This window comes from Salvelinus namaycush, chromosome 21 (genome assembly GCF_016432855.1).
Source record: "Salvelinus namaycush isolate Seneca chromosome 21, SaNama_1.0, whole genome shotgun sequence".
Lineage (NCBI taxonomy): Eukaryota > Metazoa > Chordata > Actinopteri > Salmoniformes > Salmonidae > Salvelinus > Salvelinus namaycush.
In genome coordinates, this window is record NC_052327.1 from 19,860,651 (window position 1) to 19,924,777 (window position 64,127).

Below are 64,127 nucleotides of genomic sequence, written 5' to 3' on the forward strand. Positions count from 1 at the left end.
TGACTTGTATACTGTGACTTATACAAAAACACAACCACAAGGAACCACGTTTTACTGGAAAGTCACTGCACATCCACTGTGACGCCTACCTCACATGGACCAACATCCAAGCAAAGGTGTCGTCCAAGGTCAAAACAAGGTTATTTTCAGTCTGGGAGGTGGACACAAATGTTGTCAACCATGATGGAGGGGTCTTGAAGCTGGCAGGCCTTCCTAAGGATAGAATAGCAATGCTGGTGGACCAACATCCAAGGAGAGATGTCTGCCAGACACACAGAGATCATATGTTTCATGGGGGTTGGGTGAAAGATAGTTGAGTGCCATCAGCATAAAAGTAATCAGAGAAACCATGTGAGGATGTGAAAAAAAACAAGTGACTTTGTGTACAGAGAGAACCAACACCAGGGAAGGGATAAGGTGCGGACACTGATACTTTCCATGAGAGAGTGCAGAGCCGGAGACATATTTTGAATAAAATGAATATTACAGGTACAACTTATCTGTGATTCGGCATGTGTTGCATTACCAGCTCTCTCTGCATCGGTCTCATAAATCTCCAGAACTGCCAACACAGAGAGAGAGCAGAGCAAGGGTAAGGAGTAGATCATTCTGCCTAAAATCATTCTAACAATCGCCCAGGCCAGGAATCAGCATATGCTTTTACCATTTTTAGTTTGAGGCTAATACATAGGGTTTGTTTACAATGATATTCTTGACAAACAATTGAGTAAAACAAGCATATATTTTGAGTTCTGATGGGGTATGACAGGTGAACTAAGTTCATAAAGTATTTATACATGTTCCATTCTTCAAGAATCAATAGGCCTAGCTATTTCATTGATTAAACATTGTCATTTGTCAGTCTGTTCTATTGGCAACTGAAGAGGAACTATTTTGCACTGTCTCTCGAGGCTATGATGTCCCCTGATCAGGGGTACAGCAAGTCTGTTTTGAAGGTAAAGTAAACAAGAACAAGCAGTAGAAATGTAGCTACTAGCTGGGTCCCCAGGAAATAACACCTCTTATTTAGTGTAAAATGTTTATTCTAAAGGACTTTGAATATAAAATTTGGTGTTGTTTAAAAACGTAGAGATATAGATCTCGAAGTGAATTTGATGTATTTTGTTTTTAGTGGATGTAGGGTTTTTGCCATGTCTCTGTGTGCTACTAATAAACTTCTATGAGAAAAATAAGTAATTAAATATTTTAAATCTTTCTTCATTATTTTATAATCCTACATAAAATCTCTCATCAAATTGTTTTTTTTCATGATTATTGTATTTATTATTATTATATTTAAGATGCTCTGTGTGTCCCTGATTTCACTTTCCACTCTATTGTTTGTAGTAATCCCCCTTTACAAAGACAGCCACTTCCCACAATGACATCACATTCAGGAAGTGTCCACATTTTGGGGGTGGGAAAACAATGGTCAAAAAACAAATACAAACACTTAGTTTTATAAAATGTTCCATGTTTCATGATGTTAGTTTGTTTGTCTCACTCAAACATTTCCACCCTGTTGGGCTAAATTATAGAGAAAATGTATCAAATTTGCACATTTTAAAATGTATACTCTTCCTAGATTGATTGAGGGGGGGGAAACTATTTAATCAATTTTAGAATAAGGCTGTAACCTAACAAAATGTGGAAAAAGTCAAGTGGTTGGCCTCAGTGAAATCCATGAGCGGTTTCTTTCCTCTTCAGCAACTGTAGTGACTGGGTGTATTGATACGCCATCCAAAGTGTAATTAATAACTTCACCATGCTCAAATGGATATTCAATGTCTGCTTTTTTCATTTTTACCCATCTACCAATAGGTGCCCATCTTTACGAGGCATTGGAAAAACTACCTGGTCTTTGTGGTTGGAATCTATGTTTGAAATTCACTGATCGACTCAGGGACCTTACAGATAATTGTATGTGTGGGGTACAGAGATGAGGTAGTCATTAAAAAATCACGTTAAACATTATTATTGCACACAGAGTCAGTCCATGGAACTTATTATGTAACTGTTAAGATCATTTTGACTCCTGAACTTACACTACATGACCAAAAGTATGTGGACTGACTCATTCCAAAATAATGGGCATTATTAATATAGAGTGGGTCCCCCTTTGCTGCTATAACAGCCTCCACTCTTCTGGGAAGGCCTTCCACTAGATGTTCAAACATGGCTGCGGGGACTTGCCACAAGAGCATTAGTGAGGTCGGCACTGATGTTGGGCAATTTGGCCTGCCTTGCGGTCGGCGTTCTAATTCATCCCAAAGGTGTTTGATGGGGTTGAGGTCAGGGCTCTGGGCAGGCCAGTCAAGTTCTTCACACCGATCTCGGCAAACCATTTCTATATGGACCTCGCTTTGGGCACGGGGGAATTGTCATGCTGAAACAGAAAAGGGCCTTCCCTAAACTGTTGCCACAAAGTTGGAAGCACAGAATCATCTAGAATGTCACTGTATGCTGTAGCGTTAAGATTTCCCTTCACTAGAACTAAGGGTCCGAACCACAAAAAACAGCCCCAGATCATTATTCCTCCTCCAACAAACTTTACAGTTGGCACTATGCATTGGGGCAGGTAGCGTTCTCCTGGCATCCGCCAAACCCAGATTCATCCGTCGAACTGCCAGATGGTGAAGCATGATTCATCACTCCAGAGAACTTTACACCCCTCCAGCAGACACTTGGCATTGCGCACTGTAATCTTAGGCTTGTGTGTGGCTGCTCGGCCACGGAAACCCATTTCATGAAGCTCCCAGCGAACAGTTATTGTGCTAACATTGCTTCCAGAGGCAGTTTGGAACTCGGTAGTGAGTGTTACAACCGAGGACAGACTACTTTTACATGCTACGCGCTTCAGCACTCGCTGGTCCCATTCTGTGAGCTTGTGTGGTCTACCACTTCGCGGCTGAGCTGTTGTTTCTCCTAGATGTTTCCACTTCACAATAACAGCACTTACAGTTGAGCGGGGCAGCTCTCGCATGGCATAAATTTGACGAACTGACTTGTTGGAAAGGTGGCATCCTATGACGATGCCACATTAGAGTCACTGATCTCTTCAGTAAGGCCATTCTACTGCCAATGTTTATCTATGGAGATTCCATGGCTGTGTGCTCAATTTTATACACCTGTCAGAAACGGGTGTGGTTGAAAAAGCCTAATCCACTCATTTGAAGGGGTGTCCACATACTTTTGTATATATATAGTTTATTTAGGCTTCCCATAACAAAGGGATTGAATAGTTGTTGACTCAAGACATTTCAGCTTTTCATTTTTTTGTATTTTGTAAAAAATTCTAAAAACATAATTCCACTTTGACATTATGGGCTATTGTGTTTAGGCCAGTGAAAAAAATTATGTTACACAACATGGAAAAAGTCAAGGGGTGTGAATACTTTCTGAAGGCACTGTATGTTTTTCTGAAAGTCAAACGTCCTTTTCTGAAAGAACACAAAAAATGTAAATTATGACATCCAAAATGTGCAACATAGTAGGAATGTCCCAGCTAGCTAAGTTTTGAACAATGACCTGTTGAAAAGCACATAATCCCTGCAGATTAACTGAGAGGGATAACACCACTTCATGCTTCATCCAGCGATGTTGCTCCGTCTTCGCTTCTTCTTCTTCAAGGTTTTATGGCAGACTACACCTACTGTGCGGGGTATTGAAACAAAGAATATTCCATTGCGGGATGGGGTGGGATGCCTGACATCATACAAAAGGTTTTGTTTAAAAACACCCCACTCCTTCAGTCACAGTTCAAATTCCATCCCTAAACAGACTCAGATGCCTGTGAAGTCAGAGCATTCATCAACACGATTCTTTGTAATGCCTCTGCTGTAAAATCCCTGAGTCACAAAAAAATCTCAGCGGTACTCACAATGATGCGTATTTTCTCAGATTTCCTCTCTGTTTGCGCTGTGCAGTTGATAACCAAAGTAATACACCCTACATAGTCCACCTTACTAACATGCAACACGTCAGGATCCCTCTGTTGACAAGGAATATTCTCTGTTGTCTCTACTCCGACTACCATTGTTTCTTCAACTTCACTCATTTCTTCCACTCTTCTCACCGCCTCCGGATAGGAGACATGCTGGACAGCCCTGATTCTTACCACCTCCGTCTCCTTCACCCTAACAGGACACTTCAGAAATTCGGGTACATGTTCATAACCACAATTGTAGCATTTAGGCTCAGCTGGCATAGGAAACCCCTGCCATCTACATACACTTGACACATGACCAATACATTTGCATTTATTACACTGCATGGGTTTGGGCATGAAGACTCTCACAGGGTACCTCATAAAACCCAAATATATGTGAGAAGGGAGAGACACTTCAGCAAAAAAATATCGAATGGATGGAGTGAGCTTCCACCATGCAGGTCAGTTGGTGTGCACCGACCACTTGATCCAATTCTTCACATGCTGTATATTCTTTGCATTTACTTCTAGTGCCACCCCAGATATAACACCCTTGATAGGCGCCCTGCTTCGAAGAGCAACACATGACACATTCCAATCCGATATCTTCTTGAGGCGTAGAACACGCGCTTTCTGTTCCATAGATACACAAAAAAATAAAAATAATAAGCCCACTTTTCGTTACTCTCATCAACAGCCACTTCATCCAACGCGCCACAATTTTTATAGAGACTTCAATCGGATCTCCCAGGTAACAACATTAATCCAAAACACTTACTCCAACCAACAAAATGTCAGAACTAGGCTTGGATTGACTAGATTCCACTACCAATTTACTTCTCTTATTTCCTTTTGCATTTGCCACTGTAATCCAATTCTTCTCACGCTCATCTCCACTTGACATGCTATCTGATTCAAACATAACATTACACCATATTCCTCAGTGTAACTTGCTTTTCCCTTCAGCTGACATTTGTGGCCTGCTATCTCTTTCTTCCCTTTCAAATATCGTGCGATTGATGACGTTTCCCATTTCAACCAATCAAAATATCCAACTTTTATATCGATTTTTTTGCCCTATCATACATAATTCGCTTTGGTCGCGTTCCCCTGCTCAGACGTTGCATACATAAACCAATGGTTGCATGCCACTTCATTGACTGATTGACAGATTGGGCTTGTTCGACACTGCAGCCGATGGTGCATGCGACTGCCGACTGACTGGTCTACAAATCAACTTGCATTATAATAAATAACGACTCATTATTATTTGTATATCAGTCAGTCAGTCACAATCAGACCTATGATACGTCATGGTTTTGATGCTCTCAAACACAGACATAGTTATAGGGGGCACACTCTTTTCATGCCACTTCAATATAAAGTGATTTTCATAGCAGGTTAGGAGAGCATTTTCCCAAACCCTAACCCTTTCCTAACTTTAATCTCAGTCTCCTAACCTGCTACGTTAATTCTCCTAACCTGCTACGAAAAAGTGGTGTGAAAAGCATGTTTCCCATAGCTATAGAGCTTGTAGTCCTAAAACCTGGAAATTAGTTACCTCTGGTTCGTTCAGCCATTCCTAGGGGGACAAATGAACAGGGAAAGAACAGGGTTATAGAGATTTTATAGGCTACGTTTTGTTCTATGAGATAATATTAGTCAGTTAAAGCTGCAATATGTAACTTTTTGGGCGACCAGACAAATTAAAATAGAAATATGTGTTATAGGGCTGTTCTCTTTGAAAGCAAGTTTAAGAAGTGGTAGATACGTTCTATGTGCGCTATTTCTATGCTTCCCGTTCTTATGTTTCGTTTTTGTGCCGTTTACTTTCGGTTTTGTACACCAGCTTCATTCAGCTGAAAATACAATATGTTGGGTTATGGGAAATATATTTCACAGCGGTTTAGATGGTGCAATGATTCTCTCTTGTTTTGTCACATAAACTGGAAATAGAGGAACTATTAGAATTTTTGCAATCAGGAAATAGCGGACGATTTCTGCACAGTGCATTTTTAACATGCCCTTTATGAATGTTGAAGCCTTTATGTGCTTTATGTACTTGATTTGATTATGTAAATACTTCACAATTCACAAAAAGTGACATTAGCTGATGAAGATTATTTTATAGAACACAATATAATTGATCTCATAAGCCTGTGTTTACAACATAATTTATTTTCGGCACCAGATTGCTATAACATTTGACGTGGTTAGCTGTTATGTAAAATACCTATCCAGGAATTGTTAGATTTGGCATGCGTCCGCAACGCCTGAGCAGTAGAACGCGCCCAGAGGCTGGAGGCAAACAGTAAGACAATTCTAACCAGGTCGCTAGCTTCTTTGACACTACCTCCATTATTATACCCAATATCATTATTGTGAGTCAAATGTAATATTCAGTCAAATGAAAATGTTTCATTTTGAGCAATTTACATAAACCATCATAGCTGATTAAATAAATGTTGTTTCTACTTTTTAAATAAATGACAACCAGCAGCAGTTGGAGTCTGCATTTCAAGGCCGCTTGAAGAATAGTCTCCCTAGACCAGGGATTATCAACTAGATTTAGCCGCCGGACGATTTTTTCTTGAGCAGATGATCAGGGAGCCGATGTGGTGAAATAACTCGATCCATTGGAATATGGCGATAGAGCGCTTATAGAGCCCCACGGTAAAGGTGTCATAATACCCATAAAACCTAGTGGTCAAACAGGGAAATGGTCCCAATCGTTTTCCACCATTCATTTTTACATTGGGAATTTTATAAACACTTAAAATAAGGGCTGTGTTTCGTGTAGGCTATAGCTGGCAAGACGTTTTGATAACCATATCAATCTTTCTCGGACAAGGTGACTTTTATGGGTATTATGACTCATGTGTACTCAATTGCAGTTAATTTAGTCTTTGACTTAATAAGTCAAATATCTTTGAGTAGTTAACAGGGGAACAAAGAGTCCCAGACAGTTTGAAATAAAACATACTAGAGAGGCGTATCGTTTACAAGGATACCTAAATTAGTGGGATCATTTGGTTATCGCTAGTGTTTGGAATACATGGAGTTTGTTGACAAAACAGACCATGGGACACCTTTTCACACGGAGATGTATTTGTCAAAGGTCCGCAGTGGGTCTGTGTAAACTCTATGATTATATTGGAGACAGGTTAATAGCAGTGAATGCCATCTATTCATTTACTGTTATATTATTTCTAAGTAGCAATGCAGCCATATCAGCCAGGGAAACTAATTGTTTTCGTTTTATGATAGAACATTCAGATTTTTCTGCTGACTGTGGCGCTTTTTCCCTGAATTGTTAGGATTTTCTTGTGATCACAACAAAAATACTTATTTTTCTCAAATAGAGATACAAATTAAATAGTTTTCTTTGAAAAGATGGGCATGGCTGAGAATGGAACATTCCGATTTCTGCCTGAGTGTGGCGCTGTTTACAGCAATTTTCTGGATTGTCTTGTGACCAGAACAAAAGGACTTATTTTACTCAACTAGAGATTTAAATGAATGGTGTTTCTTTAAAAAGATGACCTGGCCTGTTTCCTCACCTTATTCCCCTTGTAGTTATCCATGGTTGTTGGTTATTTACCAGGTAACAAGAAGTGAAAACTTAAGGACTGAAGCGCTAATAGACTCATTATTTTACTCAACTAGAGACTAAAATAAATGGTGTTTCTTTGAAAAGATGGGCCTGGCTGACATGAAAAATACATTAAGGGGAAAGGATTCACAGACACAGGGGCTGATTATCTTTTCTTTATTGACAATGCTGGCTGCCGTGGTTTACATAAACACAGTACATTGAATGCTTTTATTTATTTGTATGTATTTTTTATTTAACCAGGCAAGTCTGTAAATAAGAATTAGTTCTTAACTATGATGGCCTACCAAAAGGCAATAGGCCTCCTGCGGGGACAGTGGCCTGGGATTAAAAATTAAAAATAAATGCAAAAAATATAGGACAAAACACACATCACAACAAGAGAGACAACACTACATAAAGAGAGACCTAAGACAACAACATAGCATGGTAGCAACACAACATGGTACAAACATTTTTGGGCACAGACAACAGCACAAAGGGCAAGAAGGTAGAGACAACAATACATCACACAAAGCATCCACAACTGTCAGTAAGAGTGTCCATGATTGAGTCTTTGAATGAAGAGATTGAGATAAAACTGTCCAGTTTGAGTGTTTGTTGCAGCTCGTTCCAGTCGCTAGATGCAGCGAACTGAAAAGAGGAGCGACCCAGGGATGTGTGTGCTTTGGGGACCTTTAACAGAATGTGACTGACAGAACGGGTGTTGTATGTGGAGGATGAGGGCTGCAGTAGATATCTCAGATAGGGGGGAGTGAGGCCTAAAAGGGTTTTATAAATAAGCATCAACCAGTGGGTCTTGCGACAGGTATACAGAGATGACAGTTTACAGAGGAGTATAGAGTGCAGTGATGTGTCCTATAAGGAGCATTGGTGGCAAATCTGATGGCCGAATGGTAAAGAACATCTAGCTGCTCGAGAGCACCCTTATCTGCGATCTATAAATTACATCTCCGTAATCTAGCATGGGTAGGATGGTCATCTGAATCAGGATAAGTTTGGCAGTTGGAGTGAAAGAGGAGCGATTACGATAGAGGAAACCAAGTCTAGATTTAACTTTAGCCTGCAGCTTTGATGTGTGCTGAGAGAAGGACAGTGCACCGTCTAGCCATACTCCAAAGTACTTGTATGAGGTGATTACCTCAAGTTCTAAACCCTCCCAGGTAGTAATAACACCTGTGGGAGGAGGGGCATTCTTCTTACCAAACCACATGACCTTTGTTTTGGAGATGTTCAGAACAAGGTTAAGGGTAGAGAAAGCTTGTTAGACACTAAGAAAGCTTTGTTGTAGAGCATTTAACACAAAATCCAGGGAGGGGCCAGCTGAGTATAAGACTGTATCATCAGCATATAAATGGATGAGAGAGCTTTCTACTGCCTGAGCTATGTTGTTGATGTAAATTAGGAAGAGCGTGAGGCCTAGGATTGAGCCTTGGGGTAGTCCCCTGGTGACAGGCAGTGGCTGAGACAGCAGATTTCCTGTCACAAGCCGGCTCATAGCCTGTGACAAAAATGAGGGGACACGAACAGGTATAGGCCAATTAAAAGTGTTCTTTATTATAAACAAAACTATTAACTTAAAACTAAGAAAAAGGAATGAGGTGTGGAAGTATTATAATGTAAGGTGTAGGTAAAGTGCATGGAGGCGTGAATAAGTGTGTGTGAACATGACTGAGTGAAAACTATGCAAAACTACAAAGGAACAAACAAATCATGAGCATACCTGAAGGAGCAGAGAGAGAGAGAAGTGATTAGTGAAACAGTTTAAATACTTAGAGCCCAGGTGACTCCAATCACTAACGACCCTCCTCTGCCTGCAGGAGGAACCGCCCCCTGCACTGCAGAGGAGGAGCCGTGACATTATACACTGCACTCTTTGAGAGAGGTAGTTAGCAAACCAGCCCAAAGACCCCTCAGAGACACCAATACTCCTTAGCCGGCCCACAAGAATGGAATGGTCTACTGTATCAAAAGCTTTGACCAAGTCAATAAAAATAGCAGTACAATATTGCTTAGAATCAAGGGCAATGGTGACATCATTGAGGACCTTTAAGGTTGCAGTGACACATCCATAACCTGAGCGGAAACCAGATTGCATACCCGAGAGAATACTATAGACATCAAGAAAGTCAGTCAGTTGATTATTGACAAGTTTTTTCAACACTTTTGATAAACAGGATAAAATAGAAATAGGCCTATAACAGTTAGGATCAGCTTTATCTCCCCCTTTAAATAAAGGGCAAACAGTGGCTGCCTCCCAAGAAATGAGAACCTCCCTAGAAAGGAGAGACATGTTAAAAAGGTTGAAGATAGGCCTGGAGATGATAGGGGCAGCAACCTTAAAGAAGAAAGATGTTTTTTTGGGGTTAAGTTGAAGGAGCTCCTTTAGCACCTCGGACTCAGTGACTGCCTGCAGGGATAAACTTTGTAGCGGGGCAGGGGAAAAAGAGAGAGAAGCATCGACAAGCCACCTATATATGATTCCCAATCAGAGACAACACCAAACATCTGCCTCTGATTGAGAACCATATTAGGCCAAACATAGAAACAGACAAACTAGACACACAACATAGAATGCCCACCCAGCTCGCGTCCTGACCAACACTAAAACAAGCAAAACACACAAGAACTATGGTCAGAACGTGACAGGCAAGGAGGCATGGCTGAGTCAAATAGGAATCCTGACTTAATGAAGTGGCGATTAAAGAGCTCAGCCATGTGCTCCTTGTCAGTAACAACCACATCATCAACATTAAGGGACACGGGCAGCTGTGACGAGGAGGGTTTATTCTCCAGGTCTTTAACCGTTTTCCAGAACTTCTTGGAGTTAGACCCACAGAGAGAGAACTGCTCCGTAAAGTAACTAACTTTGCGCTTCCGGATAGCCTGAGTGCACTTATTTATCGTTTGCCTGAACGAAAGCCAGTATGCGTGTGCCGAGCCTTTCACCAAATGCAATTCTTGAGGTGGAGTAACTCTGCAAGATCACGGTCGAACCAGGGCTTGTGTTTGTTAACAATACCACTGAAATTATCAAAAAAGAAGGTCCAAGCGTCTTGGACAGAGGGGATCAAGCTGATTCTATACCATTTTACAGAGGCCAGTTCATGAAGGAAGGCTTGCTCATGAAAGTTTTTTAGCAAGCGTCTATGACAAATCAGGACAGGTCGTTTCACTGAGCAGCCATTACGAACACAGGCTGTAAAACACTGATCACTAAGGTCATTACAGAAAACACCAGACTGATACCTATCAGGATTATTTTTGAGGATAACATTGAGAAGAGTAGCCTTTTCTGGGTGTTTGGAGTCATACCTTGTGGGATTGGTAATAATCTGAGAAAGATTTAGGGATTCCCATTGCTTTAGGACTTGATCTGGTGGTATAAGCATGTCCCAGTTTAGGTCACCAAGCAGGACAAATTCAGACTTAGTGTAAGGGGCCAGGAAAGAGATTAGGGCAGGTAGGGTACAGGCCGGTGCTGATGGAGGACAATAGCATCCAGCAACAGTCAAAGAAGAGCTATTTGAAATGTAATGTTTAAAACCAGAAAATCTAATTGTTTGGGGACAGACTTGGTGGAGACAACCGAGCACTGAAGGTGATCCTTGGTAAAGATTGCCACTCCCCCACCTTTGGAAGATCTGTCTCGCCGAAAAAGGTTGTAACCAGCAAGGTTAACATCAGTATTCAAAACATTCTTCCTTAAAACCACTTCTCAGTAATGACCAACACATCTGGATTGGAACTGTGAACCCACACTTTCAATTGATCCATTTTAGGTAATAACCTTCTAGTGTTAACGTGCAGAAAACCCAGGCTTTTACGAGAGCAGAAATCAGTGAAGCAGATATCAGAGCACAAGTCAGAAGTGGGGCTAGCAACAGTAGATGGGCCAGGGTGTACATGCACATTTCCAGATATGATCAACAGTAATACAATCAAGGCACGGCATAGGACAGGGAGAGCTCTGCAGTGCTGATGTATGACATCTGAATGTGCAGGTAACATGAATACAAAGCCGGTGATTGGTGGTTAGAATAGGATGGGAGGCCAAAAGTCTGTGTAAACAATAGAGAGTCAGAGTCCCCAGTGTGGGAACAAACATAGTCTGTCCCACGTTTGTATAAAGAAAGTTTGTAGTCAACAAAGTATGCAGGAGTCATGAGGCAAATAGCAAAATAGCAAAATGCACAAGAAAAATATGAAATATATAAAGACTTGGGGCTAGCCATTGTAAGTTCAGAGTCACTCGCCCCAACAGTGCGTGAGTGCTGGAGGCGAGCGAAACCTCGGGAGAGAGAGGTGAGTGTGGTGGGGGTACCTGTACCAGACAGCGGTCTGCTACCTGAATTGACTCAAGAAAAAAATTAAAAAATACTCTGAAAAAACTAGGCCTACAGTATCACCGCGAGGTCAAACAGGTGTGTGTGTTTCATTATCTAGGATCCACAGCAACAATATTGATAATTCTCAACCCTCAGTGCATGTGGTACTATCTTAGTCATACTCTCATTAACCCTAATCTTTTCTCTTTCTCCCCTTCCGGAGGGCCTGAGGCTCTTGGACCACAGACCTTATTTTCAGCGTTTATCCAAAACCCCTTCAAAAGTGGCATTCATTTCCCTGTAGGCTTTGTCCAACGAACCGTGGCAGAGTTACTCCTCATCCTGAAGTTGTGCCATCGACTAGCTTTTGGTGTAGCGCTGACTGGTAAAACGCTTCAGGAGGGTGGTCACGTGTGCCAGCAAGGAATTTGAGGTGGCGCGATAAGACGCTTGAGGGAGGACGGTCAGGCGGTCACACATGGTTTTGATGGTAAATATTTGTCACGCAAGTAAAAGAGAATATGTTACATCATCTATGTTCATTTACATTAGTGCAAATTGCCCACCGATATTCATGTAATTTCTCACCCTTTTTGGTTGTATGAAAGTTTATTTCCCCTCAGACACACACTTTTGTTTTTTGTTATTATGAAAGTAATTTTCCCCACATTTTTCTTTACATTGCTTATGTACTGTATATTTGGTGGCCTGATTGCATCCAGACCTTCACTTGGATTCACCTGTTCAGACTGTCATGGAAAGAGCAGGTGTCCATAACGTTTTGTACACTCAGTGTACATACCATGCACAATTTTGACAAGGTGGAAGATACATACTGAATTTATACTGTTTTTCATACTAAGATGGACTAAGATATGTGTTTTGCAAGAGTTGGTTGATTGGTTGGTTCAATTGTTTTCCAATATGTTGATGCCATTGGGTAAAAGAGTAAGAATAGGATACAATGTCTAACCCAAATTATAAGCTTGTTTTACTCCATTGTTTGTAAACAATATAATTGTACATAGCAATTCTTAGTTGGTTGCATAAATAATTATGATTAACTACACTAAACAAAAATATAAATGCAACATGCAACATTGAAATAAAAAAAATCGGAGTTACAGTTCCTATAAGGAAATCAGTCAGTTTAAATTAAATAATTAGGCTCTAATCTATGGATTTCACATGACTGGGAATAGAGATATGCATCTGTTAGTCACAGGTACCTTTAAAAAAAAAAGGTAGGGGCGTCAATCAGAAAACCAGTCAGTATCTGGTGTGATCATCTTTTGCCTCATGCAGCGCGACACATCTCCTTCGCTTAGAGTTGATCAGGCTGTTGATTGTAGCGTGTGGAATGTTGTCCCACTCCTCTTCAATGGCTCAGCGAAGTTGCTGGATATTGGCGGGAACTGGAACACGCTGTCATACACGTCGATTCGGAGCATCCCAAACATGATCAATGGGTGATATGTCTGGTGAGAATGCAGGCCATGGAAGAACTGGGACATTTTCAGCTTCCAGGAATTGTGTACAGATTCTTGCGACTTAGGTCTGTGCATTATCATGCTGAAACATGAGGTGATGGTGGAGGATGCATGCCACGACAATGGGCCTCAGGACAAATGCAATTGTGTTCGTTGTCTGTAGCGTATGCTTGCCCATATCATAGCCCCACCTCCACGATGGGGCAGTGCTAGATGTGCCATTAGAGATCCAGGTTCAATTCCAGGCTCTGTCGCAGACAGCCGCGCCTGGGAGACCCATGGGGCGGCGCACAATTGGCCCAGCATCGTCCGGGTTAGGGGAGGGTTTGGCCAGCAGAGATGTACTTGTCCCGTCGCGCACTAGCGACTCCTGTGGCAGGCCGAGCGCAGTGCACGCTGACACGGTCGCCAGGTGTACGGTGTTTCCTCCGACACATTGGTTCGCTTTTGGGTTAAGCGGGCATTGTGTCAAGAAACAGTGCGGCTTGGCTGGGTTGTGTTTCAGAGGATGCACGGCTCTCTACCTTCTCCTCTCCCGAGTCCGTACGGGAGTTGCAGCGATGGGACAAGACTTTAACTACCAATTGGATACAACGAATTTGGGGAGAAAAAGGAGTAAAAAAAAGAAAATATAAAAGATCCTGGTGGGGACGATGAGCACGCAGATGAGCTTCCCTGAGACGGTTTCTGACAGTTTGTGCAGAGATTCTTCTGCTGTCCGGGTGACTGGTCTCAGATGATCCTGCAGGTGAAGAAGCCGGATGTGGAGGTCCTGGGCTGGCATGGTTACACATGGTCTGAGGTTGTGAGGCCGGTTGGATGTACTGCCAAATTCTGTAAAACGACATTGGAGGTGACATACAACTACAAACAGCTCTGGTGGACATTCCTGCAGTCAGCCTGCCAATTGTATGCTCCCTCAAAACTTGGGCCATCTGTGGGATTGTGTTTTGTGACAAAACTGCACATTTTAGAGTTGCCTTTTATTGTCCCCAGCACAAGGTGCACCTGTGTAATGACCATGCTGTTAAATCAGCTTCATGATATGCCACACTTGTCAGGTGGATGGATTATCTTGGCAAAGGACAAGAGAAATAAGCTTTTTGTGCATGTGGAACATTTCTGGGATCTTTTAGCTCAGCTCAGTTTCATGAGCTGAGCTAAAAGATCCCAGAAATGTGATATGTCGACTCCTGTGGCATTCTGTTTTGATATTTCATATTTAACATGTAACATGTAAAGTCTTAGTCCCATGTTTCAATGGGACTAAGACTTTACATGTTGAGTTTATATTTTTGTTCAGTGTCAATGTTACATGAAATGTAAATATGAAATATCAAAACAGAATGGAAACCGATTTGTTAATATGTATTGGCAATAAATTAATGGTGAGGCATGGAATAAATAAAAATGTATATTTTGTCACGCTGGATGTTTGAAATATGAGTAGGTTATTAATGCTTCTTCAGTAGTGGAATACAGTTAATTAGCACTTGAATGTTGCAAATAAATTGTGATGTATGATTGTTAATAAAATTGTTCATAGACCAATTTCTGATACTGTGCACATGTGTATGCAAATACATTGAAATTATGTTGTTTTCAATTTATAATTTCAACCAAAACCGAACGTCTATTGGACGTCTGGCACATTCGTCTTTTCAACGACATGTTGCTAGGTGAGATAGTTCTCTATATTATGCGGGGAATACTTTGGAACAGATTTCCAAAATTGAAATCACTTGGAGCTGATATCATGGTGTTAAGAGTTTTTTTTTTACTGTATGCCCCCCACCCCAAAAAATGTTTTGCTCAGAAAACTTGGGGGGGAATCGAATCAACCGCGGGACGCCAGATAGGGACAGACCTGTTGTTTCAATGCTCTCTCTTACGGTCGGGTTGACGACACTATTTTAAGAAAGGTGTCCATGTGCGCGCACGCAATTGCATCTTTTTAGTCGCGCGCTGTCTATCATAATGTGAGAAAGCAGCACGTGAACACATTTACGAAGAGCAATTTGCTGCAACAGAGGTATGTTGCCTTGTACAATAATTTCTCAGGAATAAAGCTATATTTTATTAGTTAGGTTATGCACCGTGTTGTATTTTCATCACGTTTACATAGCTACAAACCTGCAATAAAGACGAGTTTTGGAAGCATAATGTCAGTCAACTAGCTACCGTTCGCATAGTTGGCAACATTAGCGTGCTAATAAATTAGATGCAACGGCAATTGTATTTGCTATCAAGTGCACTGCATGACAGATAAAGCAATCACGTGCAAGAGTGGCCACACTTATGTAAATGGTTTTGATAAACCACCAGTCACATTGTTTTGTTTTCCCCTCTGCCCTCATTAACAGTAGCACCACTTTCAGCATCTAGCTACTTGCAGACATGGTAACAGCAGTGCAGTGTGTGATAGCCAAGTTGTTGGCCCCACTATGGAGAAAGGTAGAGGAGGATGAAGTGGATGGGTTATTTGCCGCAGGTAAGTCTACAAATGAGCTCACCAAGCAGCCTGACAGCTTCTCAATGCACCTGACCTGTTTCAGTCGACAGCAAATGAGTGCTATAAATCCCAGAATGAGAGCGATCCAACACTGCCAGTGGCTACTACCCACCTGTTCTCAAAGGAATTTTAAGTACTTTTCTGTGTCAAACCTCTGATTTAGTCAAAACCATTGACAGTTACAGTAACAAGAAAAAGTATGTGAACCCTTTGGAAATACCTGGATTTGTGTGTAAATTGGTCATAAAATGTCATATCTTCATCTAGGTCACAACAATACACAAACACTGTGTGCTTTTAAATGAATAACACAAACAATTATATGTTTGTCTTTATTGAACACACCGTGTAAACATTTCCAGTGCAGAGTGGGAAAAGTATGTGAACCCTTGGATTTTATAACTGGTTGACCCTCCTTTGGCAGCAATAACCTCAACCAAATGTTTTCTGTAGTTGCGGATCAGACCTGCACAACGGTCAGGAGGAATTTTGGACCATTCCTCTTTACAAAACTGTTTCAGTTCAGCAATATTCTTGGGATGTCTGGTGTGAACCGCTCTCTTGAGGTCATGCCATAGCATCTCAATCGGGTTGAGGTCAGGTCTCTGACTGGGACACTCCAGAAGGAGTATTTTCTTCTGTTGAAGCCATTCTGTTGTTGATTTATTTCTGTGTTTTGGGTTGTTGTCCTGTTGCATCACCCAACTTCTGTTGAGCTTCAATTGGCGGACAGATAGCCTTACATTCTCCTGCAAAATGTCTTGATAAACTTGAATTCATTTTCCCGTCGATGATAGCAAGCTGTCCGGGCCCTGAGGCAGCAAAGCAGCCCCAAACCATGATGCTCCCTCTACCATACTTTACAGTTGGGATGAAGTTTTGATGTTGTGCTGTGCCATTTTTTCTCCATACATAGTGTTTTGTGTTCCTTCCAAACAACTCCACTGTAGTTTAAATCTGTCCACAGAACATTTTGGCAGTAGCGCTGTGGAAAATCCAGGTGCACTTTTGCGAACTTCAGACATGCAGCAAAGTTTTTTTGGACAGCAGTGGCTTCTTCTGTGGTGTCCTCCCATGAACACCATTCTTGTTTAGTGTTTTACGTATCGTAGACTCGTCAACAGAGATGTTAGCATGTTCTAGAGATGCCCAGTCTTTACCTGACACTCTAGGATTCTTCTTAACCTCATTGAGCATTCTGCACTGTGCTCTTTGCAGGATGGCCAGAGAGTAGCGACAGTGCTGAACTTTCTCCATTTGTATACAATTTGTCTTATCGTGGACTGATAAACATCAAGGCTTTTAGAGATGCTTTTGTAACCCTTTCCAGCTGTTTGCAAGACAATTCTTACTCTTAGGTCTTCTGAGATCTCTTTTGTTCGAGGCATGGTTCACATCAGGTAATGCTTCTTGTGAATAGCAAACTCAAATTTTGTGAGTTTTTTTTATAGGGCAGGCAGCTCTAACCAACATCTCCAATCTCGTCTCATTGATTGGACTCCAGGTTAGCTGACTCCTGACTCCAATTAGCTTTTGGAGAACTCATTAGCCTAGGACAGGGGTGGGCAACCTTGGTCTCGAGGGCCACATCGGGATTTTGAAAGTCAATGGAGGGCTGCATTTTTTTGAGGGACCAATTGTTTGTTAAAATCAATTTGCGGGGGCCTCCCGAGTGGCGCAGTGGTCTAAGGCTCTGCATCGCGTCACTACAGACCTAGGCTTGATCCCAGTCTGTGTCACAGCTGGCCGTGACTGGGAGACCCATGAGGCTGTGCACAATTGGCCCAGCGTCGTGAGGGTTTGGCAGGCAGAGATTTCCTTGTCCCATCGCGCTCTAACGGTGACACCAGGTGTATAGTGTTTCCTCCAACATATTGGTGTGGCTGGCTTCCAGGTTAAGCGGGCATTGTGTCAAGAAGCAGTGCGTCTTGGCTGGTTTGTGTTTTGGAGGACGCATAGCTCTCGACCTTCGCCTCTCCTGAGTCCGTACGGGAGTTGCAGGGATGGGACAAGACTGTAACAACCAATTTGGATACCATGAAATTGGGGAGAAAAAAGGGGTAAAAAACAGTCTCGTGGGCCGGATTGAAGGGCCGTACTGTGCCCCCAAGGGGCCTATACTTTTTCCAACCTACACTGAATGTTTAAATGACGTATTCAATATAGACAAGAAAAATACAATAATTTGTCTGTTATTAGTTTAAGCACACTGTTTGTCTATTGTTTTGACTTAGATGAAGATCAGATCAAATTTGATGACCAATTTTTGCAGAAATCCAGGTAATTCCAAAGTGTTCACATACTTTTTCTTGCCACCAAGTTTTTCAATGCACTGATCAATGACCAGTCATATTCTTTTGTGTCAGCGATGGAGGAGGTCCGCAACCTGCGCTGCGGCGTGGTGACCCTACTGTGTCAGGACTACGGCATGATCGACGACGATGTCTACTTCACCACAGGAGAGGTGCTGGGTGGCGTGCCGCTCAGGGTCGGGGATGCAGTCAACGGCCTTGCAGTACGAGACAGTGCCCAAGGAGGGTGGAAAGCACTGAGGGTAAGACACTTTGACCAAGACCTCACTTTAACCAGTATGTTTTTGTTATCTACGAAGATGAGACCTGGTCTTTATTACAATTGCCAGGTGAAATGACTAGAGCCCGACTGATATGAGATTTTTGGTCCGATTTTAGAGTGGAAATATAATATACAATATCTGCAGATATTTTTTATTATAGTTTTAATAATAAAATAAAAACGTCTGTATGGATTGTGCTTAAAACAGCCCAACAAAGATACTCAGAAAGCTGATTTCTTAAATTTGAGGAAAGAACATTAATGTGAATGGCGTCAAGTACACTCACAGGTAGTTAGCTGGCTAACTAGCCAGCACTCGTCATGGAAACGGGGTTGGCGAAAAGGGAATTTGCACCAGTCCCTGACAAGTGACAAAACATGCATCCAAGCGTCGCTATGAAGCACTACTTTGTAACCTTCTATGTTAGTGTCTCTGAAAACATTTGAATGACAGAGCTTGAGGAATACCCTTGGCAAAGAGCAAATAAAACACTCCAGATTTCGTGGGATTCACTCGTGGGCTGCAACGATAATGTTACCACAGAGTAGAACATTCTGCTTGCTTTACATTTGGGCATAGCATCCATTGTTTGTCACAACACCCTACCATGACACTTTACGTAACAGTATATGGCCAGTGTGTATTTTTTGCACTTTATTGAGCTGGCAAGCTTCTATCTACTCAGCACTCACTGTAGAAGCAGTAACTTCACTCTCCTCTCTGACTGGTGTAGTTGCGTTGGAGAATAGTGTTGAGTCTTGCTGTAGCACGCCAAGGCAAGATAGGCTTATAGCCATGTAAAGAGCGCCCTCTCCAGGACAAATAATGAGATACAAAAAAAAGTCTGTCTATGATGGGGGAGGGGGATTTTGGTGCGTTTTCTCTGCATCTTGTATTGGTCCTTTTCGGTGGATTAAATATATCTGATACAAATACATCTGTAAAAGGCTAATATCAGCCGATTAATATCGGTCAACCGATAAATAGGTTGGGCTCTAGAAATGACTAGGCTTCAACAATGTATTTTTTTACAATATGTTATTTTTTATTCAAAGATTCAATCATGGACACTTACTGACAGTTGTGGCTGCTTCGCGTGATGTATTGTTGTTTCCACCTTCTTGCCCTTTGTGCTGTTGTCTGTGCCCAATAATGTTTCTCTCATGTTTTGTGCTGCTGACATGTTGTTTTGCTACCATGTTGTTGTCATGTTGTGTTGCTACCATGCTGTGTTGTTGTCTTAGGTCTCTCTTTATCTAGTGTTCTGTTGTCTCTTTTGTCGTGATGTGTGTTTTGTCCTATTTTTTTATTTTTAATCCCAGCCCCCGTCTCCGCATGAGGCCTTTTGCCTTCTGGTAGGCCGTCACTGTAAATAAGAATTTGTTCTTAACTGACTTGCCTGGTTAAATAAAGGTGAATATCTTTTAATTTTTTTTTTAAATTGGAGGCACTTTTCAAATCATTGGTTGTGAAGGAATGGAGAAAGGAGCATATTGAAGAGTATTGGGACACATCCCCCTTGTTTGTCTTGTATGTTGCAACCATAGAGATACATACATACTATGTTCTGTGCTTACAACTGTGGTCATTCCGTTCCTCAGGTGGAGAAGAATGCTGATGCCTGGGAGGAAGGAGGGGGAGGAGCCTCCCTGGAGGCAGACAGGAACCAGCTCCGTCCTCTGATTGGTACTGTGACGTCATGTGACCGGGACGGTGGCTTCATCAATCAGACCACTTTTTTCCCACGACAAGCTCTTTGTGATGGTACTGTCAACGATCAAAATAGATTTACTTCTATTTATGTTCTACTATTCTATTTCTAAGCTGCCAAGCTGTCCCAGATGCTATACCCGTTTAGGCTTTAATTTCCTATTCTATGCTTCCTTTTTTTCAATTCCTTGCTCCTGTCTATCAGGTTTTGAACCCATGAAAGGGGACTGGGTCCAGGCCCAGTACTTCATTAGTCCCACCCAGTGGAGCAGCCAGGCCCGGTCTGTGTCCCCCTTACGCTACCGCCGCATGGACCAGGTCAGTCCCTCCTCTAGAACCTCATTCATTCCTTGCAAATGGCATTTCAACTTTACCTCACTGAAGACATGGCAACATACAGTACCTACATGTTTCCTGCCCATGGACTTTGATCTGTAGTCCAATTATCACCGTCAAGTCCACATTAATGTGATGATACAAACTTTTAGTCTCACCCCCTTCTGATTTGGAAAGGCACACACCTGTCTATATAAGGTCCCACAGTTGGCAGTGCATGTCAGAGAAAAAAACAAGCCATAAGGTCGAAGGAATTGTCCGTGGAGCTCCGAGACAGGATTGTGTCGAGGCACAGATCTGGGGAAGGGTACTAAAAACATTTCTGCAGCATTGAAGGTCTAATCTCACCCCCTTCTCTGCACACACACACGCACACTCCCCCCACCCTACCCAGGTGCGTGTGTCCAGTGTGTTTGGCAGCAGCGGCGTGGTGGAGGACAGTGTGTTCTTCAGCCTGGACAACCTGCTACTCCCGGCCGGGTACCGTCCCTCCCCTGGGGACATGGTCAGCCTAGTGGTGGTGGAGAGCAGCCAGTCCTTCTACTGCTGGAGGGCTCTGTGCATGGCTACCAGCGAACACAGGTAAATAACCACAAACAGTTCTGCTGGAGGGCTCTGTGCATGGCTACCAGCGAACACAGGTAAATAACCACAAACAGTTCTGCTGGAGGGCTCTGTGCATGGCTCCCAGCGAACACAGGTAAATAACCACAAACAATTCTGCTGGAGGGCTCTGTGCATGGCTACCAGCGAACACAGGTAAATAACCACAAACAGTTCTGCTGGAGGGCTCTGTGCATGGCTACCAGCGAACACAGGTAAATAACCACAAACAGTTCTGCTGGAGGGCTCTGTGCATGGCTCCCAGCCAACACAGGTAAATAACCACAAACAGTTCTGCTGGAGGGCTCTGTGCATGGCTCCCAGCCAACACAGGTAAATAACCACAAACAGTTCTGCTGGAGGGCTCTGTGCATGGCTACCAGCGAACACAGGTAAATAACTACAAACAGTTCTGCTGGAGGGCTCTGTGCATGGCTACCAGCCAACACAGGTAAATAACCACAAACAGTTCTGCTGGAGGGTTCTGTGCATGGCTACCAGCCAACACAGGTAAATAACCACTAACAGTTCTGCTGGAGGGCTCTGTGCATGGCTCCCAGCCAACACAGGTAAATAACCACAAACAATTCTGCTGGAGGGCTCTGTGCATGGCTCCCAGTGAACACAGGTAAATAACCACAAACAGTTCTGCTGGAGGGTTCTGTGCATGGCTACCAGCCAACACAGGTAAATAACCACAAACAGTTCTGCTGGAGGGTTCTGTGCATGGCTCCCAGCCAACACAGGTAAATAACCACAAACAGTTCTGCTGGAGGGCTCTGTGCATGGCTACCAGCGAACACAGGTAAATAACCACAAACAGTTCTGCTGGAGGGCTCTGTGCATGGCTCCCAGCCAACACAGGTAAATAACCACAAACAGTTCTGCTGGAGGGCTCTGTGCATGGCTCCCAGCCAACACAGGTAAATAACCACAAACAGTTCTGCTGGAGGGTTCTGTGCATGGCTACCAGCCAACACAGGTAAATAACCACTAACAGTTCTGCTGGAGGGCTCTGTGCATGGCTCCCAGCCAACACAGGTAAATAACCACAAACAGTTCTGCTGGAGGGCTCTGTGCATGGCTCCCAGCCAACACAGGTAAATAACCACAAACAGTTCTGCTGGAGGGCTCTGTGCATGGCTACCAGCGAACACAGGTAAATAACCACAAACAGTTCTGCTGGAGGGCTCTGTGCATGGCTACCAGCCAACACAGGTAAATAACCACAAACAGTTCTGCTGGAGGGTTCTGTGCATGGCTACCAGCCAACACAGGTAAATAACCACTAACAGTTCTGCTGGAGGGCTCTGTGCATGGCTCCCAGCCAACACAGGTAAATAACCACTAACAGTTCTGCTGGAGGGCTCTGTGCATGGCTCCCAGCCAACACAGGTAAATAACCACAAACAGTTCTGCTGGAGGGCTCTGTGCATGGCTCCCAGTGAACACAGGTAAATAACCACAAACAGTTCTGCTGGAGGGCTCTGTGCATGGCTCCCAGCCAACACAGGTAAATAACCACAAACAGTTCTGCTGGAGGGCTCTGTGCATGGCTCCCAGCCAACACAGGTAAATAACCACAAACAGTTCTGCTGGAGGGCTCTGTGCATGGCTCCCAGCCAACACAGGTAAATAACCACAAACAGTTCTGCTGGAGGGCTCTGTGCATGGCTCCCAGCCAACACAGGTAAATAACCACAAACAGTTCTGCTGGAGGGCTCTGTGCATGGCTCCCAGTGAACACAGGTAAATAACCACAAACAGTTCTGCTGGAGGGCTCTGTGCATGGCTCCCAGTGAACACAGGTAAATAACCACAAACAGTTCTGCTGGAGGGCTCTGCATGGCTCCCAGCCAACACAGGTAAATAACCACAAACAGTTCTGCTGGAGGGCTCTGTGCATCATGGCTCCCAGCGAACACAAGTAGCTACAAAAATAGACCCTAGACAATGATCAGTGAATTAATACATTTTCCACTGCTACCCACACACCCTTGTATCAATTAAATGACCTATGATGGTCTCATGGCATTATCAGCAATTCCACCATGTATTTTGTGTTGGGTGAAATCTCAGGAAGAATTCACATGGTATTAAAGGCTGATAATGAATTAGGACTCGGGCCTCTGACCTACACCATTACTCTGGTCTTTTTCCTCAAACAGTATGAATACTGTCAATAACAGGTCCATCCCAGAGGCGGAGATCAATAGTCTCCTGGAGGACAAGGGGGGCCTGGTGGTTGGCGACAAGACACACTTTGGGGTTCTGCTGCTGGGAGAGAGCCGGGAGCTGGTTGTCTGGATACAGTGAGTCAGCCATGGAGTGTCTACTTGTCTTAAATGACAGAACTACACTGTAAATCTGTAAATACCCTGATGAAGGCTTTTGTTGAAATGTGTTAATTTTACAGTGCATTCAGAAGGTACTCAGATCCCTTCCTTTTTCCCCACATTTTGTTACATTACAGCCTTATTATAAAAATCATTAAATATATATTTTTTAACTTAGTCTACACACAATACCCAATAATGACAAAGCGAAAACAGGTTTAGACATTTTTGCTAATTTATTCCCCCAAAAAATCAGAAAGGCCTTATTTACATAAGTATTCAGACCCTTTGCTATGAGACTCGAAATTGAGCTCAGGTGCATCCTGTTTCCATTGATCATCCTTGAGGTGTTTCTACAACTTAATTGGAGTCCACTCGTGGTAAATTCAATTGATTGGACATGATTTGGAAAGGCACACACCTGTCTATATAAGGTCCCACAGTTGACAGTGCATGTCAGAGCAAAAACCAAGCCATGAGGTCGAAGGAATTGTCCGTAGAGCTCCGAGACAGGATTGTGTCGAGGCACAGATCTGGGGAAGGGTACCAAAAAATGTCTGCAGCATTGAAGGTCCCCAAGAACACAGTGGCCTCCATCATTCTTAAATGGAAGTAGTTTGGAACTAAGACTCTTCCTAGATCTGGCCGCCCGGCCAAACTGAGCAATCGGTGGAGAAGTGCTTTGGTCAGGGAGGTGACCAAGAACCCGATAGTCACTCTGACAGAGCTCCAGAGGTTCTCTGGAGATGGGAGAACCATCCAGAAAGACAACCATCTCTGCAGCACTCCAACAAGTATGCCTTTATGGTACAGTGGCCAGACGGAAACCACTCCTCAGTAAAAGGCACATGACAGGCCCGCTTGGAGTTTGCCAAAAGGCACCTAAAGGACTCTGACCATGAGAAACAAGATTCTCTGGTCTGATGAAGTGAAGATTGAACTATTTGGCCTGAATGCCAAGCGTCACGTCTGGAGGTAATCTGGCACCATCCCTACGGTGAAGCATGGTGGTGGCAGCATCATGCTGTGGAGATGTTTTTCAGCGGGCAGGGACTTGGAGACTAGTCAGGATCTAGGGAAAGATGAACGGAGCAAAGTACAGAGAGGTCCTTGATGAAAACCTGCTCAGGACCTCAGACTGGGGCGACGGTTCACCTTCCAACAGGACAAAGACCCTAAGCACATAGCCAAGACAACGCAGAAGTGGCTTTAGGACAAGTCTCAATGTCCTTGAGTGGCCCAGCCAGAGCCCGGATTTGAACCTGATCTAACATCTCTGGAGAGACCTGAAAAATAGCTGTGCAGTGACACTCCCCATCCAACCTGACAGAGCTTGATAGGATCTGCAGAGAAGAATGGGAGAAACTCCCCAAATACAGGTGTGCCAAGCTTGTAGCATCATACCCAAGAAGACTCGAGGCTGTAATCGCTGCCAAAGGTGCTTCAAATTAGATATTTCCGTTTTATTTGTATATATTTTTTTATATATAAATATGCAAACATTTCTAAACCTGTTTTTGCTTTGTCATTATTGGGTATAGTGTGTAGATTGAGGGTGTGGTAAACCATGGGGTGTTGGGTTTGAGCACACAGATGGACACATACAAGGAGGTTCTAGTCAGAAAACATGCCTTTACTGGGCAACATAGAATAAACGTAACAACAAAATAACTTCGGGTTGGCTCGGTCCTTCTTCTGAGCCACCGCCTCGCATTCGGTTCCGTCCCCCGGGAGCTTCGTTCCCTTCTGTAGGTTCACTCCCTGCCTCCCTTTTTCTCTCCCGTGGTCTTTACGGCTGGTTGGCACTCCCCCTAATTCAGTGGTACTCATTGCGCTGTGGTTTTCCATTCATAATACATAACAATGATTCAACTCAATGTGTTGTAATGTAGGCCTGGATCACTTCATTGAATATATCTATTGTTCCCTGGACGGCAGATAGATGGCAACATAGCGTAGCTGTTGAACAGAAAGGCCGAAATAGAATGTTTGCCTAAACAGAACGCAATTGCTCAGCTACAGCGACCGACACATCAGTTTGCTACTTGATAATTTTGCAGTCTGGCTGACATAGATCGATTTATTGTAAAAAAGAAACGTAAATCTATTGACGAGGGGGAAGAGCTGGAGAGCAACGTGAGAGCTATGAACGGACAACCACCGGAGAATCGGGAAGATGGAGGCGGGGAAATGCAGCTAGCTAATGTGGCTCTGGTGGCTAAGAGAAGGATACGGACGATTCAAGAAGAACACTAAGTTCCAGGAGAAATGAACAGACAAGTGGTTTTTTTTGTACTGCATAATGGGACTAGTTCACTTTGTCTTATTTGCCAGAAGACAGTCAATTGTTTTAAACAAGCAAATTTAGAGCGACATTTCCAGTCACACCATGCCCACTTTGACAAAACATATCCACCACAAAGCAACCTCAGAAACAACAAAATAGCACGCACAACTCAAAAGGACAGCTCAATGGACAACAACAAATGGACAGATCTAGCACTGTTGCAGAGAAAACGACAGAGGCAACATATGAGATTGCTTGTCTACTCGCGAGAAACAAGAAGGCCTTCAGACTCAGATTGTCAAAGAAATCTTTTTTGACCTCAGCCACAATATTGTATGCTGATTTCACAAACAAGGAAGCTATTTTAAAGCAAAATAAGGGACTGCGACTCTGACTCGACCATAACAAGATGCATAAAATACATCAGCGAGGACATCGCTAAGCAACTGATTACTGACAGATCCGTGGCCCCGTGTTTTAGTATTGCGCTTGACAAAATTCAAAAGGCACTCGCACATCTGAGCAATCTTATTTGCAGGTGCATGGCAACAATTGAACAAGATGAAGGAAAAAGGAAACCGCACACTGCTCTTGATAGTATCACTGATATTTAATAAGCTTACGTATCGGCCTCACGGCCTTCAACAGCGCTTTTGTGAATTTTGGGAAATTTGCACCCTTATGTAAACCTAGCCCCACCCACGTCCGTTCCACACATCGAAGGGGGTTGGAGGCGAAAGAAAAACAAATAAGTGCTACCAAATATAACAATATGCATTTCATAAATATTACATAAGTTCAATCAGGAGAAACAACAGGGATTATCCAGTCGCAGTACATTTTAATGACTTAAAGCATGACATTTCTACCTTTTTTTTTTTGATTTTGTGGCATAGAGAAAGTTAAGATATCAGACAGGGGAGGTGATATTAATAATCCTCTGAGTAAAAGAGAATGTTTTGGGATTTTCACCCTCCAGACATTATTTCCTAAAGGACTTAATGATGAAATGCCTATGTATGTGAATTATGTGCCTATTTAAGATGTTTTCCGTACGATGTACCCAATGACTAATGAAAACTTGCTATGTCCTCATTGTGGTTTTACAGATGTGTTTAATATGTCTTATTTATAACACTTGTAATATTTATGAAATGCATATTGTTATATTTGGTAGCACTTATTTGTTTTTCCTTCGCCTCCAACCCCCTTCGATGTGTGGAACGGACGTGGGTGGGGCTAGGTTTACATAAGGGTGCAAATTAAAAAAAAATCACAAAAGCGCTGTTGAAGGCCGTGAGGCTGATACGTAAGCTTATTAAATATCAGTGATACTATCAAGAGCAGTGTGCGGTTTCCTTTTTCCTTCATCAGTATTGCGTTTGACCAAAGCACTGATGTGTCATTACCCATTTATGTGTTTGGGGCCGTTTCCCTCAAAACGAGTCGTTCAGAGAGGAACTTGTAGGTTTACTGCCCCTTCAGGAACAAACACGAGGAGAGGATATTCTGAACGCCCTTGTTACATTTTTTGCTGATAATAATATTGACCGGTCAAATCTGTCATCTGTGTGCACTGAAGGAGAAGGGACTCATAGGTCTGATGAGAAAGAGAGAGGATGTTCCCGAATTTGTTATGTTTCATTGTATCATTCATCAGGAAGCACTAGTGGCTAAACTCAGACTGTGACTTATAGAATGTGATGCAGCAAGTCGTGCTCGTGGTGAACATTATTATTGCAAGGGCTCATTTCCCAAACCTCAGAGCAGTCACCACATCCAACCCTGACATACTGCCACATTTTAGCTATGATGCATTTGTGCGTGTGTTGTAGGAGTTGAATTTTGAGTAAAGATGCATGGATATAATGGAGTACAACATCATTGAGAACCCCTTTTCATGTGCTAGTGTCATCTCTGACCCCAGTCATCACAGCCCTCTGTCCTGACCGTGCTGGAATAGAGAATGAGATAGTGGAGCTGCAGGCAAATGACACATTGCAAGGTGAACTAAGATCAGGTGTTACCCATTTCTGGAGCCTTGTGTCAGACACAGAGTATCCACTTCTGAAGCCGTGTGAGAAAGGTGACATTTTGTTGTCAGCACTTATTCTTGTGAAGCAACATTATCAACAATGAACATTGTGGAACAAAAACAGAGAATCAGACTGACCAATGCACACCTGGATCGCCTCACAAGGATAACAACAACAGACTATACATTTAGAATGAATTCAGTCAAGGAGCAGAAGGGACATTTTTTGCTCATCCAACTACTGAGGTAGCCCTTAATATGGGTCTTATACATGTGATGTAGCCTATGTGATGTGTGTATGTTAATATTTGTGATGTGCTGTACATCAAATCAATTGCATGTGCTCTGAATTTGCTCTCAATTGATAATATTGGAATAAAAAGTACAACAAATTAAAGATCTGTGCGGCCCTCTGTCTCATCTCACAGTGGTCCCCTTACAAAAAATTGTGAATAACACTCCCCCTAATTGTTGCCGTCGGGGGGTGCCCAGCACGGGTACTCCCAGCAGAGGGAGCCAACGTCGCGGCATGTACCTCCCCCTCTATCACAAACCCCCAGGGTAGACCTCCCGGGATGCCGCGAGGGGAAAAAACTATTTAATCCATTTTAGAACAAGGCTGTAATATAACAAAATGTAGAAAAAGTAAAGGGGTCTGAATACTTTTCAAACGCACTGTAATAACATTTAAGCACAATTACTAGCACGATTGTCCTACCAAGACTCTCTGAATATCATTTTATTGTGAGACTTATTTAACCTTTTATTTCATCAGGTGAGCCCTGAATTAGAAAAATCACAGAAATAAACACATCAAAATGCAAATGCAAGCAGAAAGAAAGAAAATACGGTCATAAAAAAACAAACCCATTCATCAGTAATAAGGTCCTCAATGAGCTTTCTGAATTGACCTAGAGGCACCAGAACATTTAACATTTTGAAGATTTTACCCCAAAAACAGTGCAGAAAAAGCTAAATGCTGATTTTACCTAACTCTGTAGAGACTGAATGAATTTCCAGAGTTGGCCATCCCTGAGACCGGGTGTGGTAACTAGTATGTCTAAAGGTTAGTAATGATGTTCGATACAGTGGGACTTTTTTCTAAAAGGGCTTTGTAAATGCAACCATAGCAATGTATCAACCTACGTGACATCAAAGAGGGCCAACCATGCAGTGATGAGTACTAAACCTAATGACCCTGCTGTTTTAATCAGCTTCTTGATATGCCACTTGATATGGCATATCTTGGCAAAGGAGAAATGGTCACTAACGGGGATGTAAACAAATTTGTGCAAACAATTTCAGAGAAATAAGCTTTTGGTGCTTATGGAACATTTCTGAAATCTTTTATTTCAGCTCATGAAACTTGGTACCAACACTTTACATGCTGAGTTTATATATTTGTTCAGTATAGATGCCCAGATATTTGTAAGCAGGGACACGATCAATATGGGCACCATTTTTAAAGTACATGTGCTTAAATAATCAGTTATTTGTATGCGCTCTAGAGAACAACATATACTTAGTTTTAACTGCATTCAATACTAATTTCAGGTCAATAAAGCTTTTCTGTAAAACAATGAAGGCAGGCTGTGGTTCAAATAGAGCCTGTTCAACAGTGGTGGCAATACCATACACAACAGTATTATCGGTATACAAGTGGTTACAATTTCTTTTACAGACAATTCAATATTGCTAATGTAAACAGGGTAAAGTACAGGACTAGGGTTAGGCAATATGGCCTAAAAATCATATCTCGATAATTTTTTTCAAACTTGTGGGCAATTCAGGATATGTCTCTCAATTATAAAATAATGATTTTTCTCTAAGCGGCGTTGTACAATTAAAGGTCAAATACACTGCATATCAAATTAATTCAGGACTTGTGAAGTTATACCCAGGTTAATATAAGCCTTCCACAACCACAAGACCCACTAATAACTTTATTTTATCAAAATAGTTTAACATTTGTAGGAAAAAATGCATCTAGAACCATGCATAATGCATGTTCACAAATAATGACTAAGTTCTTGTAGCAGACATTAGGCTATCGAAAATGTAACTGCTTGTCAGAGGAAGATGTGATCTCTCAACTTTGTTGGCATGTGAGGCGGGGGGGGGGCTTGGTTTGTGTGTAAACCATAGAGGATAAGGTGACGCGAGAGGTTTCTCTCACACTAAAATCGGTCCAAAATAAGCCTGATGTGTTTCAATGGGCTTATTTTGGATCTAAGCTTGTCGCCTGCCTTTGTGACCACTCCCATTGTTAGGGGCGGAGGCGTGCATCTCGTCATTATATATAGCTCTCTGGGGTAAATGGTGAGGTGCACAGAAGGAGCGAAAGAGACGACCAAAAATACAAGACGAGAACAAGCGGACATAAACGCTCATAAAATCGATACAGGCATTTGGAATATTGCGCAAAAACATACATTTAATTAATCCGATCATCCAGCCCTATGCAGGACCCAGAATCGACACCTTTCGTTATATCCAGAAAACCTGACTTAACAACAGGATGGGCAACTTTGATGGGGGTGGGGGCCCCAAAAAATCTGAACTCATCATGAGTCTGTGTACTTACATCCATACCCGCTGTCATAGCTGACCCTAGCTTTTTGGGTGGTTTAAGCAAAAATGGTCTCCCCCCACACCCACCTTGCGAGCAAAACATTTTAGTGGCCTACCTTTTGACAGCAGCGAAAAATTGAACGTTTTAAAGTACATTTCCTGAATACTGCACATAGTGCCATGGGCGTAGAGAAAATGTTGCAGTTTTTTATAGCAAGTCTGCGGCAATTCTACACATTTTCCGATTGGGTGGAGAGAAACGTTTGCCGTTTTTAATATTCTATCTGAGTGAGAGTGACTAACAATCAATGCCCCCCCCCCCCCTCCCGGTCGTTAATTTGACCATGATTACTATATGTTTAGATAGCTGGCCGCTTAACTACTTTACCAATCTAAAAAATGTTAGCTGACATGGGCTAATTGAGTTACTGTCAGTGACTGACATAACAAGAGAGAAACTGCTGATGCGCAACCAAATTTCGAAGTTGCACCTTGTGCAATTTTCCATCCCTGAGCTGCAGATACATACAGCCTGGTCTAGGCCAATTTGAGGAACGCCTCTGAATTAGTAGTGAGTGATCAATAGTATCGAAGGCCTTTGACAGGTCAATGAAGAGGGCAGAACAATGTTGCCTTTTATCCATTCAATTAACCACTTTTATAACTAGGGATGCAGTGCAATGACCTGCTCTAAAACCTAACTGATGTATATTTAGCCATGAAATGTGTTCTAAGAAAGATCTGATAATTAGTCAAGGATTCTAATATTTTAGCTAGGTAAGGAAGTTTTGAAATAGGGCAATTTTAGTTACCAGCTTTGAAGGGGAGTACATGAGCCGCCTTCCAAACCTTGGGGATAGCACCAGACAGTGGAGGCTGCTGACGGGAGGACGATTGTTAATAATGGCTGGAACGGAGCGAATGGCATAAAACATATGGAAACGATGTGTTTGATCTTGTTGATACCTTTCCTCCTGTGGTACCAGATATACAGTGCCTTCGGAAAGTCTTCAGACCCCTTTACTTTTTCCACATTTTGTTACGTTACAGCCTTATTCTAAAATTGATTATATATATTTTATTCTCAGCAATCTACACACAATACCACATAATGCCAAAGTGAAAACAGGTTTAGACATTTTTGCTAATTTATAAAAAAATAAGTATTCAGAGGCCACTGTGTTCAACTTGTAGAAACATCTCAAGGATGATCGATGGAAACAGGATGCACCTGAGCTCAATTTCCATTCTCATAGCAACGGGTCTGAATACTTTTGTAAATAAGGTATCAGTTTATTTTTAATACATTTGCAAGCATGTCTAAAAACCTGTTTTCGTTTTGTTATTGTGGTATTGTATGTAGATTAGAGATTTTTATTTTATTTAATCCATTTTAGAATAAGGCTGTAACGTAACAAAATCTGGAAAAAGAGAAGGCGTCTGAATACTTTCCGAATGCACTGTATTCTCTTTTCTCTTGACAGGAACCAAGGCTCTGAGACCCATAGACTGAAGTGCTGTGAGTTTGCTGGCTGGGACTCAGAGGAGCAGTTCAACCTAGGGACTGTGACAGACCCACCGGGACAGAGAAAGGGGGTTGTACAGCTTCCTGCTCTAACACAGATCCTCTATCAGGGTATTCAGGGCCTATCCAGCAAGCGCACTCCCATGGTGGGTCCCGCTCTCTACCCGCAGTCTGGGTCTGCTGGGCCTACTGCACTGCTCAATGGTGATGGGAAGGAGATGAGTGAGATAGATGGAGATGTGGTTGGAGAAAATGGTGAGGCACATCAGGACACTGTTCACAAGCCTGCCATACGGACAGATGAGCGAGACGTGGAGATTGCACCAGGGGAGAAGGTATCTGTGAAAGTGGGCTGCCGAGCCAAGTAAGTCATGCTTAGCTAGCTGCAATACAAGTCTGGTATAGTTGTCTATTTCTGGTGGTGTCACTATTATCTGACAATCAATTTCTTCTGAAGATTCAGGTTTTTAAAACACTGATTTATGTATCCCTCCATCTTACCCTAGGAACTTGGGGCGTTGTGCGGAGCTGCTGCTCCTGCACTTCCCCTCTTTCACCATCGGGAGGCGTCTGGAGGTCACAGTAGGCAGTAAAGAGGAAAGTCTTCTCCAGCCCTTTGCTCCCTACTGCCCGGCAGCCCCACTGCCCCTTCCTCAGGCTGCCCAAGTGGTCACTGTGATGGCTGCACATCCACCTCAACGGTAAACTACACCCTGATAGTGTCTCTGTGCTGTATTATGTAGTGAAGTATGTTCGGCGTACCTTCGAACCACATTTCCCTATAGAATAAGGAAGATTATGTTGACTAGTTGGTGATACTGTCCACCAACGTTCTCTCTATAATCAAATGTTTTTTTCCTCTAACCTAGTTCCTCTAACCATGTTGGACATGTTGAATGATGACAGTTTGGTCCACATTGTTGAATTACACCCCTCCTGTGTAGTTAGATAAAGTAGCTAGCCTATGACTTTCTATTCTTATTTTTTTATTTCACAGGCTGACTAAGCGCCACCTGCCTAACTTCCTGAGTAACTACCCGGTGCCCCAGGCTCTACGGGACTGTATGGAGGCCGACCGTGACGTTTTGGTGGCCCAGCCATGTCTAGGAGAGGTAAGGGAACCGCAAGTTAACTCAGAAGGAAGTCTTCTATCGTCAATTAAATTCTTTGTTCCCCCCAGCATACAGGAATTTGGCACCAATTTGGTTTTGATTGAAAAGTCGCTCTGGGTTTTGATATGGGGGCCTTCGCCTCCACTGTAAAATAATGGATTAGTTAATCTCCCTCTATTTCTGACAGACTCTGTCGGCGGCCAACATGCGTCTCCGTTTCTCGTCCCTGCTGTGGCTGGAGGAGCTACAAGCTGAGAGCGAGCTCAGGGAGTTCAACATCAGTGGAGCCCTCCTCAGGAGAGGTGCCATCTATCTGCACCTAGAGGTGCTTGGCCTGGCTGAGGGCAGGCCCAGTCTCTTCATAGGTATCTGTTGAGTCTTAATTTGGCCTTGTAATAATAATAGGACGTTTGATTGTCTCACACTCCAGATAAGTACAATGAAATGTGTCGTTTCACAGAGTCAGCCATACTTGAATTGAGATGTTTGACATAGTGTTTTGTCTGCTCTACAGGTGACAGAGTGGCACTGAAGAAGCCAATCAGTGGAGGCGTGGTGATGGAGTACATCGGTTACGTCACAGAGGTACTCAGAGGTTTTGATCTTCTTAGCGTTTTGCTTGCCTCTCTGATATTTCTCCTTGTGCTTTGTTCACACTGACCTGAACACTGTTTGTGGACCATATCCACAGATCAGTGACGAGGACGTGAGTCTGAGGGTGAACACTGAGTTTCAGCATGGCTACCTGGGAGAGCCTCTAGATGTTGAGTTCACCTTCAACAGGTACCTGCCTTGTCCTGGTTCTGGGAAGGATCCTTTCTGTGTCACTAAGTGTTGATCTCTGTTCCTTTAGCATAGATAACGTGTGACAGGTTGACAGTATACAGGTTGACAGTATATGAATTATGTATGATGATGTTTGCGTTGACAGTATATGGATTATGTATGATGTTTGTGTTGACAGTATATGAATTATGTATAATGATGTTTGTGTTGACAGTATATGAATTATGTATAATGATGTTTGCGTTGACAGTATATGAATTATGTATAATGATGTTTGCGTTGACAGTATATGAATTATGTATGATGATGTTTGCGTTGACAGTATATGAATTATGTATGATGATGTTTGCGTTGACAGTATATGAATTATGTATGATGATGTTTGTGTTGACAGTATATGAATTATGTATGATGATGTTTGCGTTGACAGGTTGTCCATGAGGCGATGCCACTTAGCACTGGACCAGAACAAGCACTTTGAAGAGAATGGTGATCTTGGCTTTTTTTTCTCAATCCCATTTCCAAAATGTGTTGTATTTAGTCAACTATTTCTTCTCTTGTCTCTCCCTATCCCCAACCCCTGGTAAGTTTATTTCCTGTCTGGTCCACTCCTGATTGTGTGTCCTCTCCTCTCTTCCCAGTGTTCTTCCCTAAAGCTGTGACGCTTCAGGCCACTTTATGGACGGGAGAGTGGGGTCCAGAGGAGGTGAAAGAGGGCACCCTCACAACCGATGGGGTGAAGCTGTCAAGCGTCTCCGTTGACATGGTCTCAAAGGCCACACAAACCAAACCAGGTGATATAAGCATTGGGACTCCTTCATTCTGACAGCACAGAGATTCTCTGTATACTACAGCTGCTGAAGTGTCATAAACCTGAAGGGCATTCGAACTCGTGTCCTAACTAGGACAGTTCAGTATATTTGTGAGACCGAATGAATGATCAGTGAAGGAGAGGGGAACGAGTATTGAGCCTCTTTAATTCTCTCAGATTCCAGGCTGCCATCTAAACCCATCCCTAAACCAGGCCAGTTATTCAACCAGCAGCTGAACCCGTCTCAGAGGGAGGCAGTGAAGCGTATCCTGGCAGGGGAGTGTCGGCCCACTCCGTACATCCTTTTTGGACCCCCAGGGACAGGAAAGACTATCACCCTCATAGAGTCCATACTACAGGTAGACACCCCTCAACCTGGGAGGTATCCTAGTGGTTAAGAGCGTTGGGCCAGTAACCAAAAGTTCGCTGGTTTGAATCCCTGAGCCGACTAAGTGTAAAATCTGTCGACGTGCCCTTGAGGAAGGCAATTAACCCCAATGGATATCAAATGTTATTTGTCACATGCGTCATAAACAACAGGTGTAGACAAACAGTGAAACTTACGGACCCTTCCCAACAATGCAGAGAGAAAAATAAACAACCAAACCCCGGGTTCAAATAGGATTGGTTTTCTTTCAAATGTTTTGACTGTTTGGGTCAGCCTGTCTGATGAGCAGGGTTTGCACTTGTAGTATGTTCCATCGATTCCATTGCACCTGGCCAAGCTCTATCAAGTTTCTTGTATTTGGTTATTTACAGCAGTTTCCCTCCATTTTAGTTCCCTGAATAAAATAATAGTGGCCTCCTCCCATAGGTGTATCACCGCCTGCCCAGTAGTCGTGTGCTGGTGTGCACTCCCTCCAACAGTGCTGCAGACCTCGTCTGTATCCGTCTCCATGAAAGTGGGTACCTGAACGCTGCCAGCCTGGCCCGCGTCAACGCCTCCTGTCGACAGGAAGAGGTACTGCACCCATTGGCCGCAGGAATTTCATCAGTCCTATTTTTTTCCGACCAGTTCGTGCCTCTGTCTGTATCGCATTTCCCTCTATCCATAGGCCATCCCGGAGGTTCTAAGGCAGTACTCTCAGGCTGGGGAGGACATTCGACACGCCTCCTTTCACAGGATTGTGGTCAGCACCTGTTCCAGCGCTGGCATGTTCTACCAGATTGGACTGCGGTGAGGGAGGGTAATAGGGTTCAGTGTTAACCTCCCTCACCAGAGGAAACGTAACTGTAGTAAACCTGATCTAACTAAGGTCATTGTCTCTTTGCTGCGTTTCCTCAGTGTGGGTCATTTCACCCATGTGTTTCTGGATGAGGCTGGCCAAGCCACGGAGCCAGAGGCACTGATACCTCTGGGGCTTCTGTCAGAGAGAGACGGACAGGTTAGATTGAACACCGAGTACTACAACCACAGTACAACCCTTACTACAGTGGCGCAACTGTGAAGAAAGCAACCCATTGCCTGTAACTGACAGAATTCATAATTGACACTGCGTTCTGTAGCCTGATCAGGAAGTGAGTCATATTTTCTGTTGCTCTCGCCATCCTTTAGATAGTTCTGGCTGGAGACCCCCGGCAGCTGGGTCCAATTGTGAAGTCCAAGCTTGCGCAAGCGTTCGGCCTGGGGGTGTCCCTGCTGGAGAGACTGATGGCCAACCCTCTGTACTCCAGAGAGAATGGCGGATACAACCCAGTGCTGGTGAGTAGACACGCACAATCCCTGTCGGTGCCATGATCACTAAAATCCTGCGTAGTGAATCCACCAACTAGGAATACAAATTCTGCATATTTTTCTACATAATGTTTTGCCCTTGCATTGTAATATAATGTATGCCATTTAGCAGACTTGTTTTATAACCTACAGTCATGTGTGCAAGCATTTTACTCATGGATATCCCCAGCGGGGTGTTGCAATCACCAAGCTCTACGTACTGAGCCACACAGGTCTGCGTGGTAAATGGATGCTACCACAGTTGACGCATTCTCCTGGTGGCCTTTCTTCTTCCTATTCCAGGTGACCAAGCTAGTGTACAACTACCGTTCCCACGAGGCCCTCCTGGCCCTGCCCTCTAGACTGTTCTACAAAGGGGAGCTGTGTGTCAGGGCCCAGAGGTTCGTAGTGGACTCACTCTGTCACTGGAGCCGTCTGCCAACCAAGGGATTCCCCCTCATCTTCCACGGAGTCAGGGTAAGGACCCTGTCTCTTACTCCCTGTTCTCTTCAATCAATCAATCGAATGTGTTTTTTAAAGCCCTTTTTACATCAGCAGTTGTAAAAGAGGAGGGGGGGGGGGGCGGACAGCAGGTCAGGGACAAGGTAGCATGACCTGTGTCCCATAGTCGCAGGCAGAACTTGCCCAAAATGAACTCAAGACATGGCCTCTTTCTAAATAGTCTCGTCTTTACATACTCATATCCTCCTGTCCTCTTCCAGCCTCTTTCTCAAACAATCAGCGTTTCCTCTCCTTGCTTACCACTGACATTTTTTGAACATTTTGACAAATATGGGTTTTCCTCTTTGGTTGGAGCAGAACCTAGACGTCGAAAACCAATAATGCCAGTCATCATTCCCCCTCTCAGGGCACAGAGATGAGAGAGGGCAACAACCCGTCGTGGTTCAACCCTGGAGAGGCGGTACAGGTAATGCTGTACTGCTGCCAGCTGGCCAAGAAGCTCTACAATCCTGTAGCTGCTAGTGACATTGGCATCATCGCCCCCTACAGGAAACAGGTTAGTAGTGCACATTTCGGCCATCAACAGTTGGTCCTATTCTGTTAGTTTTATCTGCTAGTTTTGATGTTAACCCCAGAGCCTAAGCCTCTAGAAGGCGATATCTACTAAGCTAACATTTAAAATGCCTCAAAAAATCATAAGTGACTCATTCTGTCACAGTAGTACAGTTTTCCCTTAACTCTGAACACCGGTCTGAACCCCTGATCCATGAACCTCTCCTCTCCAGTCGGAGAAGATCCGTGTGCTGCTCCACCGGGTGGGCCTGTCTGACATCAAGGTGGGCTCTGTGGAGGAGTTCCAGGGACAGGAGTTTCTGGTTATCATCTTGTCCACGGTAACGTTCCAATCCTTCCTCTGTCCTACTCATTATTGAACTCTTTGACTAATTTCTCCCTTTACAGGGTCTCGGTTCCATTCCTTTTCAATTAAGGGAATCAATTCTGAAATTGAAAAATATTAAATAATGTGTCACTTTTGTATGAGCTGAATATCACTTTGCTGAAATTGACTGAATTGACGTTGTAATTCACCCCTACCCTAAAACATCTAAATAAATGACCTCTTGTTGTTCCAGGTGAGGGCAAATGAGTCGGTGCAGGGCAACGACCTGCAAAGCATACTGGGATTCCTGTCCAACCCTAAGCGCTTTAATGTAGCCATCACGCGGCCCAAAGCCCTGCTCATCGTCGTGGGCAACCCGCACATCCTCGTCAAGGACCCATGCTTCACCGCTTTACTCCAGTACTGTTTTGAGAACGGGGCCTACCTGGGCTGTGACCCCCCAACCTGTCTCAGGGCAGCACACCAGTGTGTTTAGAGTGTATTATGCACCACATACACACCATTTAATTTGAGTAAAATCAAGACGCTTCACGGTGTGGCTTTAATTTGTCGGTAATAACACACATTCATCGCTTTCTCCTCAGAGCTGCCAGTGAGAAAGAGGAGTGAGTTCACCGCTGTCCAACACTCCACTACTACCTGTATTATTATGTTCAAATAGAAGTTTCTTCTTTCATTCTTTACATTACGATGACTTAGCTCTCTGCATTTGTTATTATACACTGTCGGCTGCATATGTCTTAATCGGTGAGAAATGGAGAAATGGTTTGTAAAAGACGTATTAAGAGAATGCACTTCATTTCTTAACTGCTGTATGTTGCTGTTATCATGCCGTCCACTGGGTGGCAGTAATAAATGACACAAACCTTTGGTGTTTTTTCTTACTGGGTTATTGTACTTTGACACCAGTGTCGATGATGCATTATTGATTATGCAATATTGATGATGCAGTATACCTGTATGTGTGCTTAAGACTCATACAGGTATAAGGACTGGTACCAGGGACTACCTGTGAGAAACCTAGCATGAATTAGAGGGGGACTGGGACTGTTACCATGGCACCTGAATCCCACATCAAAGAGCTCATGTAGAAGGGGGGTTTTGAGTGAGGCTCGTTGGCAACTCATTAAAGTTCTATTGAGTGATTGAGCCCCCCCACCCCCTTCTCTCTCCAGCTCCCCCTACTCTCACTGGGCTCCATCGGGGCTGACTGTCACTGGAGATTGACTGTCAGTTGCCACATCCAGTCTCTGTGTGGACCTGCAGACAGACAGACGCTGCCCGTCTGCCACACAGGTGTTCAGACACGCTGTCTCCTGCAGCCCAGTGTATCCCATTCCTCACATTGCTAAAAATGTCTGAGATGCTTAAAAATAGTCACTCATTAGAAAGGTTATGATTTTCTAAATCCAATGGTTGGCATATGTGACATGCTTGGATTTTTAACCTTTTAAAGCTTTTTCATAAAACTGTCCCTTTTTTTAAAGTCTGGTAGTCCACCATCCTCAGACAAATGCTTTCATTTTTTGTGTAAGTCTTATTTCTGGATAAGGATAAATTCTTGCTATGTCATGTGATTGTGCAAAACACAGGGCTCTGGCCTATGCTAAGTCAAATCTCTCCTTCACTGTCAGAAGATGCTGTGTTGACTACTTACGGGTATCTTAGTTAAGAGCATTGGGTCAGAACCGAAAGGTTGCTGGTTCGAATTCCCGAGCCAACTGTGCCCTTGAGCAAGGCACTTAACCCTAATCCTGTAAGTCCCTCTGGATAAGAGCGTCAGCTAAATTACTAAAAATATATATATTTTTTTAATGTACAATGAAAAGACGTTTCAGTTCCTTACTCCCATGGTTTAGGAATTTTGTATGGTAGAGGCAACATGAGTGACTACTCATGAAAGTCAGGCTAACAGACCTACAAGTGATCTACGGCTCCAAATACTATTAATTAGTATCTAAATATAAACAATGGAGTCTTAAGTGAGAACTTGATGACATGGACCGGTTTAATTGTAGAGAAATGGTTGGTAACTTACAGAGCTCCCTCGGCTATTGTGGTACTGGTTCAATGACCAGTTTGTCTGGACCCCTATTGTACACTGAAACCAGGTGTTCACACACTACAATTATGGTATAGGTAGATGCACCTACAAGATGACCATAAACACAAATACTTGTATGCTAGCTAGTCCAACTGTGGTTTTACAGTGAACATACTGGATATGTGAGTGTGCTGTTCCTGTGCATCCCCGCTAGATGTTTGATGGACAGGTGCCCAACAAAACAATAGTCTCCATTATTAGCAGGCAGCTTAGGGCAGTCCACACATTATCAACACAAACACAGCGTCTACAGATGGGCAGGGGGGCCGTTAGAAAGAAAAACAGCTCCCTGCTGGGATAATGGCAGAGGGAGCTTGTTAAACGTGTGGCCTCATTGTTCTGACAAATTGGTCTGTGGCTCTAATTGCCCCTTAGTAGCGCTCCTTCGTCTGAACCCAGGCCCCCAGCTCAGATCAGACGGGCTGGGCAAGCAGTAATCCTTTAGAAGGGGGCTGCATAGCTAGGGCCGGTGGAGCTCTGACTGGAGACTGAAGGCTGTGGGAAAGTAAGGGGCCAGACCGACTGGGCCTGTATTCATAAATCATCTCAGAGTAAGAGTACTGCTCTCAGTTTTGCCTTTAATATCATAAGGAATAAGATGAAATGGACAGGGGGACCTGATCCTAGATCAGCACTCCTACTCTGAGACGCTTTTTGAATACGGGCCCCGGGGCTTAGCTTGGCTAGCCTGGCATGTCTTCAGCCTCAGCCACTATTCCTTGTGTGTGCGACAGCAAGACTCAGCCCTATTACTGACTTTAAGCCTTCTGGGCACAAACCCATCGAAGATACACATTGGAACATAGTTGTGGAGACAGGCATAATCCACACAACAATTGCATTGAGTTACTTATCAACTGTACTTTCATTTTCTGCTGCCATTAGAAGCTAAAGTCCTGACAGACCGTCATTAGAAGCTAAAGTCCTGAGAGACGGAGGGAGTGAGAGAGCCAGACCGTCATTAGAAGCTAAAGTCCTGAGAGACGGAGGCAGTGGGAGAGCCAGACCGTCATTAGAAGCTAAAGTCCTGAGAGACGGAGGGAGTGGGAGAGCCAGACCGTCATTAGAAGCTAAAGTCCTGAGAGACGGAGGGAGTGGGAGAGCCAGACCGTCATTAGAAGCTAAAGTCCTGAGAGACGGAGGGAGTGGGAGAGCCAGACCGTCATTAGAAGCTAAAGTCCTGAGAGACGGAGGGAGTGGGAGAGCCAGACCGTCATTAGAAGCTAAAGTCCTGAGAGACGGAGGGAGTGGGAGAGCCAGACCGTCATTAGAAGCTAAAGTCCTGAGAGACGGAGGGAGTGGGAGAGCCAGACTGTCATTAGAAGCTAAAGTCCTGAGAGACGGAGGCAGTGGGAGAGCCAGACCGTCATTAGAAGCTAAAGTCCTGAGAGACGGAGGGAGTGGGAGAGCCAGACCGTCATTAGAAGCTAAAGTCCTGAGAGACGGAGGGAGTGGGAGAGCCAGACCGTCATTAGAAGCTAAAGTCCTGAGAGACGGAGGGAGTGGGAGAGCCAGACCGTCATTAGAAGCTAAAGTCCTGAGAGACGGAGGGAGTGGGAGAGCCAGACCGTCATTAGAAGCTAAAGTCCTGAGAGACGGAGGGAGTGGGAGAGCCAGACCGTCATTAGAAGCTAAAGTCCTGAGAGACGGAGGGAGTGGGAGAGCCAGACCGTCATTAGAAGCTAAAGTCGAGAGAGACGGAGGGAGTGGGAGAGCCAGACCGTCATTAGAAGCTAAAGTCCTGAGAAACGGAGGGAGTGAGAGAGCCAGACCGTCATTAGAAGCTAATGTCCTGACAGACGGAGGGAGTGAGAGAGCCAGACCGTCATTAGAAGCTAAAGTCCTGAGAGACGGAGGGAGTGGGAGAGCCAGACCGTCATTAGAAGCTAAAGTCCTGAGAGACGGAGGGAGTGGGAGAGCCAGACCGTCATTAGAAGCTAAAGTCCTGAGAGACGGAGGGAGTGGGAGAGCCAGACCGTCATTAGAAGCTAAAGTCCTGAGAGACGGAGGGAGTGGGAGAGCCAGACCGTCATTAGAAGCTAAAGTCCTGAGAGACGGAGGGAGTGGGAGAGCCAGACCGTCATTAGAAGCTAAAGTCCTGAGAGACGGAGGGAGTGGGAGAGCCAGACCGTCATTAGAAGCTAAAGTCCTGAGAGACGGAGGGAGTGGGAGAGCCAGACCGTCATTAGAAGCTAAAGTCCTGAGAGACGGAGGGAGTGGGAGAGCCAGACCGTCATTAGAAGCTAAAGTCCTGAGAGACGGAGGGAGTGGGAGAGCCAGACCGTCATTAGAAGTTAAAGTCCTGAGAGACGGAGGAAGTGGGAGAGCCAGACCGTCATTAGAAGTTAAAGTCCTGAGAGACGGAGGGAGTGGGAGAGCCAGACCGTCATTAGAAGCTAAAGTCCTGAGAGACGGAGGGAGTGGGAGAGCCAGACCGTCATTAGAAGCTAAAGTCCTGAGAGACGGAGGGAGTGGGAGAGCCAGACCGTCATTAGAAGCTAAAGTCCTGAGAGACGGAGGGAGTGGGAGAGCCAGACCGTCATTAGAAGCTAAAGTCCTGAGAGACGGAGGGAGTGGGAGAGCCAGACCGTCATTAGAAGCTAAAGTCCTGAGAGACGGAGGGAGTGGGAGAGCCAGACCGTCATTAGAAGCTAAAGTACTGAGAGACGGAGGGAGTGGGAGAGCCAGACCGTCATTAGAAGCTAAAGTCCTGAGAGACGGAGGGAGTGAGAGAGCCAGACCGTCATTAGAAGCTAAAGTCCTGAGAGACGGAGGGAGTGGGAGAGCCAGACCGTCATTAGAAGCTAAAGTCCTGAGAGACGGAGGGAGTGGGAGAGCCAGACCGTCATTAGAAGCTAAAGTCCTGAGAGACGGAGGGAGTGGGAGAGCCAGACCGTCATTAGAAGCTAAAGTCCTGAGAGACGGAGGGAGTGGGAGAGCCAGACCGTCATTAGAAGCTAAAGTCCTGAGAGACGGAGGGAGTGGGAGAGCCAGACCGTCATTAGAAGCTAAAGTCCTGAGAGACGGAGGGAGTGGGAGAGCCAGACCGTCATTAGAAGCTAAAGTCCTGAGAGACGGAGGGAGTGGGAGAGCCAGACCGTCATTAGAAGCTAAAGTCCTGAGAGACGGAGGGAGTGGGAGAGCCAGACCGTCATTAGAAGTTAAAGTCCTGAGAGACGGAGGGAGTGGGAGAGCCAGACCGTCATTAGAAGTTAAAGTCCTGAGAGACGGAGGGAGTGGGAGAGCCAGACCGTCATTAGAAGCTAAAGTCCTGAGAGACGGAGGCAGTGGGAGAGCCAGACCGTCATTAGAAGCTAAAGTCCTGAGAGACGGAGGGAGTGGGAGAGCCAGACCGTCATTAGAAGCTAAAGTCCTGAGAGACGGAGGGAGTGGGAGAGCCAGACCGTCATTAGAAGCTAAAGTCCTGAGAGACGGAGGGAGTGGGAGAGCCAGACCGTCATTAGAAGCTAAAGTCCTGAGAGACGGAGGGAGTGGGAGAGCCAGACCGTCATTAGAAGCTAAAGTCCTGAGAGACGGAGGGAGTGGGAGAGCCAGACCGTCATTAGAAGCTAAAGTCCTGAGAGACGGAGGGAGTGGGAGAGCCAGACCGTCATTAGAAGCTAAAGTCCTGAGAGACGGAGGGAGTGGGAGAGCCAGACCGTCATTAGAAGCTAAAGTCCTGAGAGACGGAGGGAGTGGGAGAGCCAGACCGTCATTAGAAGCTAAAGTCCTGAGAGACGGAGGCAGTGGGAGAGCCAGACCGTCATTAGAAGCGGAGCCTGGACCACCAGTCTGCATCGCAGTGTGAGATCTCTTCTAGTTGTCTGAGATGGTAGGAGCATCCTGTGGCTGTCTGACGATAATATGACTGTGTTCCTCCAGAACTGCATTGAATTACTTTTTCTGTTACGATCAATATAATCCATCTTGTCTCTTTTCCCCGGAATATCTGGAATCTTTTTTGTACCCTTAATGTGTAATACAAAAGCATAAAAAGTATGCATTTGCCTAATTACTTTTTTGCACAAGCTTTAAAAGAGGTGAAGTTGGCTCTGTGATTTAAACGTGTAAATAATTGCCAAGAGAAATCCCACTGGCACAAGCTGGTTGAATCAACGTTGTTTCATCATAATTTGTCAGCATATTGTGATATGGTATCTATGTGGAAAATACAATGATTCTGACATATCATATTTCAGGATTGTCATCAGTAGCTAGGTTTCCATCCAATTTGTGAGAGATTTCCATGTGAATATTCTAAAATCTGCATAAAATAATATGCCCATATTCAGAGGTGGAAAAATGACTCAGTTGTCACACTTGAGTAAAAGTAAAGATAGCGTAATATTAAATGACTCAAGTAAAGGTGAAAGTAACCCAGTAAAATACTACTTGAGTAAAAGTCTAAAAGTATCAGATTTTAAATGTACTTAAGTACAGTGTTGTAAAAAGTACTCAATTGTCATACTTGAGTGAAAGTACAAAGTAAATGTAAACGCTATACATCAAATTCCTTATATTTAGCAAACCAGACAGCAAAATGTCATTTTTTATTACTTGTTTTGACAGCCAGGGGCACACTCCAACACTCAGACATAATTTACAAAGGAAGCGTTTATGTTTAGTGAGTCCACCAGATCAGAGGCAGTAGGGATGACCCAGGATGTTTTCTTGATAAATTAGTGAATTTGACCTTTTTCCTGTATTGCTAAGCATTCAAATTGTAGCTAGTACTTTTGGGTGTCAGGGAAAATGTATGGAGTAAAAAGTACATCATTTTCTTTAGGAATGTAGTGAAGTAAAAGTAGTCAAAAATATAAATAGTAAAGTACATGTAACGGATGTGAAATGGCTAGCTAGTTAGCGGGTACGCGCAAGTAGCATTTCAATCAGTTACGTCACTTGCTCTGAGACTTAAGTAGTGTTGCCCCTTGCTCTGCAAGGGCCGTGGTCTTTGTGGAGCGATGGGTAACGATGCTTCGTGGGCGACCGTTGTTGATGTGTGCAGAAGGTCCCTGGTTCGCGCCCGTGTCGGGGCGAGGGGACGGTCTAAAGTTATACTGTTACATTGATGCTGTTGACCCGGATCACTGGTTGCTGCGGAAAAGGAGGAGGTTGAAAGGGGGGTGAGTGTAACGGATGTGAAATGGCTAGCTAGTTAGCGGGTACGCGCAAGTAGCATTTCAATCAGTTACGTCACTTGCTCTGAGACTTAAGTAGTGTTGCCCCTTGCTCTGCAAGGGCCGCGGCCTTTGTGGCGCGATGGGTAACGATGCTTCGTGGGCGACCGTTGTTGATGTGTGCAGAAGGTCCCTGTTTCGCGCCCGTGTCGGGGCGAGGGGACGGTTTAAAGTTATACTGTTACATACAGATACCCCAAAAAACGACTTAATTAGTACTTTAACTTAGTACTTTTTAGTACTTTACAGCACTGTGCATATTCCCACCAGAGATGTACATCAAAACTGACGTTTGCGGATAAAAGTCTGTGCGTGATGACTTCCTGCACATACAAATAACGTTTGCGGTTAATTTTCTATGTACCGAATGAAAAATACAAGTTAAATGGGTTTCCATGGCATTTTCTACTCCATCGTTTTGTCATAAAAAAACGGTTGCTATGTGCCCACTGTTCTTGGTACGTGCGCTCTAGGCAACAGCTGGCAGATACAGTGCGGCTAGTCTACATGTTGAGATTATTATGAACAAGAGCTGTGTTATTTGTATTTGTCAAACGGCAGTCAAATATCGATCATCATGTCACCAGAATAAGACCCTCGATATTTATTTGAAAGGAGCATCACCCTCATCACGTGCATTTTCACCACTCGGTGAAGTTGATCATTATTTATTGCATCTGTAGCCTAATAAACTGCATGGTTTCGCGAGTCGTAGTGGGAGGACCACACATTTCATCGCGTGACTCCCAAGTTTACTTCGATATGATGGTTATTATATCAAAATTGCGTTTCCACCGCAATTTCTCGAATAATTAATTTTCCCGTAACAACAAGATCCTTCCACGTCGAACATATATATATATATATATAAAATTGAACGGGAAAATCCTGTCCCCTTCAGCCCAGTTATTACTTTTTTAATGTGAGATAATACATCTGCATGAAATGGTTGGATGGAAACCTGGTTAGTGTAACCAATTTTCTACATAGACAAACCGTGTAGGAAATATGCTGGATTTGTGCCTTTGAAACCATTAAAGAATAATGGGCAAATATTGTACAATCCAGGTGTGCAAAACTCTTAGAGATTTACCCAGAAAGACTCACAGCTGTAATTGCTACCAAAAGTGATTCTAACATGGATTGACACAGGGGTGTGAATACTTATGTAAATTTTATATATCTTTATTTCATTTTCAATAAATTTGATAACATTCTAAAAACATGTTTTCATTTTGACATTATGGGATAATGTGTGTAGATGGGTGATATAAAAAAAAAAGAAGTAATCCATTTTGAATTCAGGCTGTAACACATCACAATGTGGAATAAGTCAAGGGGTATGAATACTTTCTGAAGGCACTGTATAAATGTCTTCTTACGTAATCATAGAAAGCATACATGTTCAAGATAGCATGCAAAGGTCGCAGGTCTGTGGAGATCTTGACAATTGCCATAATAATCTGCGCAGAATCTTGAAAAGCATTGATCACTTACACTATGTACTTTTAATGTAATCTCAACTGCCATCCAGGTCATTTGGTTGTGCTATTAAATGAAGCACAGTGATAATACATGAAGTTCTTGTATAAATACTAAATATCTGACATTGTATTCCCATTTTAACTTTGTTGTGCCTTTAAATAGTTGAAATTATCACTTTAAAATGACATGGTGTGACCAATGGGATTTTATGTTTTTTTTGCAACATAGCTTCATATGACTGTTTGTGTCTATCTATGCTGCAGTCGAGTATGATCAGATAGCTACAGTAGGTAGCCAGCTGGAGCTTGCTGTTGTTTAGCATGTGAAGTAGACAGTAATCTAGTATCACATCAAAGCCAGGTGAGAGAGCTGGAAACACTGTTCTGCTAATGGGAGTGTGATCTGTCTGATCAGGACCCTTCTCAGGAAACCCTTTATGTTAGTAAAGGAGGAGACATGAAAGAGGCTCAATATTAAGGAGACTTCCTGTCTGTCTACACAACTCTCTAAAAGGAAATACACTTTTACTCCTGTGTAGAATATGAACTATAAACATTCTTCATCAAATCGTTTTTAGAAGAGTATACATTTGAGAATCTGTCATTACACTACTGTATTTGCCTCTCAAAACAATAAGCTCATAAGAAAAAATAAGTGCAAAATGCATGAATACATAATTTCCAGCAAAGCAGCCTGTGTGAACTAAACAGTACGGTAGCTATGTCTAGTGTCTAGTGTGAAAGTCATGGATTTTCAATGGTGAAATGGACTGGGTAGAAACAAATATAATAGTTTGCTTTGGTTGTGATTGCTCTCATAATGCCCCCCCCCTTCCATCCACCTATTACCCCCCTCTCTGTCTACATTCATCACAAAACAAGCCATCGTCTCCTCTCACACGCCGTCTCAGTCTCTTTGATGGGTAGTTGATAACAGTCTGATTGGGCTGGGCTGACTGCATATATAGAGGAGACCACTGGTACAGAGAGACATTACCTCTCCTACAGAAACAAGCAACAGCAGCACCCACCTTCTCGTTTGGATTCTCACTCAGGACTTTGTTTCTCTTCACTATGGATCTCCTCACCTTAACCCTGGCTCTCTTGGTTCTCCTGACCCCAGCCTGGGGCTTCGACATGGGCCAGTCGACCCGGTGCGTGCCCATCCCCCACCAGATGAGTGTGTGCCAGGACGTGGGCTACTCAGAGATGAGGCTGCCAAACTTCCTGGGCCACAGCAGCCTGGAGAGCGAAGTGGTTCCCCGCTCGGAGGACTGGAGACCCCTGCTGCAGACTGGCTGCCATCCCCATGCCCAAGCCTTCCTCTGCTCCCTCATCGCCCCCGTCTGCCTCGACACGTACGTCTATAGCTTCTGTTAGCCTTTTACCTATTCATGTCCTCTTCTACCTTTGTATGTTCTTGCTGTGCGTCTGTCTGTCTGTCTGTCTGTCTGTCTGTCTGTCTGTCTGTCTGTCTGTCTGTCTGTCTGTCTTTGTCTCTATCTCCATACTATGCCTCTCTCATCCTTCTCTGTCAATCTGGCTGTTCTTACTCCTGTGTTTGAGTCGGTCTGCCTCGTTCCTTCCCACTTTCTCGTGCTAACTCCTTCTTAAGAGGAATCTATCCACTACTCAATTTTCACCCTCAAACTATTCACACCAGTGTGTGTCTACAGTGTAACATTCCTTCAATTTCCAGAGAGTGCCCACTGCGTTCTTAAATGTAACCCCGTGTCTCTCCCATCTCCAGGTTTTTCCAGCCGTGCCGTAGCCTGTGCGTGGCCGTCAGGGACAGCTGTGCTCCAGTACTGGCCTGTCAGGGCCACGTCTGGCCAGAGGCGCTGGACTGTGACCGTTTCCCTGCCCAGGAGGACATGTGTCTGACCCCCCACCCCAAACACAGCAACAGCCACCTCGCCAAAGCATTGCCTCAGCCTGCATGCCAAGCCTGTCCTTCCGTGGAGGAGCACCCTACACTGAAGACAGTTCTGGACGCTCTGTGCCAGGATGACTTTGGTAAGCATGTGCAATAATGTACTTTATGCCTGCGCATGTTTCTATTGATTAGTGTGTTACGGAAGTGTATTAATGTTATTTTGTGTGTATATTTGTGTGTGTTTGTACTATACATATGTGTGTAACTCTGTCCAAGCTAGTGTACTCACCCTCTCTCCTCTTTCTCTTCCCCCAGCTGTAACAGCCAAGCTGTCTCGCCGGCGCCGGCCCTCGGGGGAGCCAGAGTTTGAGGTGGAGGGTCGGGTGGAGTTTATCCGCCAGGGCCCCCTGCTTCCCTACGACACCCAGCACCTCCTCCAGCAGTGGCTGCTCATTAACCTACGGTGTGCCAACGCCCTAGTCCGGCCCGGCCGCGCCCAGCTCTACCTGCTGACTGGGGCGGTGCAGCCAGAAGGCACCCTGGCCCTCACCCGCCTCTTCCCCTGGCACAAGAAGGACCACGGCATCGCAGTGGCCACACGCAAGTGGAAGCACCACAAGTGTTGAGTGCCTGGACGATGTATAGGAATGGAAAAACCTGAGCTCTGATGAATCTGTGTTGCTTAGAACGACATCCTTACTCACACAAGCCAGGACTCGACATAATATCAGTTTTCTTGGAAATAATTTGGTATATGGCCTAAGTATATGACGTTTTCTGATGTTACTGACTTGATGCAGAGGAGCGTGGAGTTGGAGCTGGACTCTCTCACTGACATGACCCTCTGCTTCCCTCTGCTGCTCCTTCACAGTAGCTCAGCTCCGTCTGAAAGCACACAGCAATAGAATGCACTCTAAAAACTGTACATAGGAAGAGCTAAATGTAAATGATTTCTAAAGAGTATTCTTTTCTATTTAGATAATGCCGTATTTATGTGTTTTGTATGTTCGATTTGTCTGTTAAGTCAGTGAAAAGGATATTATAATAAAATATTTACCGACCGTATTTCGACTGAAGTAGTGTTGGTTATTCTACTATCTATGATTGATACATTTGATTTAAAATAGCCGAATAGCTGGACTCTTATGGCTAAGGTGAGTGCAGAATGTTTTTTTGTTTTTTTACATGTGCACAATGTCCTTATAGTGTAAGATGTCCAATGGATGATGAAAATACCATAATATACTGTGTTATTATGTACAGCAAACAAGTATTGCCTGAATACACTTTTCAAGTTAATACAATCAATCAATCAAATGTATTTATAGAGTCCTTTTTACAACACCAGTTGTCACAAAGTGCTTATACAGAAACCCAGCCTAAAACCCCAAACAGCAAGCAAAGCAGCTGTAGAAGCATGGTGGCTAGGAAAAACTCCCTAGAAAGGCAGGAAACTAGGAAGAAACCTAGAGAGGAACCAGGCTCTAAGGGGTGGCCAGTCCTCTTCAAGTCTCCAGTCATCTAAAATGGTGTAGAATTGCATAAAATGTGTTTATAAAAGGCCACATTTTTGGGGGGAACCTAGGCAAATGTTTTTCTGCAAGCACCTCACGCTACTGCTCTATGCCAGTATGTAAAAGCGATGATAATGCATGCAATGCTTTATAATAAAGGTGATATTTTTTTATGCATTTCGGTACCTCGGAGCCCTCCAGGTCACCTCCCTCTCGGGCTCACTTTTTGTTCTGGTACCTCCCAGTCTACAAATGAAGCACTGAATCTGTTACCTCCACTGTACCACCACCAATTAGGTCATATGATGTCACATAAGGTCACATTGGTATTAGGGATGGAGTGTTTCGAGACTCACACATGGACTTTGTTTGTTAAGTATTTGGAGGGATAGTGTGCAATGTGAGTTCTTTTAGAGTTCTTATGCAGTTCATACCAGGTCATACCAGACTGTGGAGGGCCAGTAAAACTTTATTTCAGGGCTCCATTAAAATACATTCATTAATTTCTGCTGACGCCATTGTGATCTGCCTGATTATCTGTCTCTCTCTCTTTTTCTCTGTCTCTCTTTTCTGATGCGATGCCATTCCGCCTGGTTTCCTTCTGTCCGCCCCAGGGTGTGAGGAGTGGATATGACAAACAGAGACAAAACCATGGCTTTATTACCCCCTCCTCATGTTTCATGAACAACGACGTCATCATACAGTCATAGTCATAGAGTCCAGTCATGTAGTCCAGACAGATGCCTGGACAGTCAGTGACAGACCACTGCTGACCAACCACAACAAATGTTAACCCATCAACAGAACTGGCAACCAATCGGACGGACCATGAAGCACAGTAAGAGCTGGATGTAGTTTTAACTTGGATTTCCAGTTTACATCTGCTTATGATTTGGGTATCTCCAACTGACTTTTTCCTCTTGCTGTTGCTTTCTCTTACATTGGCGTGGGTTGTTTTCCTTGTCCTGGTGTATGTGGACCATAAGGCTGGCCGGGCCCCCATCTGTGCCCATAGACAGGCAGGGTGCCATGCACTGTCCCTGGCAGACCTTTTCGACAGGGTATTCAGCTGTCTGCCAGAATGCATGGTATCTCCAGCGATCTACACTCAGAGTCGCTCCTCTATTTTAGTCTCCTCTGCCCTCCTTTCTCTTGCTCGTTCTCTCTTTCTCTCACTCTCCTCTCTCAACTTTGAGATTACATCATTACTTATTATCTACTTATTATCCCCTGTTCCTCATTTTTATCATCCTTTTCTCTTATTTTACATCTCTTCCAAAGGAGCAATATTTCCTCCCCATGAAAAACCACATTAGAAAACGGAAATGCCACAGCTTTCACAAACTTACACCGGATGACAAGGAGAATGCACAGAGACTAGCAGTGAGCCTAGCACTTTATAGTCTAAATGTTGTTTTGTCTGCATGTGTTTAAACTCTCTCTGCATGTCTCTTCTGCATGTTCATATCTGCACCCTTCTGTATCATGTTAATATAGTGACAATTTTTTTTATTTTTTTATTTCACCTTTATTTAACCAGGTAGGCCAGTTGAGAACAAGTTCTCATTTACAAAAGCGACCTGGCCAAGATAAAGCAAAGCAGTGCGACACAAACAACAACACAGAGTTACACATGGAATAAACAAACGTACAGTCAATAACACAATAGAAAAATTCTATATACTGTGTGTGCAAATGAGGTAAGATTGGGGAGGTAGGGCAATAAGTAGGCCGAAGTGGCGAAGTAATTACAATTTAGCAATTAAACACTGGAGTGATAGATCTGCAGATGAATGTGCAAGTTGAGATACTGGGGTGCAAAGGAGCAAAAAAACAAATAACAATATGGGGATGAGGTAGTTGGATGGGCAATTTACAGATGGGCTATGTACAGGTGCAATGATCTGTGAGCTGCTCTGACAGCTGATGTTTAAAGTTAGTGAGGGAGATATGAGTCTCCAGCTTCAGTGATTTTTGCAATTCGTTCCAGTCATTGGCAGCAGAGAACTGGAAGGAAAGGCGGCCAAAGGAGGAATAGGCTTTGGGGGTGACCAGTAAAATATACCTGCTGGAGCGCGTGCTACGGGTGGGTGCTGCTATGGTGACCAGTGAGCTGAGATAAGGCGGGGCTTTACCTAGCAAAGACTTATAGATGACCTGGAGCCAGTGGGTTTGGCGACGAATATGAAGCGAGGGCCAGCCAACGAGAGCATACAGGTCGCAGTGGTGGGTAGTATATGGGGCTTTGGTGACAAAACGGATGGCACTGTGATAGACTGCATCCAATTTGCTGAGTAGAGTGTTGGGGGCAGTCTATGACATCGCCGAAGTCAAGGATCGGTAGGATGGTCAGTTTTACGAGGGTATGTTTGGCAGCATGAGTGAAGGATGCTTTGTTGCGAAATAGGAAGCCGATTCTAGATTTCATTTTGGATTGGAGATGCTTAATGTGAGTCTGGAAGGAGAGTTTACAGTCTAACCAGACACTTAGGTATTTGTAATTGTCCACATATTCTAAGTCAGAACCGTCCAGAGTAGTGATGCTGGAAGTGCGGGCAGGTGCGGGCAGCGATCGGTTGAAGAGCATGCATTTAGTTTTACTTGCATTTAAGAGCAGCTGGAGGCCACGGAAGGGGAGTTGTATGGCATTGAAGCTCGTCTGGAGGTTAGTTAACACAGTGTCCAAAGAATGGCCAGAAGTATACAAAATGGTGTCGTCTGCGTAGAGGTGGATCAGATTATCACCAGCAGCAAGAGCGACATCATTGATGTATACAGAGAAAAGAGTCAGCCCGAGGATTGAACCCTGTGGCACCCCCATAGAGAATGCCAGAGGTCCGGACAACAGGCCCTCCGATTTGACACACTGAACTCTGTCTGAGAAGTAGTTGGTGAACCAGGCGAGGCAGTCATTTGAGAATCCAAGACTGTTGAGTCTGCCGATAAGAATGTGGTGATTGACAGAGTCGAAAGCCTTGGCCAGGTCGATGAATACGGCTGCACAGTATTGTCTTTTATCGATGGCGGTTATGATATCGTTTAGGACCTTGAGCGTGGCTGAGGTGCACCCATGACCAGCTCGGAAACCAGATTGCATAGCGGAGAAGGTACGGTGGGATTCGAAATGGTTGGTGATCTGTTTGTTAACTTGGCTTTCGAAGACCTTAGAAAGGCAGGGTAGGATAGATATAGGTCTGTAACAGTTTGGGTCTAGAATGTCTCCCCCTTTGAAGAGGGGAATGACCGCGGCAGCTTTCCAATCTTTGGGGATCTCAGACGATATGAAAGAGAGGTTGAACAGGCTAGTAATAGGGGTTGCAACAATTGCGGCAGATAATTTTAGAAAGAGAGGGTCCAGATTGTCTAGCCCAGCTGATAAGTAGGGGTCCAGATTTTGCAACTCTTTCAGAACATCAGCTATCTGGATTTGGGCGAAGGAGAAATGGGGAGGTTTGGGCAAATTGCTGTGGGGGGTGCAGGGCTGTTGACCGGGTTAGGGGTAGCCAGGTGGAAAGCATGGCCAGCCGTAGAAAAATGCTTTTTGAAATTCTCAATTATTGTGAATTTATCGGTGTTGACAGTGTTTCCTAGCCTCAGTGCAGTGGGCAGCTGGGAGGAGGTGCTCTTATTCTCCATGGACTTTACAGTGTCCCAGAACTTTTTGGAGTTTGTGCTGCAGGATGCAATTTTCTGTTTGAAAAGCTAGCCTTTGCTTTCCTAACTGCCTGTGTATATTGGTTCCTAACTTCCCTGAAAAGTTGCATATCGCTGGGCTATTCAATGCTAATGCAGTACTCTATAGGATGTTTTTGTGCTGGTCAAGGGCAGTCAGGTCTGGAGTGAACCAAGGGCTATATCTGTTCCTGGTTCTACATTTTTTGAATGGGGCATGCTAATTTAAGATGGTGAGGAAAGCACTTTTAAAGAATAACCAGGTATCCTCTACTGACGAAATGAGGTCAATATCCTTCCAGCATACCTGGGCCAGGTCGATTAGAAAGGCCTGCTCGCTGAAGTGTTTTAGGGAGCGTTTGACAGTGATGAGTGGTGGTCGTTTGACCGCAGACCCATTACGGACGCAGGCAATGAGGCAGTGATCGCTGAGATTCTGGTTGAAGACAGTAGAGGTGTATTTAGAGGGCAGGTTGGTTAGGATGATATCTATGAGGGTGCCCGTGCTTACAGATTTGGGGTGGTACCTGGTAGGTTCATTGATATAATTGATATAATGGCAACGGAAGGGATGGTTGCCGTTTTACAGGCTCCTAACCAACTGTGCCATTTTTATTTTTGCATTGTTTGTAACTTATTTTGTACATAAAGTTGCTGCTACCGTCATTTTTGACTGAAAAGAGCTTCTGGACAGCAGAACAACGATTACTCACCTCGAACTGGACAATGTTTTTTTCTTTAATGAGTCCGACGTGAAGGATATACTGCTTCCCGGAGATCAGGCCAAATTACTTTAATTCATGTGAAGAAAAGACAGAGATACAGGGGACGAAGGTCGGGGTGCCTTCTGAAGATTTGTAGGTAAGTGAGTAAATTGCAATTACCATCGGTTCTATTGGCCAACATGCAATCACTGGAAAACAAACTGGATGATCTACGGTTGAGACTATCCTACTAACGGGACATTAAAAACAGTAATATCTTATGTTTCACCGAGTCGTGGCTGAATGACGACACAGATAATATAGGGCTGGCTGGGTTTTCCGTGTATCGGCAAGAAAGAGCAGCTACGTCTGATAAGACGACAACTGGTGCGCAATGTTTACTATTAAAGAAGTCTCGAGGTATTGCTCGCCTGAGGTAGAGTACCTCATGATAAGCTGTAGACCACACTATCTACCAAGAGAGTTCTCATCTATGTTATTCATAGCCGTCTATTTACCCCCACAAACCGATGCTGGCACTAAGACCGCACTCAACGAGCTGTATAACGCCATAAGCAAAAGAAAATGCTCATCCAGAAGCGGCGCTCCTAGTGGCCGGCGACTTTAATGCAGGCAAACTTAAATCCGTTTTGCCTATTTTCTACCAGCATGTCATATATGCAACTAGAGGAAAAAACACTCTAGACCACCTTTACTTCACACACAGACATGCATACAAAGCTCTCCCTCGCCCTCCATTTGGTAAATCTGACCATAATTCTATCCTCCTGATTCCTGCTCTCGAGCAAAAACTAAAGCAGGAAGTACCAGTGACTCGCTCAATACGGAAGTGGTCAGATGACGCGGATGCTACGCTACAGGACTGTTTTGCTAACACAGACTGAAATATGTTCCGTGATTCATCCAATGGCATTGAGGAGTATACCACCTCAGTCACCCACTTCATCAATAAGTGCATTGACGACATCATCCCCACAGTGACCCACAGTACGCACAACCAGAAGCCATGGATTACAGGCAACGTCCGCACTGAGCTAAAGGCTAGAGCTGCTGCTTTCAAGGAGCGGGACACTAATCCGGACGCTTATAAGAAACCGCGCTATGCCCTTAGATGAACCATCAAACAGGCAAAGTGTCAATACAGGACTAAGATTGAATGTAAAGTACTTAAGTAAAAATACTATATAGTACTTCTTAAGTCATTTTTTGGAGTATCTGTACTTTACTTTTGTGATAGAAAAATGACATATTTACCTGATTTGTTTGATATTAATAGTTAGCGATTAATACTTAACAAATAGGACATTTCTGTTCTGTTTAATTGTGTGTTTCTGTAAAGAGATGGTTTCCACTCCAGCTTCCTGCAGTTAGTCTGCTAGAGATAGCTTGAGCTGACAATGACTTGGTGATACAAACCTAAAAGCTGGCATTCCATAGACAAGATGTGGTGTGTGTGACCCAATATAGAGATAGCCTGGAAGAGTTTAGAACAATGCCTCATTGTCTCATCTTCCTGGAATCTGGGAAACTAAGCCGGGTTGGGGGTAAACCACCATCCTGTGTAGATAACCAAGGTGGCTTATGGGAGTTGGAACCAGTCTGACTTAGCATTTTTAAGTCTTATATAAGGTCTCTGTTTTATCATTATCAGTTAGTCAAGACTGTTGGGTTGACAGTTTAATTATTGCAATAATTAATCGATATTGAATAAAGATGATTGTTTGAAGAAATGACAAAGTCTCTCTCACTTGAAAAGAATATTCCAACACACTTTACTATTTATATTTATAAATGATGTACTTTTTATTCCATACATTTTACCTGACACCAAAAAGTACTCGTAAGGGCAAGCAACAACACATCTACCACACTGATCCTCAACACCGGGGCCCCTCAGGGGTGCATGCTTAGTCCCCTCCTGTACTCCCTGTTCACCTACGACTGCGTGGCCAAGCAAGACTCCAACACCGTCATTAAGTTTGCTGACGACACAACAGTAGTAGGCCTGATCACCGAAAATGATGAGACAGCCTATAGGGAGGTCAGAGACCTGGCGGTGGGGTTCCAGGACAACAACCTCTCCCTCAATGTGAGCAAGACAAATGAGTTGATCGTAGACTACAGGAAAAGGAGGGCCGAACATGCCCCCATTAACATCGACGGGGCTGTAGTGGAGCGGGTTGAGAGTTTCAAGTTCCTTGGTGTCCAGATCACCAACAAACTATCATGATCCAAACACACCAAGACAGTTGTGAAGAGTGCACGACATGACATTTTCCCCCTCAAGACACCCAAAAGATTTGGCATGGGTCCCCAGATCCTCAAACAGTTCTACAGCTGCACCATTGAGAGCATCCTGACCGGTTGCATCACCGCCTGGTATGGCAACTGCTCGGCATCTGACCGTAAGGTGCTACAGAGGATAGTGTGTAGTACATCACTGGGGCCAACCTTCCTGCCATCCAGAACCTATATACTAGGCAGTGCCAGAGGAAGGCCCAAAAATCCAAGTCAAAGACTGGTCTCTCTCTGCTACCGCATGGCAAGCAGTACCGGAGTGCCAAGTCTAGGTCCAAAAGCTCCTTAACAGCTTCTATCCCCTAGCCATAAGACTGCTGAACAATTAATCAAATGGCCACTCTGACTATTTACATTGACGCTCGCTATTTATTACCTATGCATAGTCACTACCCCTACCTAAATGTACAAATTACCTCGACTAACCTGTACCCCCGCACATTGACTTGGTACGGGTACCTTCTGTATATAGCCTCATTATTGTTATGTATTCTTATTGTGTAACTTTTTTGTATTTTTTTACTTTAGTTAATTTAGCAAATATTTTGAACTGTGTTGTTGGTTAAAGACCCGGTAACGTTGTTGGTTAAAGTCCCGGTAACGTCTACACCTTTTGTATTCACCGCATGTGACAAATAAAATTTGATTTGATTTGACAAGTGGTAGTCTCTTGTCTGTCTGCTCTGTATAGTACTGTAGAGTAAAGTTGACCATAATTGATTCCACTGGTATAAGTGAGTAAAACTGACTCACCTGGACAGATGAAAGTGTAATAACTATCAATAAAAGTTATTGTCTGTATCTGACTTGGACCCAGCCGTCCCCCCCCTTCCTGCCAGAGAGAGGAGCTGACAGAGGTCATCCTGAAGATTCTGGGGGCTTGGGGAGAACCCCTGTCCCAGCTCCACCACAGCATGGCTCAGGGCCAAGCTCAGGCTCAGCACCAGGACCAGGAGTTTAACCACTACAGCTCCAACAAGTCTCTGGCGATGAGCGACATGCTGCAGGAGTTACAGAACGGAGTGGAGAGAGTGGCTGAGAAGGTAAGAGTCAGACACTGTGTGTGTGTGTGTGTGTGTGTGTGTGTGTGTGTGTGTGTGTGTGTGTGTGTGTGTGTGTGTGTGTGTGTGTGTGTGTGTGTGTGTGTGTGTGTGTGTGTGTGTGTGTGTGCACGAAAGAGTGTGACTACTATGTGCATACAGTACTTCCATCTCTGCAGCCTGTTGTCTAGAGTGATTTGTATCCCACAGACACGGTCTCTGTATGTTTATCTGCCTCAGATGCAGTTGCTGGGAATGATCAGTGACTCTCTGAGGCCCTGGCTCTTCCCCCCTCCTCCTCCCCCCCACCTCGGAGATTGACCCCATGGACCACCAGTACCTCCTCTACTGCTTCAGACGAGACTCCAACAAGGTCCAGAGCCGCATCCTCAAGTATACCATCCTCCCTGAGCAGGGCTGTTGAGGTGTGTCCAGCCGTCCAAACCACAATCTATCATCCGCTCTGGTTGCACAGTTCCAGCATGTCATCTGACATTCGCTATGGTTGATTTGCATACGGTTACATTTATTGGGCATTTTATATTTGTAAAATCTGTCATTTATTTGATATTTTCTCTGAGGTCCTTGGTTAAAAGCACTATCTTAAGTGATGAAGTGTATTTTTGTAAATATTGAAGACTAACTTATTAAGTTTGTCTTGTGTTACTATGGGATGCTCAGCGTCTTGAATATTAACATGGAATGAAGAAATCAGCATTTAATGAATCATTTTATTTACAGATTTTTTTTCAGTTAGGAGTAAAACAAACATTCTGAACACAATATTACATGTTAAAGCATTTACGCATGGTTGTGTGTAGCTGACTAACCTTCAATGTGTGTTAATATACAATGTATGGTCTAATAAATGTTTTGTTTTTGAGATTTGTATTGATCATTCAAAAACACTTTCCAAAAACACATTCAAAAACACTTTTAGTCAGTCTACAAAATGTTGCTACACAATAGCAACCCACACAATATTAAAATGACAAGTATTTTATTGTTATGGAGTGTTAGTAGTTTTATCCAATGCTCAGACAGTCCCTTTTCAATCATGCCTCACAACACTGACCCTCATCTTCCCACTGGGCACAGACGTCATTTCAACTTCTAGTTTTGGTTTACATTTGGTTGAGTTGTCAACTAACATGAATTCAATGTGAAATCAACAAAAGAAAGGACCATGCCGTTGGATTTAGGTAAAACGTTGGATGAAAAAAAGACTAAATTGCCTTATGTTGATGACTTTTTTCCAATCCAATCAGTTTCCACGTTGATTCAACATCATGTATAATTTTTGGTTGAAATGACGTGGAAACACCGTTGATTCAACCAGTTTTTGCCCAGTGGTTTCTCTGTCTTTCATCTTCTCAGGGGTCAGAGGTCATAGTGTGTCTGTGCAGACTCAGTGGCTGTATCAAAGTCACATGTTTCTTGCATGGCTCTTTCTCTATGGTAACTCCTGTTTCCCTGTCCCACTGCTGTGATGATGATCTGTCTAATGCCGTGCCCGTGCTCTCTGGTGCCTCCTCTTCCTGTTTGCAGCCCCGGGACATGAGCTCCTCCATGGGGGAGCGGCCGCTGTGGGCCTCCTTCTCCTTACAGTTCCTCCACTTCATCCTCCGGTTCTGGAACCAGATCTTCACCTACAGTAGACACACAGGTCAGTGAGAGGTTCAGACTGAGGTGCCATTCGTTTTGTTTAGTCAAATCTAAGTCTATGATACAGCAGAGAGCATGATCTATTTGATCTACTTACAATTATCACAGTAGTGAAAGCCGTACTGTAATAGCATTTTAAGATGAGGAACACTTACAATAGAAGTGGCTCTATATATTTACTAAATCTAGGCTGGAGCACCCAAATAATATGTGTTTGTATGCAATGAAGAGGTGAGATGAGAAGGCCTATAATGTAGCATGTGATGTAAAATGAGGTTGTTATGGGCACCGACCTAGACAGGAGATATATGGTATCCTACCTGAGACTCCTTCAGGCTGAGATCTGCTGCCAGTTTGTTCCTGTCTGTCTTGCTGATGTACTTCTGTCTCTTGAACGTTTTCTCCAGCTCCTTCCTCTGTTCCTCAGAGAACACCGCCCTCCTCAGGATCCCTCGCCGGGATTTGGGGCTCGTATCCGGGGACCACATGGGAATGTTGGCTCCCTCTGGAAGGTCAGAGGTCAAAATCATTCATATTAATGTTTTTATTCCATCTAATAATAACCTGAAAGGGAAATGTCACAGGGTTATGGATGAGTTAACTCATTTGCATTGACGTATATTCTCTGTTGCATGAAGGCAATGGCACATTGCACTACTAGAGACAAGTACCAATTATTGAATATGGAAATGGGTCTAACTTAAATAAGGTCAATAACAAGCATGCATTTGAATAAGAAAATAAATGTATTATATTTCCATATCAAGCGTACCGAAATAGAAAATAATCCAAATAATAAATGGGGAAATTATCTGCAGCCTTATTCTGGTTTATCATGTCCAGTCCAAAGCACTGAATATATCCTCATACTGATGATAAAAGGCAGACTCCCTCATCCACTAAATGGCTCACTTCCTGACTCACTATCTACATGGATTGTGCCCATCTACTGTAGCCAATCTTATACACGCTTACTCTCCACTTGCGTCAATCTGTCTAATTTAACAAAATGGGGGTGACTAAAGAGAGAATGGAGACCCGTTTTCACCGGGGAGAAAGGGATTTGGTGAACTCTGAGGAGCAATCCCACGCTGCCTCACTCACAGGTGCACGCACAACAAAAGTCAAGTGGAACAATTTACCAAATACCATTGAGCAATGCCTTTTTAATCTGTACGACAAATCTGCACACAGACCACCTCGGGGGAGCGAGTAACCGGTTTAGACATGCTCCTCAGGCCTCCATTGGGCCTCAATGGCTTCCACTTAAACGGACGATTAACAGGTCACTCCCGGGGGCTACGTGTGTGTCTGCCCCCTTGGTCTGAGCTCACAACCCTGAGGAACCCACCACAAAAGAGACTGTTTGTTGAAAGGCCACTACTCTTGCTGGCTCAGCGCTCCTCACTAAATCTTTTCTCTTGCAGGTATGGGCCCGGTTCTATGGGAAGATGAGCTCGAATAAGTCTATAAAAGTCACTTTCATTGAGTTCTTTATGTTCCATTAAGGGAACTTTAAATGGGCAGGAATGAGAGTGAGGTGACAGGAGAAAGGAGGGAGTCGGGAAACTGGGTTCTTTGGCCACACAATGGGTTAGTGGGCTGTTCCCGGGCACAGCCCCCTTTCTGCAGAGGAATGGCTGTGTTTTCTGTGTTTTTGTGCTTCGCAGAATTCATTGCTGCGGGGAAAAATTGCAGCGGGGTCGCGTGTGGATGGTGGAGTGAAAGTGCCGATTGGTCACAGCCGGGCATGGCATTGTCCTGTTGCTGGGCACTGTGGGAAAGTGTCAGCCCACTAAGAGGGACCAGGGGGTATTTACTGAGGGATGCTATTTGCTGCCTCACTTGTCAGAAGTCACAGGACTTAGCAACTAGCATCACAACCCTGACAGAAGTTAGGATAAATCGATGTTGTCCACATAATGAGACTTTCCCTATGAAAAGGTTAGTACAGACTTCGCAACAAATGCAATTACATAATATAATTCAGATCCATATTCCAGGGGATATAGATTCTGGTTTGATCTACATTTTTCAGATAATCAGCTACAGGAAATCATCTTAAGAGCATCATTATAAACACAAACAATCCCTTCCTTTGGCAGGATCATAAACAGTTTCCTCAGACTGGACCAATTATCACAGTTGGATCAACTATCAGCCAAGCGTTCCTTTTTGCTGAGGCTGAGCTCAATGCCACTGAGAGGCAATAAAAATGTCACACCGAGACCAATAACAGACTGTTACAGTGGCATCTCACTGATCATTACAGTCCTAATCTGATAGAGACAAAATGTTTATTAGCTCTGCATATTTGAGTGAGTCGGTGTGTGTATCTATATGAGTGCAAATGGAGGCCTCTACGGCCATAAAAGCCCCCCCACCACCGCTCCATAACCTCCTCCCCACCCTACTCCCTGGGTCTAAATAGCTGTGAATGGTCATGAATAGCAGTGCAGAGAGTTGAGTGGAGAATGAGCTCCCTGGCATTGCATCAGTAATTAGCCGTAGAGAGTATAGGAAACCCTGCTGCTAATGCTTAGAGAGGAGCTGAGGCATCGCTGATGAAGCATAAAACACTCACCGGAGAAGACAGACGGAGGGCTGGACCCACCACAGCACACTGCTGCCAGCAGATACTGAGGGCCCCGTAGAAACACACTGCTCAACAGGCCTGTAGAGAGGAGGGTGGGAGGGAGGGAGTTTCATTCAATTACACTGTAAATGTATAATAAATGCTGGCAGGTGAAAATACATGAATGAACAGTGGTGGAAGTATATATATTTTTCTGCTAAACCATCCACTCAGTGTAAAAACAGTTACATACATCATGTTTTGAGTAGCCAAATGATTATCGTCTGGAAATTAAAAGTATTAAAAATAAATGAATGGCTGTAGTGAAATTAAATGTGGTAGAACATAACAGCATTTGGTTATACAGTATGTCATTAAAGGGGCAATCTGTAGTTTGCTACATTCATTTTTGGACTAATACATTAATGATACACACTCAATGATACTTTAAGAATATTATATATGTCTCATGAGCTTAGTTCAACTGTTGTACATGATCAGAAAACAAATAAGCTTGTCTTAGTCAAATCTTTGTAAACAAAGCACTATATAGCCTCAAAAAATGGTTAAAACTATAATTTGATAGCATGGACGGTTAGTCCTTGCATCCATAGCTCTGTCTAGGAATTTGAGAGTGGTTACATTTCTCCAGACCTATCCCTCAGCTATTTACCAAAACAAGGGCGGGGACATTTCTTTGTTATTGTTTCAACTGTTGATTGCCGTTGTAATATTCTGCTTTGACTGGGATTAACACAATGTTTTACATGTGTAGTGCTATGTTATGTCTTATTTCTTAGAATAGATCTTAAACATGAGCCTTCTTCTGTAAACGTTTTGATAAATACAATTTCTAATGTTTTAGAATTATATTTACAAAAAAGAAAGCAAATTAAGAAAAAGCCAGTACAGTGCATACATTTTTATCTGATATTATGTTCCTAAAAATAAATATTATATCTGAACTGAACACAGGAAAGACAAATAAAGTAAGATATTGTAGTGTTTGCACTTCCTTAAAGTAGATTTTTAATGATACATCTTTATAAAAATGTTTTATGTTATTTCTGGAAATACACTAAACTTGATTGACTCTGAATGATTCAGATCATGTTAAATAACTGGTTTGGTGAAATGGGAAGAACATCTTTTGTCATTAGACAAGATATATTCAAAAAAGTTTGTTACAATCTATACACTAAACAAAATCAGAAACGTGCATTTTCCCCAAGTGTGGTTTCAAATGTCTACAGTCTAGATCTCACAATCAATAATATGATAGAATAGCATACATAATACTCATCATGATGTTTTGTATCATATGAGGCTTTTACCTGAGTGTGACCGAGGAGGAAGCCCCCTGTCTTTGACTCGTTTACAGTTCTGACTCTGGCCCTCGTAGACAACATGCTGAGGGCCCCAGGTTCTCCTGTGGTGGCCGGTCAGGGGACCCCTGAAGAACCCACCTGTTGGTCCATCTGAGTTGGGCGAGGATGAGGAAGAGGACGGCCCCGCCGAGCGCAGCAGATTGTCGATGAGGAAGCTCTTCCCTGATCTCCCAAAGCCTGGGTGAGTAGGTGAAACTGCCGCCATATTCATGCTCTTCTTCCTGCTCTGCTTCTGTCCTGCGATCATCCCCTTCATGTGACCCTAAGGAAAGCTCCCTCACTCACCTCACAGCACAGCAGTCACAGGGCCAAGTAACACAAGTGACTCCAGTCTGAGCTATAATCCCTCCAAGACTAAACAGGGCCAACTTCATTAAAGTATCAGGAAAACAAAAGTTCTCTCTAACTCTCTTCTTCTCTGCTGTCCTTCTCTTCTCCAGGGTCTGCAGTTTGCTCCGGGGCTGCCTTGTGATTGGCTAATGTGATTCTCAATTCAGATAAGACTGGGTCCGTTCTGGAGTGGCAGAAGGTGTGTCCGTCTCCATTCATTATGTCAACTTGCCTATTAAATGATAGACACCCGAGACAATGGACTGCTGGCCAAAGTTTAACGTGGACCAAATGTATTTCTCAGTCTTGCAGTAAATAGTTTTCTATTTTCTGCAGCCACCTTCAGAGCACCCATTGTGTCCCATAGAAAGGCATGGAGGCAATTAAATAGTTGCAGCTTCGTTCACACAGTGCATAATAATGTTATTTGGTTTGGTTTGATCTAGGTCACCGTTTGTGTTAAGTTTGTTGCACGACGACCAACGAGGAAAAAAAGTTAATTCCCACATAGAATGTGATTCTGCACATTGCGTTCTCATTAATACATTTTTCAAAAGTCAATAATTGTATAATTATTCTGATGGTGTAATACTGTCCAAGTGTGACATAGAACTGAAATATCCTTGACATTTAAATGAACA

General features: G+C 43.8%; 2 protein-coding genes and 1 pseudogene across 2 annotated transcripts; all 3 read left to right on the top strand.

Moving 5' to 3' along the window:
* Positions 1-15,756: 15,756 nt before the first annotated feature.
* mov10l1 (Mov10 like RISC complex RNA helicase 1) lies at positions 15,757-38,110 on the top strand. Its single transcript, XM_039016862.1, has 24 exons — positions 15,757-15,850; positions 18,238-18,425; positions 20,048-20,210; positions 20,362-20,474; positions 20,887-21,074; positions 23,264-23,407; positions 31,809-31,920; positions 32,134-32,213; positions 32,356-32,550; positions 32,847-32,961; positions 33,149-33,326; positions 33,476-33,546; positions 33,653-33,744; positions 34,178-34,236; positions 34,389-34,541; positions 34,736-34,917; positions 35,373-35,519; positions 35,614-35,735; positions 35,844-35,943; positions 36,114-36,260; positions 36,576-36,749; positions 37,141-37,290; positions 37,520-37,627; positions 37,868-38,110. Exons 1-24 carry the CDS (start codon positions 15,757-15,759, stop codon positions 38,108-38,110), a joined length of 3,318 nt encoding a protein of 1,105 aa, XP_038872790.1.
* A 9,367-nt stretch (positions 38,111-47,477) lies between these two features.
* Positions 47,478-48,905, top strand: LOC120065809 (secreted frizzled-related protein 5-like). The gene is made up of 3 exons (XM_039016863.1): positions 47,478-47,761; positions 48,154-48,419; positions 48,595-48,905. Exons 1-3 carry the CDS (start codon positions 47,478-47,480, stop codon positions 48,903-48,905), a joined length of 861 nt encoding a protein of 286 aa, XP_038872791.1.
* Positions 48,906-49,424: 519 nt separating this feature from the next.
* LOC120065811 lies at positions 49,425-57,952 on the top strand (annotated as a pseudogene).
* Positions 57,953-64,127: the final 6,175 nt, after the last annotated feature.

Excerpts from the sequence above, each read along its gene's own strand:
- mov10l1 (XM_039016862.1), top strand. The coding sequence starts at position 15,757 with ATGGTAACAGCAGTGCAGTGTGTGATAGCCAAGTTGTTGGCCCCACTA. Across the intron at positions 33,547-33,652 it reads ACATCGGTTACGTCACAGAG|ATCAGTGACGAGGACGTGAG; the intron begins GTACTCAGAGGT and ends CCATATCCACAG. Across the intron at positions 34,918-35,372 it reads TCATAGAGTCCATACTACAG|GTGTATCACCGCCTGCCCAG; the intron begins GTAGACACCCCT and ends CTCCTCCCATAG.
- LOC120065809 (XM_039016863.1), top strand. The coding sequence starts at position 47,478 with ATGGATCTCCTCACCTTAACCCTGGCTCTCTTGGTTCTCCTGACCCCA. Across the intron at positions 47,762-48,153 it reads GCCCCCGTCTGCCTCGACAC|GTTTTTCCAGCCGTGCCGTA; the intron begins GTACGTCTATAG and ends TCCCATCTCCAG. Across the intron at positions 48,420-48,594 it reads TCTGTGCCAGGATGACTTTG|CTGTAACAGCCAAGCTGTCT; the intron begins GTAAGCATGTGC and ends CTCTTCCCCCAG.